Source organism: Nomascus leucogenys, chromosome 11 (assembly GCF_006542625.1).
Source record: "Nomascus leucogenys isolate Asia chromosome 11, Asia_NLE_v1, whole genome shotgun sequence".
NCBI lineage: Eukaryota > Metazoa > Chordata > Mammalia > Primates > Hylobatidae > Nomascus > Nomascus leucogenys.
In genome coordinates, this window is record NC_044391.1 from 79658335 (window position 1) to 79730423 (window position 72089).

General features: G+C 38.7%; 2 protein-coding genes across 4 annotated transcripts in view; one reads left to right on the forward strand and one right to left on the reverse strand.

Moving 5' to 3' along the window:
* Positions 1–34937: 34937 nt before the first annotated feature.
* Positions 34938–44292, reverse strand: SHOX2 (short stature homeobox 2). 3 transcript variants are annotated; one of them, XM_030823112.1, is made up of 6 exons: positions 43433–43917; positions 42813–42884; positions 40415–40623; positions 37978–38035; positions 37585–37673; positions 34938–36042 (listed from the first exon to the last, which is right to left on the reverse strand). In XM_030823112.1, the coding sequence occupies exons 1-6, from the start codon at positions 43776–43778 to the stop codon at positions 35749–35751; spliced, it is 1068 nt and encodes a 355-aa protein (XP_030678972.1). In that variant the 5' UTR covers positions 43779–43917; the 3' UTR covers positions 34938–35748. The 3 variants fall into 3 exon arrangements, with proteins under 3 accessions (XP_030678972.1, XP_012366077.2, XP_012366076.2); XM_012510623.2 differs by lacking the exon at positions 42813–42884 and having other exon boundaries at positions 35325–36006; positions 43433–44292; XM_012510622.2 differs by lacking the exon at positions 42813–42884 and having other exon boundaries at positions 35325–36042; positions 43433–44292.
* A 3536-nt stretch (positions 44293–47828) lies between these two features.
* The window catches only part of RSRC1 (arginine and serine rich coiled-coil 1), a 365746-nt gene continuing 341485 nt past the window's right edge, over positions 47829–72089 (forward strand). The window contains exons 1-3 of the mRNA XM_030822753.1: positions 47829–47973; positions 59663–59858; positions 61429–61554. Of these exons, the coding sequence (XP_030678613.1) occupies positions 59665–59858; positions 61429–61554 (320 nt within the window). The 5' untranslated portion in view covers positions 47829–47973; positions 59663–59664. The remainder of the gene's footprint in view (positions 47974–59662; positions 59859–61428; positions 61555–72089) is intronic.

A 72089-nucleotide genomic window follows, 5' to 3' on the forward strand; every position in this document is an offset into this window, starting at 1 on the left:
ACTGAATGTTATCAAGAATAATTAGAAGTGATTATTTGAGTCATACATGGAATGGTAGGAGTAGGGGTAAAAACATAGAAATAAGACCTAAAACAAGCATTTAAAACTAAGTACACATTATTAAAAATCACTAAAAGTGATTTGGGGGCAATAATCAAAGATAATTCTGCCACTTACTTTTTGAAAATCTGATCATCCCATTTTATTTTAAAAACCAAATGTGACATAAAAATTATATTTAAAATATTCTTGTTTTACCTGTTTTATTGTGAAATTATGGTCACATAAGCATTTCATGAAACCCGCTGGTTATTATGTGAAAATATTAATAATACAACATTCCCAGTCTTTACTAGGAACAGATTAACATACTAAATCCACTTGGAAACTAGAAAACCTTTCTATGTGAAAACAAAAAGATCTTTCCATATACCATGATTAGGACTTTAGAAAATTGATGTTTTTTCTTTACATCCAAAACACATGTGTTAAAAAAGAGGCCCTAATAATTAAAAAGACAGTTTACATCTGAATCTGCTTCAAAAGTGAGGAGGGGGCCAGGATTTTCACATGAAATTGAACAAGTTGATATTTATATACAAATGGTCACAACGAAATTCATGTAGGATTAATCAAGGTGGCATGAGAAGGTAGCAACTTGTCACAATAGGAAAGACAAGACCAAAAGTGTAAAATACAGATATCTTAAACAAAGACATTCAGCACAGAACCAGACTGAATTCAAAGAACTGTGCTCTTCATTCCGACTGAAAGAACCATATATATTCTATTCAATGCTTTTGTGAAAATCCACTATATGTCAGCATAGTCATTTTTGGCAGTTGAAAAAAAGCTTTATTTTCTTTTTTTCACTTAATTTACCAGGTTTTTTTTTTTGACTCAATAAAACATACTATAAATGCCAAATTTTTCTTTTCAGCACCTTTGAAGCCAAGATCTGAAAAGTTTTTCTTGCAAGAAAGTAAGGTCGAGTGGCAATGACACTGAAATCTACAAAAGAAAGATCTAGTGAACAGAGCAACTAATGGCTATTGTTCTCAGAGACTAAAGTCACCAAGCAAAAAATTATTCTAGAGAAGTTAATAGAATGCATTTAATGCAAAATTATCTCCAGAAAACTAATTGAGTTTTTAAAATATGATGGTACATTACAAATTAGCATCTCCATTAAACCAAACTACTGATAAGCAATAGTCCCCCATGACTATTCTTAAGTTTCCCACATACTCTATTCCATGGTGAAGTAACTTTCCAATGCTAAGCCTACTTGGAAATTGTTAAATTTCAGAAGACTGTGATATAAGCTACCAATTTACAGGATTTTAGTTTGGCTCAGCTAAAGGAGAGAATTAAACTAATTTAGCATTACAGGCTTTTACTTAGTATTTGTATAGTACATTCACATCTGTTAACTCCTTTGAGCCTCACAGTAACCCAGTAAGGTAGATACTATTATACCTACTCATAAACATAGTTTTATAAATTTGCCAAACATCACACATTTAGTAAGTGGCAGCGTTGATACTTCACAAGACATCTTTTGACACTACCTCACATGATACAAAACTGAACTAAAAATTGGAGATATACAGTTTGTTCCCCCAAAAGAAATGTTTGTCTATTACAGTGTTACCTTCAAGAATGGACCCACCAAAGAAGCTAAGAACCTTGATTAAAGGTTAGAGGAATTGCTAACTAGAATAACCAGTTTAGAGAAGAACATAAATGACCTGATGGAGCTGAAAAACACAGCACGAGAACTTCATGAAGCATACACAAGTATCAACAGCTGAATCAATCAAGTGGAAGAAAGGATATCAGAGATTGAAGATCAACTTAATGAAATAAAGTGTGAAGACAAGATTAGAGAAAAAAGAATGAAAAGGAAAAAACAAAGCCTCCAAGAAATATGGGACTATGTGAAAAGACCAAACCTACATTTGACTGGTGTACCTGAAAGTGATGGGGAAAATGGAACCAAGTTGGAAAACACTCTTCAGGATATTATCTAGGAGAAATTCTCCAACCTAGCAAGGACAGGCCAACATTCAAATTCAGGAAATAAAGAGAACACCACAAAGATACTCCTCGAGAAGGACAACCCCAAGACACATAATCACCAGATACACCAAGGTTGAAATAAAGGAAAAAATGTTAAGGGTGGCCACTGCAAAACAAACCAAAATGTAAAGACCATCGACACTATGAAGAAACTGCATCAACTAAGGGGCAAAATAACCAGCTAGCATCATAATGACAGGATCAAATTCACACATAACAATATTAACCTTAAATGTAAATGGGCTAAATGCCCCAATTAAAGGGCACAGACTGGCCAATTGGATAAAGAGTCAAAACCCATCAGTGTGCTGTATTCAGGAGACCCCTCTCATGTGCAAAGACACACATAGGCTCAAAATAAAGGAATGGAGGAAGATTTGCCAAGCAAATGGAAAGGAAAAAAAAGCAGGGGTTGCAATCCTAGTCTCTGATAAAACAGACTTTAAACCAACAAAGACCAAAAAAGACAAAGAAGGGCATTACACAATGGTAAAGGGATCAATGCAACAAGAAGAGCTAACTATCCTAAATATATATGCACCTAATACAGGAGCACCCAGATTCATAAAGCAAGTTCTCAGAGACCTACAAAGAGACTTAGACTCCCACACAATAATAGTGGGAGACTTTAACACCCCACTGTCAATATTAGATAGATCAATGAGACAAAATTAACAAGAATATTCAGGACTTGAACTCAGCTCTGGACCATGTAGACCTAATAGACATCTACAGAACTCTCTACCCAAAATCAGCAGAATATACATTCTTCTCAGCACCACATAGCACTTATTCTGAAAGCAACCACATAATTGGAAGTAAAACACTCCTCGGCAAATGCGAAAGAATGGAAATCATAACAGTCTCTCAGACAACAGTGTAATCAAATTAGAACTCAGGATTAAGAAACTCACTCAAAACCACACAACTACATGGAAACTAAGTAACCTGCTCCTGAATGACTACTGAGTAAATAATGAAATTAAGGCAGAAATAACGAAGTCCTTTAAAACCAATGAGAACAAAGACACAATGTACCAGAATCTCAGGGACACAGCTAAAGCAGTGTTCACAGGGAAATTTTTAGCACTAAATGCCCACAGGAGAAAGCGGGAAAGATCTACAATCGACACGCTAACATCATAATTAAAAGAACTAGAGAAGCAAAAGCAAACAAATTCAAAAGCTAGCAGAAGACAAGAAACAACTAAGATCAGAGCAGAACTGAAGGAGATAGACACATGAAAAACCCTTCAAAAAAATCAATGAATCCAGGAGCTGGTTTTTTGAAAACACTGACAAAATAGATAGATAACTAGCCAGACTAATAAAGAAGAAAAGAGAGAAGAATCAAATAGACACAATAAAAATGATAAAAGGGAGATCACCACTGATCCCACAGAAATACAAACTACCATCAGAGAATACTATAAACACCTCTACACAAATAAACTAGAAAATCTAGAAGGAATGGATAAATTCCTGGACACATACACCCTCCCAAGATTAAACCAGGAAGAAGTCAAATCCATGAAGAGACCAATAACAGGTTCTGAAATTGAGGCAGTAATTAACAGCCTACTAACCAATAAAAGCCCAGGACCAGATGGATTCACAGCCGAATTCTACCAGAAGTACAAAGAGGAGCTGGTACCATTCCTTCTGAAATTATTCCAATCAATAGAAAAAGAGAGACTCCTCCCTAACTCATTTTATGAGGCCAGCATCATCCTGATACCAAAACCTGACAGAGACACAACAACAACAAAAAAATTTCAGGCCAATATCCCTGATGAACATCAATGCGAAAATCCTCAATAAAATACTGGCAAACTGAATCCAGCAGCACATTAAAAACCTTATCCACCAGCCTGGCCAACATGGTGAAACCCCATGTCTACTTAAAATACAAAAAATTAGCCAGGTGTGGTGGTATGCACCTGTAATCCCAGCTACTCGGGAGGCTGAGGCAGGAGAATTGCTTGAACCAGGAGGCGGAGGTTGCAGTGAGCCGAGATCGTGCCATTGCACTCCACCCTGGGGGACAAGAGCGAGAATTTTTCTCAAAAAATAAAAAAAATTAAAAGAAAATTTAAAAAGCTTATCCACCATAATCAAGTCAGCTTCATCCCTGGGATGCAAGGCTGGTTCAACATATGCAAATCAATAAACGTAATCCATCACATAAAGAGAACCAACAACAAAAAAACATATGATTATCTCAATAGATGCAGAAAAGCCCTTCAATAAAATTTAACACCCTTCTTGCTAAAAACACTCAGTAAACTAGGTATTGATGGAACATATCTCAAAATAATAAGAGCTATTTATGGCAAACCCATAGCCAATATCATACTGAATGGGCAAAAGTTGGAAGCATTCCCTTTGAAAACTGGCACAAGGATGCCCTCTCTCGCCACTCCTATTCAACACAGTATTGGAAGTTATGGCCAGGGCAATCAGGCAAGAGAAAGAAATAAAGGGTGTTCAAATAGGAAGAGAGGAAGTCAAATTATCTCTGTTTGCCCATGACATGATTGTATATTTTAAAAACCCCATTGTCTCAGTCCATAATCTCCTTAAGCTGAGAAGCAACTTCAGCAAAGTCTCAGGAGACATAATCAATGTGCAAAAATCACAAGCATTCCTATACACCAATAATAGACAATCAGAGAGCCAAACCATGAGCAAACTCCCATTCACAATTGCTACAAAGAAAATAAAATACCTAGGAATACAACTTACAAAGCATGTGAAGGTCCTCTTCAAGGAGAACTACAAACCACTGCTCAAGGAAATAAAGGAGGACACAAACAAATGGAAAAACATTCCGTGCTTATCAATAGGAAGAATCAATATTGTAAAAATGGCCATACTGCCCAAAGTAATTTACAGATTCAATGCTATTCCCATCAAGTTGCCATTGACTTTTTTCACAGAATTAGAAAAAACTACTTTAAATTTCATATGGAACCAAAAAAGAGCCCGCATAGCCAAGACAATCCTAAGCAAAAAGAACAAAGCTGGAGGCATAATGTTACCTGACTTCAAACTATACTACAAGGCTACAGTAACCAAATAGCATGGTACTGGTATCATATTCAACCTAAATCATTTCATCACATTTCACTGATCCAACAGTATCCTCTTTTGGGCCCTCATGGTGTTGTAACTTTGAAATATATTCCATTTAGAACCTTTTGCATGTGTATATAATTTCTTCTCCTCTTTTTTCTTGTTGGGTTATATATGATTGGCTATTTTCATCAAATTTTCAGGCTATTTACATATAATAAGCTTTGTTTTTCTATAAATTTCCCCATTTTCCAAGCCAGCTCTCTCTAACTTCCAAATGATCACAGAATAAATGGTTACTAACACTGCTACCCAGGTTTTACAGAGAGAACCACATTGACTGCAAGCCCATTTTCTGAAGTCTGCTATGGAAACAGTTACCAAATACTTCTAAATAACGTCTTGATTTTTTTCAAGGGCATCTAAGGCATTTTGGCCTGGATTCATTTTTGTTTCAGCAGTATTGTTTTCTAGGCTACTTCTTACCAGTTATCTGTGAAAGAAAGTTCCATTTTATTTTCTTGAGTAAATTTTTCCCATAATTAGATTCTTATCAAGCCATATGGAGAATTCCCTCAGAATTATATGCATAATGATTGTAAATTATTTTTATTGCATTTCATTTTAAATGTCATTTTTGCATTTTCCTGGTATTTCTAAGTATATTACCATAGATACATTTAAGGGCTTTTTAAGCTTACATAATGTTTTGGGGTTTGTTTTGTTTTGTTTTTTGAGACAGAGTCTCACTCTGTTGCCCAGGGTGGATGGAGTGCAGTGGGGTGATCTCGGCTCACTGCAATCCCTGACGCCTGGTTCAAGTGATTCTCCTGTCTCAGCCTCCTGAGTAGCTGGGATTACAGGCACCTGCCACTGCGTCTGGCTAATTTTTGTAGTTTTAGTAGAGACGGGGTTTCACCATCTTGGCCTGGTTGGTCGTGAACTCCTGACCTCGTGATCCACCTGCCTCAGCCTCCCAAAGTGCTGGGATTACAGGTGTGAGCCACCCCACTCGGCCTAAACTTACACAATCTCACAAGGAAAATATTTTCTAAAACTTCTCTGGATGTCTCTTTATTCTCTGCTATAACTCACTGGGCAGCAGTTCCTTATTTATTCCATAATGTCTCATTTCAGATCCAGAATTCATTTCAACAGAAGGCAAAGTAAAAAACAGTCTGTTTTTAAAGACACTGGGATAGTGCTCCTTCTTTAAAAAGAACAAAACAAACAAAAAAAGAAGCGATGTTCAAAATTAAGCAGGAACAAAAATCCAATTTTCCAATGAGAAAGTAAATACACATGTAAATGTTCCAAGAAGAAGCCATACATGGAATTATGATATATTCTTATCAAAATGTCCCGTGGAGAGTGGAGAAGGAAAGATGGAGAATTCCAGGGAGCAAAAGTAGGCTGGAAACGCAAAAGCAAAAGGCAAGAAGAGAGGAAAAGACATAGAACTAAGGTAGGACTGGCTCTCTGCTTAAGGCAACCACTATTTATTACTGTCCCCTGTGGGAACTTCCTCAGTTATTCATAGATTGGAGCAAACTCTAATCTACATGTTGCAACAACCTGGCTTTGTATATTTACATTGAATTTTGTTAGTCTAGTTGTTAATGATAATTTGTAAGAACCAAATCATAATGATATCAAAGTGTGCTTTCTTTCAATTCTTTTTGTTTTCTAATGAAATGTTTTTTATGTCCATTGTAACTTCCTTTTGATCATCTAATGCCAGACAAGCTAACCAGCAATTTCCTTAGCAATTATGATTAGCATATTATTAAGAATAAATATCATGCTCCTGCAATAAATAAGCAATCATGAAGATAAACTTGGGAGCAGAGAGGTTGTTGACAGTTCGTCAAACCTTCAACTGATTATAAATTCTGCTCTAACCAGCATTGCAGATTAAAGAGTAAGTATGGTCAGACGCTTCTTTCTTGCTGTGTTGTGCCTGTCATAAGAAATCTTGGAGCTAAATTTGTCCTTCTCTACGGATGCACCTAAATATAATAGAAAAGTTAGTGCACCTAAATATAATAGAAAAGTTAGCAGTGCCATTTACTTTTCATTTCTTTCCTCTTTAAAATGTCATCATCGTTTATGGATTCTTGCAGTTAAAACCCTCAAATTTTAAATATGAAGGTTAAATTCTTAAATTATAGTCCCAATTTAACAATGCTGCAATTATAACTGAGATCATATTCTTTTTTTTTTTTTTTTTTGAGATGGAGTCTCGATCTGTCGCCCAGGTTGGAGGGCAGTGGCGCGATCTCAGCTCACTGCAAGCTCTGCCTCCCGGGTTCACGCCATTCTCCTGCCTCAGCCTCCCGAGTAGCTGGGACTACAGGCGCCTGCCACCACCGCGCCCAGCTAAATTTTTGTGTTTTTAGTAGAGATGGGGTTTCACCGTGTTAGCCAGGATGGTCTTGATCTCCCGACCTTGTGATCCGCCTGCCTCGGCCTCCCAAAGTGCTGGGATTACAGGCATGAGCCACTGCACCCAGCCGCGGAGATCATATTCTATTTTCTGTCACTCAAAACTTTAGCAAACTTTGTATCTTTTTACCTTCAATTGTATCCAATTCATAAGATGAAAAATGTTAAATTAAGAATAAGAACAGTTTGTTTTCATTATTTCTCCAGATAGTTGGCTGATTTGATTATTTGATTGTAGGAGGCATCAATAGAGTTAAAATTATTCCACGTGAGGCCACTAAAGGAAAAAAAGTCAGTTGAGACTAAGTCAAGTCTTTAAGAATAACTTGAGGTGGAAAGATAGAATAATTATAATTATAGCAGTTACCACTCTAGTCCTAAGTGCATTACATGCACTGTTACAGCCCTCATATTCTAGATGACACAGAAGCCTAGTGACATGAGGGCAGCATTCCTAGATCTATTAGGCTCTGGCAAAATCAGGAGAGATGAGAGTTACTTATAATCTGGAAAATAGTTTAATTTCGAATGAAAGTGTCCAGATTCCAGTTTCCCAAGAAGGTTATGCACTGGGTTTTCAAAAAAGCTACTTTAAAGTCAAAATTTTAGACCCAAGATTGGAAACCACTGGCAATGTTTTTTAAAACAACTTTATGGAGGTGTAATTGATGCACAATATACTGCACATATCAAGCTGTAAAAAACAAAAAAGAATAACTCAAAGCATCATTTTAACCTAATCTTTATAAGGATAAAAGAATTTTTAAGAAGTAACTGATGTTATGAAATGAAACACATTCAACTTTCTCAAAGTTAATTTTTAAACAATTAATTACATATATAGTATGTATGTCATACTATATATTATATGTAAATATATTTAATAATAATTTATAATTTTATATATTACATCATATATTTAATTACATGTAATTAAATTATATATATGCAAAAGTGGAAAATAATTCTTTCTTAACTGCAGTGTGGTTCTGGTCTTAACCCTAATTCACTAGGGCATTGATGGAACCTAATTCAGGAGAGACTACAGAAAAAGATTCTGCCCCATCCTACCAGGTTTTCTTCTATTTCCTCCTTCTATTTCCTCTCATCTGTACAAGTTTATGCCACATCATCACTTCCTGAGTCAAGGCTGAGGCAGTAATTTCAGAGAATTTTCACTCTTCCAAGGTTTATACCACATTCACTCTTCAGCAAATATTTTTTGAGAATCCAGTGCATGCCGGGCAGTAATGAAGCCAAATATGGCCTCTGTTCCCAGGGAGCATACAGTCTCACTAGGAAGACAGATACTAACCAAGTACAAGTATGATGCATATTACACAGGAAAAGTCCAGAGTACAGTCTGTGGAGTCGTGGAAGTCATTTCTAAGAAAAAGATATGTAAGGTGAAGCCTAAATGATGTAAGATGAAAGGTGGAAAGAAAGAGCATTCCTTCCAGGAGAATTGCTTGTGCAAAGGCCTGAGAGAGGAACGGACAGAAAATCAGCATGGCTGAAGTATAGGAAGTAAGGGAGTAAATGAGACATAAAGAGGCTGGAAAGACAGGCGGAGCCCTATAGGCAATGTGAGAGATCATGAGTTTGACTCATGGGTCTGGACAAGGGGAAGTCACTGACAGATTTTAAGCTGTGCATTGTGAAAAGATTACTCTAAGTGCAGCGTGGAGACTACGGGAAGAGAGAGCAAAGACCGGGCACAGTAGCTGGGAGAGGCCAGTTTAGGAGGCTCTAGCAATAGTCTTGGCCAATTTGATGTCTTAGAATAGGGTGATGGTAATAATGTTAAAGAGAAGTGGATGGGTGCCACGGTACATTTAGAAAAATTGGTAAAACTTGTGGACTGAACAGATGTGAGCAGCAAAAGTCTCCAGGAGAACAGACACTTGAGAGTTGGGGATACCAGGTAATTAAGGAGTAAAGATCTGAATTCCTGCAGAAGTTACAGAGGAGAGACATCCCAGGGTTGGTGAAATGTGCTTCCCTCCCCCACACACAGTAGGTTTACCTGGTGCTCTTTCAGTAGGTTTACCTGGTGCTCTTTCAGTAGGTTTACCTGGTGCTCTTTACTGTCACCATCTCTTGTTCCTGACCTGAAAAAATGAGGCTTATATACCTATGAGGAGATGGGTAATAAATACAGCAATAAATAAATATATGTCAGATCATAATTGCTAAAAAGAAAAAGAGGGGTAAGGTGTAAGATAACTGAAAGATTTTGTTTCTGGCCTGGGCAGCTAGAAGAATTGCCATGAACTGAAAGGGAGAAGAATGTGGGAGGATCAGGTATGGAGGGAACACCCAGAGGTTCAGCTTTGGATATCAAGAGGAGTTTGGTTTTATCCATGATACAGGATTCTATGCAGCTGTTAATAAGAATGAGGTAGTTCCAAATAGCTCCAATATCTCTTAAGTAAGAAAAGCCAATCGTGGAAGAATTTGTATCCTAAAATCTCAGTTATGTTAAAATATATACATATATGCATCTTTCATATAGACATTTATATGCACGAAAATACATAGAATAACATCTGTGAAAAAGTGTTAACAGTGTTATTTATAGGAAGTAGAAGGGATGAAGAGAAAAAAATGAGGTGTTTTACATCTTATGCTCTGATCTTATGTATTTTAATTTTCTCCAATAAAAAATGCACTCACATAATTTTTTTAATTTCATAAAACAAACTGAAAAGATAGAATTCACTAAGAAAATGAATAGCATACGAACTACTAAAGTTACAGCATCAGACTGAAAGGCAGTGACCCATTACAGACTCAGAGAATTCGGTTCCTCTTACCGAGCTAGAAGAAAGATTAGACATCAAATTCTAAATTTTAGTAAGAAGAAAAACTGTTTCAAGGAAACTTGAGAAATCTAAATCAGATATGAGTGTCAGAAATTCAGCCCTCAGAAATGAAAAGGACATCCCTGAGGCAAAACCACAGGAAACACAGACAGGGTCACAAAAGGATGTGGAACTTTTAGACCATGTCAGGGATTCTATTTAGGGCAAAATAGGCAACCAATCTTGGAAGTCCATGCCCAAAGGTCAGCTTTCCTAAGATGGTTATGCTGTCAACGGTTCCTTTCCATACCTCTCATATGCTACTTGTAATTCTGAATCATACATCAGAGTTCCTTACATCAATTGGTTATAAAACTGCTATTGCCTATATTTTACTTTGGGGGAAAAGGATAAGAAAAATAAGATACAGTAGGTGGCTCTGATATATTAGCCATTGGGCTAGAATATTACATAGTCAATTTAGTTAAGCAACTAACAGACTCAGGAAATGTGTTTGTAAAATTCTTACATGAAAACATATTTTAAGTGCAGCACAAAGAGCTCCAGGGCAAAGACTATAGCTCATTTTTCTTTGTTTCCTTGGTTCCTAGCAAAGGACTAAGCACCAGATGACTAGTGTTAGATAAATGTTTATGGGTTGATTGAATAAGCAAGAAGAGATCATTCAGGGGAGCCCTGTAAATAAATCTTGTAGATACTATAAATCAAGAATAAGTAAAAGGATTCCTCTGAGCACACAATATATGCCATGCACGAACCTAGATCTTTTATATGTATCACTTAATCCTCACAGCAACACAATTCAGGTAGATTTTATTAGCTTAAAGATGAGAAAACTGAAGCCCAGTGATGTAGTTTGGATGGGTGTCCCTGCTCAAGTCTCATGTTGAAGTATAATCCCCAGTGTTGGAGGTGGGGCCTGGTGGGAGGTGATTTGATCATGGGCGCAGATTTCTAATGAATGGTTTAGCACCCTCTGCTTTGGTACTGTTCTCGTGATGGTAAGTTCTCATGAGGTCTCATAGTTTAAAAGTGTACAGCACCTCCCCCTTTGCTCTCTTGCTCTTGCTTCTGCCATGTCAAGTGCCTGCTCCAGCTTTGCCTTCTGCCATAAGTAAAAGTTCCCTGAGGCCTCCCCGAAGCAGGTGCCAGCATGCTTCCTCTGTAGCCTGTAGAACCGTGAGCCAATTAAACCTCTTTTCTTATAAATTGTCCAGTCTCAGGTATTTATTTACAGAAATGCAAGATTGGCCTAATACACCCAGTGATAGTGACCTTCCAGTGAACATTTTGGTCATCAGCAATGCTAGATTAAGCCAAAACTCCCTGACTCCGAACTCCATGGTCTTTTCCCTCTAGCCCAGCACCTGTCCCAAAAAATCATTTGGTAATAGTATAGAGGAAAAAACTCTAATATATTTTCTTTGTATATTTGAATTGTATATGTCTTATATGCTTAAGGAGTATATGGTTATATCCATATTTTTCTAGATTTTTTTAGTGGACATTGACTTTCAGTTTACACCATGGTACAGGAGAACCAGTCTACCCTTCAAAAGTTTTGTTTTGTGTTGTTTTTCATGTGACTATTAAAAGTTTACACTGGAGGTGGTCTATAAACCGTTTATAGATAGCTCTACCCAGATTTTACCTAAAATAATTCAAATTACACTATCCAAACCTTGGATTTTGCCTCTCATATAAAGAAGTGCAAGGCTCTCTAGTGACTGCTGAGTTTCCAGTCAGCTCCCTCTCCAGCACCCTGCAACTATGTAAGCCTTCTTCTGCTTCTCAGATGGCTCACCCAGCACCGTTAGCTCTTAACAGCTCACCTCACCCCAACTTCCAGCAGGTGGAAGTTACCTGAACATCTTGTCATCACATCCACAAGCCCACTTGTATCTGCACCTACCCCTCTCCTGTTTCATACCTCTTACTAGTGGCCAAGCACCCTCTCTCTGTGCTCCAGGTCTCACCCCCACCCTCCCCAGCCTTCTCAGGAATCTTGACAAAAATGGTTAATGGCTAAACCCCTCTCCTATATCTCCAACCTAGCTAGGTATCGGGAGCCCTATTAACTAAGACAGAAAACCTAGAAGCTATAAAATTAAGATAGACCTTGTAAATATATTTGTTTTTAATTAAACATTTGTATATAGTAAAAGATATCATAAATAAAAAATAATAGTGTTGATGCCAGGCATGGTGGCTCATGCCTGCAATCCCAGCACTTTGGGAGGCCAAGGTGGGCAGATCACTTGAGCTCAGGAGTTCAAGACCAGCCTGGGCAATGTAGCAAAACCCCATCTCTACTAAAAAAATAGAAAAATTAGCCAGGCATGGTGGTGCACATCTGTAGTCCCAGCTACTCAGTAGGCTGAGGCAGGAGAATCGCTTGAACCTGGGAGGCAGAAGTTGCAGTGAGCTGAGATCATGCCATTGCACTCCAGTCTGGGCCACAGAGCGAGACTCCATTTCAAAAAAAAAAAAAAAAAAATGCCGGGCGCGGTGGCTCAAGCCTGTAATCCCAACACTTTGGGAGGCCAAGGTGGGCAGATCACTTGAAGCCAGGAGTTCGAGACTAGCCTGGCCAATATGGTGAAACCCCGTCTCTACTAAAAGTACAAAAATCAGCTGGGTGTGGTGGCGTGTGCCTATAATCCCAGCTACTCAGGAGGCTGAGGCAGGGGAATTGCTTGAACCCGGGAGGTGGATTTTGCAGTGAGCCAAGATCGCACTATTGCACTCCAGCCTGAGCAACACAGTGAGACTCCATCTAAAAAAGAAAGAAAGAAAAGAAAAAAAGAGAAATAATAGAGTTGCAAAACTATCTGCAAGGCAGCTGACAGATAAAGGGTGTAGGAAATTCACAGGAAAGAAAATCCAAATGTTCAATAAGCATTAAAAGCTGCTCCAAATCATTACTAGACAAAGAAATGGAAATTAAAGAATAATGTAGTTCCAACTTATGTCCAAAAACTGAAAACTATATGAAAGTTATAAGATTTTAAGTGTATTATAAAGCTACCACAATGTTTAAAGCATGAAACTAGTACAAGAATAAACAGAAAGATAAATAGAACAGAACATCTAGAAATATGTTCAGATAGCTGAAAGAGTGTGCAATAAAGTTAACATTTAAAATTAGTGGTGCTTCCTTTAGAAGTCCAGGAGAGTCGGGTGGAAAGGGGCAGAAGTTTGGAGGATTACACCATTAAGATTATCACATGAGACCAATAATGTCCATGAGCAAAGTAAACTTTCTCTGTATGCCACCAACAGAATATAGCTCAGGTCCTCTTGGCTAAAGATGGGTCATGTCCTCGCCAATGCCAGTCAGCCAGAGAGGAGAGACTAAAGACCCCCAATGAACTCAGGTGTCTCATGAGTCTCTCCTGCGGCTGGAGAGTATAAAGTCCTGCCTTCCCTAAGAATGTTGGGGTGACTAAGCTGGTAGACTTAAGATGGCTTCAGCCATAGGCATTGACAGTAACATAACTCTGACAAAGAACCTGAGCAGGTCAGAAAGTGCAACATAGTCCCTGGAAGCTTCCTGTATACCTGACACTAAAAGGTATCTCTCCTTTTAAAGCAGGCTCGGCTATATGAGGTTCAACAACTGGTTGGTGAGTCTCAATGTATTAAAAGCACTCCTAAAAATAAAAAATAAAAAGTCAGTGGCAATATATGAATTATTTGATAAATTATATTGGTATAACAACATTTAGGGAAAAATGGTGTTAGATCTTTAGTTCACATAATACATCAAAATTATTTTTAGATCAACTCATGATTTCAATATTAAAAATGGAACCATAAATATACCATAAAATATATAGACGTGTGTGTGTCTGTGTGTCTGTGTGTGTGTGTGTGTGTGTGTGTGTGTGTGTGTGTGTGTGTAGTCTTAAACATATACTCTTGGGGTAGAAAGCCCTTATAATCTATAGCACTAATTAATGATGAAAAACATTTGGCCAGGCATGGTGGCTCACATCTGTAATTCCAGCAGTTTGAGAGGCTGATGTGGGTGGATCACTTGAAGTCAGGATTTCAAGACCAGCCTGGCCAACATGGTGAAATGCTGTCTCCACTTAAAAAAAAAAAAAATACAAAAATTAGCCAGGCATGGTGCTGCACACCTGTAATCCCAGCTATTCAGGAGGCGGAGGTACGAGAATCGCTTGAATCCTGGGGCAGAGGTTGTAGTGAGCTAAGATCACGACCCTGCACTCCAGCCTGAGCAACAGAGCGAGACTCCATTTCAAAAACCAAAACAAAAGAAAACAAAAAACACACACACACATGCACAAAGAAAAAAATGATAATTTTAACTACACAAAAGCAAAAATCAAAAGTTTAGTGTACGACAAAGGTATATATGACAGGTCAATATAGTAAGAGTTATTGAAAAAAACTAAGTTGAATTTTAGCTCACTTTTTTACATGAAAATGAAATCTAGATACATTAAATAAATGAGAAAAGCACTAGGAGAAAATATAAATGAATACGCGGTATTTCTGTAAGAAAGGATTTTCTAAGCATGATTTTTAAAACAATAATTATAAAGTAAAATATTGATATAATTGACCACTTACAACTTCAAAACTTCTCTATTCACACGAAAAGAATGTGTACAAAACAATGTGTGCTAAATGTGTACAAAACTTAAAAGTAAAATGCAAATTACTAAAGAAGATGCCACATATAGGACAAAAAGGTATTAATACATTTAATACATAATAGTGAATATCTGAATTTTAAAATCAGCAATGACACTAACAGGCAATTCACAACAGAAAAATAATAAGTGGTCAACACATAGTTGGAAAGTGTTCTTGCTAGAAAGTAAATGCAAAATAAAACAGTAATGGTGCATATATTACTTTATAACATTCAAATGTTGGTAAGATTTATAGGGAAATAGACTCTTATGCAGTAGAAGTGTAAACATATACAGCTTTTCCCCCAGCAACACTACTTCTAGGGATCTGACATAAGAAACTAATCAAGGATATAAACAAAAAGTTAGCTATAAAAAGCTTATTATAGCATTAAATATAGGAGAAAATGTGGTAATAATATAAATATTAACAATACAAATTTTTAATCGATCAAGGTATATCTGTATAATAAAATATGATATAGTCAGCAAAATTGTCACATTGACCTGTTTATTGACATAGAAGTTAATCTACATGATGTCATTGAGTAAAAAAGCATATTACCAAACATCAATATATATGTAAATCTTTATGAGTATATATACATTGATGAATATCTGGAATTATATTATTAATATTATTAACTAGTCATTTTTTAGCATACCTCATGACTGTCTTAATATTTTAGCCAGTGATTATCTCTGGACAGTGAGAATTAAAGTGATAGTTTTACTTTCTTCTTTTTACTTTTCTGTACTGTTGGAATATTTTACAACGCCCCTGTTTCATCTTTAGAAAACTACTAACTGTATTGAAGAACAGTAAAGACTACATGGTTCCAATATCATAAAAATGCATGCATATAGATATAGAAAAAAAAGACAAGAAAAATATATATTAAAATGTTAAAAGTGGTTTCTCCAGATAATAGGATTCTAACTGGGAAGTTTTTAACATCAGTACTTTCTAAATTTTTTACAGTGAACATGTATTGCTTTTATAATAAAAAATTATTATTCTTATTATTATTAGAAACAAAAATCATTCTTGAACGCACTCAGCTTCTCTTGATTTAGGAAAATCTGCCTGGACAAGCTTCATTTCTTGAAAAATGGAAGATATTGGACTAGATGACTGCTAAGATTCCTTCCAGTTCTTACATTTAAGTATCCTGAATAAAGTCATGCTGTACACTTTTAGATTGGAGTCTTATTGGAAAATTAAAAATAATCTTTACCAAGTTTCAAAAGAAGAACATTGGGCCAGGTGTGGCGGCTCACACCTATAATCCCAGCACTTTGGGAGGCCAAGGCGGGAGGACTACTTGAGGCCAGGAGTTTGAGACCAGCCTGGGCAACATAGTGAGACTCCATCTCTATAAAAAATTCTTTTCAAAAAGTAGCTGAGTGAGGTGGTACATGGCTGTAGTCTTGGCTACTCAGGAGACTGAGGCAGAAAGATTGTTTGAACCTGGGAGGTCGAGGTTGCAGTGAGCCATGATTGTGCCACTTGCTGCATTCTAGCTTGGGTGTCAGAGCAAGATCCTGTCTCAAAAAAAGAAAGAAGAAGAGGAAGAAGAAGAAGAAAGAAGAATAAGAAGAAGAAGGAGGAGGAGGAGGAGGAGGGGGAGGGGGAGGGGAGGAGAAAGAAGAAAATGTTGGCACTCTTGACCTATTATTTTATCCAAAAATTATGCCACCGAAATAAAAATTCTTTTAAAATAGCTATGAATAAAATATATGAGGGGGTAAAGATGAAGGGAGGATGAGGAGAAGGGAGGGAAGGAAAGGGAAAGAAAGGAAGAGAAAGAAAGAGAAAAGTAATGACTGGGTTTCAGAGAAACCTAAGCAATGTCCCCTCCTCTCAGGAGTTTTATAAGTGGTCACCAAAATCTAAATAGCTGGTATTCAGAACACTTCAGAAAAGGATGTCACATAGCACTACCTGTAGAAGTGAGAGTGCTTCAGACATGCCATGCACAGTACTGTTAGTTATGTCTCACTGCACGCTTGTGAATACATAAATATTCCAAGCTCAAGTTTCAAGACAAGAATAAGAGCAAAGTGATTTGGTTAAAACACTGGATAGCAGTCTGAGCTCGAGGTGGGGTCATTCCCACCAAGCTGCAGAATCTTCCAAAATGACTGGAAGGCCTCCTCTCTCTGCATAAAACTACAACTCTGTGGCATTCCCTCTTTCGGCAGATTAATAATAGAGCCTGCTCTGCACTTTGTTGTGGAAACCTTACTAATTCTGCTGGTAAATGCCTGAGCATGACATAGTGAGGAGAAGGGTCAACAACTGAACTGTCTACTTTTGATTGATTTGAATTTCATCTTTTCTTTTATGCTTGATATGCACCTATATAGATATATGCACATATATAACACTCTGTATCATTGCATATATTTTGAATGTTGATGATTTAGTGAATGAAATGTAATTTAATTATAAATGGAAATAGGGTTAACGTTGCTGACTAGAGAGATCCTTATAACTTTACAACTAAAAAAGTGTATTATTATGAACTATACATTTCAAAAAAGTACTTTTAAAATAACCCCTAAGCCTAGTTATCTTACTTGCATTTAAATAAAGATAATATCTATAAAATATCTTAGGAAAACTAATTCAATTTATATATATATATTTTTTGAGACGGAGACTCACTCTGTAGCACAGGCTGGAGTGCAATGGCACTATCTTGGCTCATTGCAACTCCTGGGTTCAAGTGATTCTCCTGCCTCAGCCTCCCACGTAGCTGGCATTATAGGCATGAGCCACCATGCCCAGCTAATTTTTGTATTTTTACTAGAGACAGGGTTTTGCCATGTTGGCCAGGCTTGTCTCAAACTCCTGACCTAAGGTGATCCGCCTGCCTCAGCCTCCCAAAGTGCTAGGATTACAGGCGTGAACCACTGTGCCTGGCCAATTTCAATATTTTTAAATTTTTTAATCTGAATATTGATTAGATTGTTTTGTTTTTTTGTATTGTTGTTGTTGTTGTTGTTTTTGAGATGGAGTCTCACTCTGTCACCCAGGCTGGAGTGCAGTGGTGTGATCTCGGCTCACTGCAACCTCTGCCTCCCGGGTTCAAGCGATTCTCCTGCTTCAGCGTCCCAAGTAGCTGGGACTACAGAAGTGTGCCACCACGCCCAGCTAATTTTTGTATTTTTAGTAGAGACAGGGTTTCACCATGTTGGCCACAATGGTCTTGATCTCTTGACCTTGTGATCCACCTGCCTCAGCCTCCTAAAGTGCTGGGATTACAGGTGTGAGCCACTGCGCCTGGCCTGATTAGATTGTTTTTTAAATCTATGAAAGAATTGTGTGCCTTTTTCATAGTCTTAAATTATAAGAAAACTTTAAAAATTAAAAAAATTGTAATATAATTATAAATATAATAAAGGAAATTAAAACTACAGGAAAAGAATTGAAATTTTGTTTCCCTTTATTTCAACCAGTTCAATTCAGATACTGTCTTTACCTAGAACAGAAAGAATAATTATTCTCAAAGTGACCAGCTTAAAACCAAATAATTAGGAATTTTGCAATATGTAAAAACAATACATTAAAAAATTATATGAAGATTAGTATGACAATCTGTAAACAATAACCACATAATGTGAGTCTATTTTAAAAGGGTACAAGGTAGCCTAAAATTTACTGTCATTTTTATTTTGCATATTCTATTTGAAAATGTTTTTCTTAGATTTGATCAACACCTTGGGTCTTCTAACATACAGATATCACCTAATCTTTTGTAGCAACACACAGCTTACAAAACGTCTAGTAAAAATAAAGTATTAATAATTTACAAGCTGCTTTCTTCAGTGTTGTGATTGGAGCTGGCATTTTGACAAAACTTATACTTTGAAAAGCATGAAGGCAAAAAGTTCCAAATTACTCTGGTCAAAACACAAAAATGCTATCCCCGTTTCACACCATGGTCCCACCCCAACCCTACCTCCTGCCACCACCATAGATAAAGAAAAGCAATAAAAACAGAAGTTAACAAATCTCTCATATTGTATGAGGATATTAAAATAAACAGCAATCGGCTAATATCAAATAGAGGATATAATTTGTCTGGATCCTAGAAAAACATTCTGATGAAGAATAATCCAGCAGTGGGTGAATTTGCCTGTTGAAGTCATTAGAACAGAGTTCTTGCTCATCCAGGGTTAGAAAGAATCCTCCAATGTTTTAAAAATGCATGAAGGGTGGAGGAAAAAAAATGCATGAAATTAGATATTATTTTATCTTGAGATTGTCCTTTTTTATTATAAAGATGCAAATTTTTTGTGACACCAATTTTCACTTATTTTTACTTAAAAACCTGAAAGCTCTTACCCCATATTCAACCTTCTCATTTGACCACATCTGTTCACAATGCTTATACAATGCATCTTTTAATGTACTTTACCTCATAATTAATGAGGAAAAAATTCTAAAGTCTCAGAAATACAAAAGTCACATGTTACAAGGGAATATATTATTTTAATATTTGCATGTTTATATGAATGATTCATGAATTTAGCAGAAAGAAAATTTTAAACAACACATATGAATATCTGTAAATGACAACATAGCAACCAAAATGTATTGATATAAATTGAGAAACTTGGAACTACAGAGAATATTGACCTTTTAAAAAAAACTTTCATGTGTATAATTGGCATGCTGAGAAACAGAATTGCCATATTTTTATAAAAAGAAAACTGCAGACTTCTGATTTTCCTCATGCAAAAAGAATAATGCACTCTTCTTCATTTAATATATATTGATGCATCATTTTAAATATTTATACAAAGCAAGCAAAACCTAAACATGTTTACTCTGTGAGTATCTCTGTTTCACCTTTGACAGAATACCATTTCTTGACTTAGAATCATTGATTCCAAAGACACACACATTCATTTATAAGGTATATTCCACTAAGTTTGAATCATTTATCCTTAGGAACAGCTTTTTAGATTCAGACTTACTTTTTAAGTGAAATTAAAATTTAAGCTTAAAAATGCATATGCCATATAAATGTGAATTTCTTCCATTCACATTTAAAATGTTGGTAGTTTCTTTTATATATAGAAATAGAAGTGCTATTGTAATTCATGAGTAGTTATAATTTAATGAAAAGAACATTTATAATATTTACAAACATAACATTGATAACAGAAAAAAAAACCTAATCTTGATTTTAGAAAAGGCACTACTTTGAACATATCTCCAAAATTTATATTCTAAATTATGGATCTAACAGAAAGAATGTAAAGTTGCCATTTAGCAATTAAAAATAAAACATCATAGCTTTTATTCAGCTGATAAATCCCCAACTCTAAAATTTCAGATTATAAATAGGCAGTATTGGGAATACGGCATATTACACTGAGCCACAAAAGAGTGGTAAATATTCAAAATTAAATGTTTTTCATCCTTTGGAAACAATATGCATATTACTGATGCCTGACATAAATGGCCTTTGCTCCATTTGACATTTAATCAAGTAGTTAGTATTAAAACTGGAGACAGAAAAGATGTGTTGAAAGCAGTTACTTGTATAGTGAGATTTGCAGAAAAACTACATGTGGTTTCCATTGTCCCACAGCCAACATTTTGGAATTTCTTACAGAATGATATATTTACATTTCTCAAAACTGAAAATGTCTGCCTTCTTATTGAAGTTTACCATATGTCAAAACACATCAAAAGCTAAATATTTTATATAAAGAGGGAGAAACTGACTAATCTATAATATATATAAGATTAACCAAAGGAAATTTAAGAATGTCAAAAGCAGTGTTCTAGCTGTCAGGTAATTAATACTCGGGTAATCCTTGATAAACCATAACCAATGTTTTAATTTACATGACTCTACTAAATATGTCAATTATATTCTTAGCTTGTTAATTGAGTAACTTATGTGTAAAAATTAATAAAATATCACTACATTTAATCAATGCAAGGGTACTCAATGTAAGATCTTCATATTTATTCAATTAAGTAAACTCCATTAGTAAACACAATGACCTCAGGGCCTAAATCATTTTTTGAAAATGCATCGTTTTCATGGAAGCCTTTTGAATTTGCCTCAAAAATTAATTATGAAGAAAATTTTTCTCAGTTTCTGTGCACAGAAATTGCCTCCCCAAACCCTTGAAAGCAAATATTATTAAGCACAGCTCATCTATATCAATGAGATGACAGAAGCATCAAAGGCTTAAGCTGTATCCAAAGATTACATGAGTCAACTTACTGTACATGCACAGACATTTTACTGTTCTGTAGGCATGCTGTTGCAAGCATAATATCCATTTAACATATGGTAAAGATAGGGAACAGTAAAATGCACCTAGAGAAAAAAAACAGCTAATGACAAAGAGCAGGTAAGTGAACACTTCAAACCTCAAAACATATACCAATCAGCAAGTCTGAATAACATCTCTCCCAGGATATGAACAAAAATGACTAACACAGATTTTATTGCTTACATCTTTTAAATCATAATAACTGAAAAGGTTATATATAGATCTAATCCAAGTGAACCTAGAGTCACAAAGTGTTACCACTAGAAGAATAATTGTATCAGATGCCTAACTAATAAGTATTTTATCAATACTTGGCAAATAAAGTTGAGAGGGGAAATTCTAAAAGGTGACAGAATCATGGGCAATAATAATGGAGGCTTATAAAACACATTCCATGGTTGATAAAGTGGTTGACTTCTTGAGAGAGCTGTAAAATTATCGGGGAAAGGAGAGCAGATGTTACACATTTGGACTTGGTAAAGCATTCGATGCACTGCCTCATGAAAAGTGACTTGAAAAATTAGTCCAAATTGGCTTGGATCTGATCAGTGTCACATAGATTGAAAACTGCTTGAAAATCAGTAAACAAAAGATCTTAACAAATGGCTATATATCCACTTGGGGTAGAGATCAGCCACTGGAATTGGTGTTAAATCTGGTTTTAGTTAATGGTCTTATGAATAGCTTCTTAAAATAAACAATTTTAATAGAATTTTGAAATGCTGCTGCATTGGGAGACAACGCTTACAAAGGAGAGAATTGAAAATGATAGTGTTAGAAGAGTTAAATGCACAGGAAATAAAGTGAAATTTAGCTTGTAAAAATTCACTACAGAAAATAAGATGTGATAATAAAATAATGATTCTTATTTTTTTAACATAGATACCAGAACTTACAGATACAAATAAACCTTGTCTTTCAAAGTAGTCACCCTGAGAAACCAAACACAGTCCAGCAGTACTGTCACAGTTTAAAATGTTTCTGGGGAATTCATCTTTGAAATTGCCTTAAGCAAGTAAGTGCCAGTAAACTTTGGAAACCTTTATGAGCCATATAAGAAAATGTGTCTTATCACAAAACAACCATGCTTAATTTTTGTCCCACACTTCATTTGTAATAATAATAATAATAATAAAATTATACTCCCTAGCTTATTCATCAGACTTAAGGCCAACAGCATTTGGCTAGTTCCGACACTAAATCCACCCTCAGAGAGCTAAGATTTCTCTCTACTAAAATTATCTTTAAAAAATACTAGACATATCTGTTTCAGTCTTATTCATTCCACTAACATTTATGACAACCTATTATATATCTGTCCCTACTACAGGCATAGTTAAAGATATTGTGTGTTCAGTTCATGACCACAATAAAGTGAGTATCATGATACGTGAGTCATATGAATTGCTTTATTTCCTAGTGCATATAAAGTTATGTTTACACTATACTGTAATCTAAGAGTACAATTGCATTATGTCTAAAACAAGGATGTACATACCTTAATCAAAGAATACCTTTTTGCTAAAAATGCTAATGATCATCTGAGCCTTTAGTGAATCATAATCATTTTGCTGATGAAGGGCCTTGCCTCTATATTGATGGCTGCTGACTGATAAAGGTGGTGGTTACTGAAGGTGGTTGAGGTGGCTGTGGCAATTTCTTAAAATAAGACAACAATGAAGTTTGCCACATCAGGTGACCCTTCCTTTCACAAAAAATTTCTCTGTAGCACAAGACGCTGTTGGATAGCATTGTAAATCCCTTATTGTCGTTTCAAGAATGTTCATAGTATCTTCACCAGGAATAGATTCCATCTCAAGAAATTCTCTCTTTTGGTCATCCATAAGAAACAACTCCTTATCCATCAAATTGATTATGAGATTGCATAATTCAGTCATATCTTGAGGCTCCACTTCTAATTCTAGTTATCTTACTATTTCCAGCACATCTGCAGTGACTTCCTCCACTGAAGTCTTGAGCCCCTCACGGTCATCCATGAGGGTTAGAATCAACTTCTTCCAAACTCCTGCTAATGTTGATATTTTGACCTGTCATGAATCAGGAATGTTCTTAATGGCATCTAGAATGGTAAATCCTTTCCAGAAGGTTTTCAGTTAACTTTGCCCAGATCCATCAGAGGAATCAACGTCTATCACAGCTATAGCCTCACAAAATGTATTTCTTAAATAATAAAACTTAAAAGCAAAAAATATTCCTTAATCCATGGACTGCAGAATAAACATGGTGTTAGCAGGCATGAAAACAACAATAATCTCTTTGTACATCTCCATCAGAGCTCTTGGGTGACCAGGTGCTTTGTCAATGATCAGTAATCTTTTGAAAGATACCTTGTACTCGGCCATGAGAAATTAATATCTTCTGTGAAGAAGGCAGAAGCATTCCAAATCATTCTGAGGATTATTCTTTGCTAATGTAGCTTTTGCAGCTTTTAATATTTAGATAACACAGGGTCTGGTGAGTAGGAGTCTCCAAAGTTTAGCCTACCTGATTTTTCTGATCAGTAGGTCTCAACAGTGAACTTAAAATATTCAGAAAACCATGCTGTAAACAGATATGCTGTCATCCAGGCTTTGTTGCTCCACCTACAGAGCACAGGCCAAGTAGATTTAGCACAATTCTTTTTTTTTTTTTTTTTTCACATGCACTAAGTTTATTAAAACATATGGAGGCAACATTTTAACAGTGGTAATATCTGAATAATAAGTTTATGAATGACATATATTTCCTGATAATTTTCTGTATTCTCTACAATAACATTACTATTATCATTAAGCAAAATGATGTTTTTAATAAAATTGTAATATCAATCTTTAAGAGGTGATTAGAAATACTTTTTTATTCAAAGAATTACTCAGATTTTTTTTTTTTTATACTTTAGGTTTTAGGGTACATGTGCACAATGTGCAGGTTTGTTACATATGTATCCATGTGCCATGTTGATTTCCTGCACCCATTAACTCGTCATTTAGCATTAGGTATATCTCCTAATGCTGTCCCTCCCCCCTCCCCCCACCCTACAACAGTCCCCGGAATGTGATGTTCCCCTTCCTGTGTCCATGAGTTCTCATTGTTCAATTCCCACCTATGAGTGAGAACATGCGGTGTTTGGTTTTTTGTCCTTGCGATAGTTTACTGAGAATGATGGTTTCCAGTTTCATCCATGTCCCTACAAAGGACACCAACTCATCATTTTTTATGGCTGCATAGTATTCCATGGTGTATATCTGCCACATTTTCTTAATCCAGTCTATCGTTGTTGGACATTTGGGTTGGTTCCAACTCTTTGCTATTGTGAATAGTGCCGCAATAAACATACGTGTGCATGTGTCTTTATAGCAGCATGATTTATAGACCTTTGGGTATATACCCAGTAATGGGATGGCTGGGTCAAATGGTATTTCTAGTTCTAGATCCCTGAGGAATTGCCACACTGACTTCCACAATGGTTGAACTAGTTTACAGTCCCACCAACAGTGTAAAAGTGTTCCTATTTCTCCACATCCTCTCCAGCACCTGTTGTTTCCTGACTTTTGAATGATGGCCATTCTAACTGGTGTGAGATGGTATCTCACTGTGGTTTTGATTTGCATTTCTCTGATTGCCAGTGATGATGAGCATTTCTTCATGTGTTTTTTGGCTGCATAAATGTCTTCTTTTGAGAAGTGTCTGTTCATGTCCTTTGCCCACTTTTTGATGGGGTTGTTTGTTTTTTTCTTGTAAATTTGTTTGAGTTCATTGTAGATTCTGGATATTAGCCCTTTGTCATATGAGTAGGTTGCAAAAATTTTCTCCCATTCTGTAGGTTGCCTGTTCACTCTGATGGTAGTTTCTTTTGCTGTGCAGAAGCTCTTTAGTTTAATTAGATCCCATTTGTCAATTGATTTAGCACAATTCTTAAGGGCTCTTTGAATTTTCAAGGGCATTAGTAAAAGATTTAGATTAGCTGCAAAAGAAAACAAAAGAAGAAGGAGGAAGGAAGGAAGAGAAGAAGAAAAGCTGTGACTAGATTAAAGAAGGTGTATTTTTCCTAATATATACTATGTAATTATGAATACTAAGATATAATTTAGAAAAGAAAAACTAAGTACTGCTGAGTATTATTTGCCTTTCAAAAATGGAAGTTAGGTTTTAATTAATGCACTTCCTGAACGCACACCCAGGAGAAGATCTCCCATATCAGGTACTGCCCACCTCTTATTGAAAATCACACCTCTTTCTTCCAAGCTCTGCAGATATTTCCAAGATGCCCCACCTCCCCTTGACCATTTTTATCTTCCTCTTGCTTCCATTGACTGTCAGCACCAGCCTTATAGTAGATGCTGAAATGCTTGTTGAATACTTTGAACTTAATTAACTATAATTAGGCTTTTTTCCTTAGATTTAAAAGAATTGTTTAAGAAATGATTTAGCTTTATATTTTAAAAGTTGTACTCGGCCATGAGAAATTAATATCTTTTATGAAGAAGGCAGAAGCATTCCAAATCATTCTGAGGATTATTCTTTACTAATGTAGCTTTTGCAGCTTTTAATATTTAGATAACACAGGGTCTGGTGAGTAGGAGTCTCCAAAGTTTAGCCTACCTGATTGTCTTCTTTTCTTTATTCTTTCTACGCTTCCAACTTCCTCTGCCTTCCAACCCCATCCCATGCCAACCATGTCCTTCCCTGCCTTTCAACCACTACTGCCTCCAACAATGAGAGACCTCAAGGGAAGTCAGAAAAGGATAGACTGACAGGTTAAAGCAGAAGGAGAAAGAGTCTAAGCACCCAGTAGGTATTTAATAAATACCTGTTTCATAAATAAATAAATGAGTTATGTGCAGCTAGGCATCTAGAATGACTAACTTCGGAGAGAGAAGGAAGACAGAAGGATGATCTGGGAGAAGTGGGAAATGGCTCAAGACAAAAATACAAAAAATTAGCCGGGCGAGGTGGCGGGCGCCTGTAGTCCCAGCTACAGAGGAGGCTGAGACAGGAGAATGGTGTGAACCCCGGGGGGAGGAGCCTGCAGTGAGCTGAGATCGCGCCACTGCACTCCAGCCTGGGTGACAGCGAGACTCCAACTCAAAAAAAAAAAAAAAAAAAAAAAAAAAAAGAGAGAGCTTCCCATGGTGTGGGTAGAAAAAGAAAACTTCTCCTTTAACTAGTGAAGAGCTATGAAGGAGAGGGTCATAGAAATTGACACTATTTGGGAGACTTTGCTTCCCTCTCTGGTTGGACCACATTTCAGTCAAAGAGCATAGTCATGCCTTTTTATATATTTAGTCCACAAACCTACTTACTGTTTTTCTCATTCTGTACCTAATTAGGTAGGAAGAGAAGCACGGGATGATGGGATGGCTGGGGTAGTGTGGTGTTAGAGGATAGGATTGGGAAGTGAGACAAGGCTAAATCCATCTCACTGTGCCACTAATCTCAGGAGTTATCAGTTTATCCAGAAATTCCTAACCCCACTTGATTCTCTGAGCAGCTCTCTGGTGAACAGAGTTCATGGTATGAAAGAGGTAATCAACTCAGTGTGCAGATCCATTGTTTTGTCACTGATACAATGGCAGACATTCCAAAAATGAATCTTCGACTTGCCTGTCAAAGCCTATCTATTCTAATTCCCCACCCTGATCTTGGAAAACTACAAAAAGGACCAGTTACCCACTGAGTTAGTCAGAGCCTCATTTGCACTCAATGAAGAATCACATACAGGCACACAACCCTTCCAACAGCATAACTGGTACTGACTATTAACCTAGATCAATAGTCTCAACAGAAAAGGTCAAAGGTCCGATGGGCTCTGGGAACCCCAGACCACATTACTCTCCACCTTGACCAACTTGACAGACAAGCTCAATTGCCCAGGCTGTTCCCTTTCAGTCAGTGCATTAGCAAAGAACTTCAGGGCTTGAAACTAACAGTCCTTTTCTTTATATTAAATACCAAAAAAGGTAAATAATAATAAGTAGAAGATGACAAAGAAGGAATAAGAACAAAGAGAATAAAAAAAGACAAAGATTTCCATTGCCGACTGACTTTTTATAAAAGAATATACATAATTTTGCAGATTTCCTCTATAGGAGGCTTCATTTTATAATGAGAGATTTGTGGCAATTCTGCTACATGGCATATAGAAATCTGTATGGCTGAGTAACAGCATACTCAAGGGTATGGCTAAATATCTTGGTCCTGAGTTTTGAGGGGACTCTTGCTACTGAACACTCAGGTCCCCCAACATTAAAAAATGACGAGAAGCTCTTACACATATAAACAATTCAGAAACTGCCTACGTTTGTTTTCTATTGCTGTTACCACACATTATCATAAATTTAGTGTCTTAAATCAATACAACTTGATTATTTTGCAGTTCTGTAGCCTAGAATTCCTACACAAGTTTCACTGTACTAAAATCAGGGTATAGAAAGGGCTGCATTCCTTCTGCACACTCTGGGTGAATTTCTTGCTTTACCTTTTTCATCTTCTAGAGGCCACTTGCACTCCCTGGCTCCTCCAGCTTCAAAGCCAGGAACTTTGCATCTCTCTGAACATTCTTCCTTAGTCACATCTCTCTGAGACTTTCCTCTTTTAAGTACCCTCATAATTACAGGGGACCCACCCAAATAATCCAGGATACATTCCCTATTTTAAGGTCAACTGACTTGCAAACTTAATCTCCCTTTGCCATGTAAGCCAACATATTTACAGGTTACAGGGATCAGGATGTGGATATCTTTGGAGGGGGCACTATTCTGTCTAACACACTTCTCTGTTACTATCAAGGCAAATGAGAGGACCTGCCTTTTTCTTTCCAAAGCTTCCTTTGATGGCTATTCTTATCTAATCTCACCTGTCTAAAAAGTTTTTAAAGGAAGTCTAGAACTGAAACTCCCCCAGGGAGAATCCTGGGCCCTTTCAGGCAAGCACTGGGCAAGACTAATTTTAATGGAAATTATGTAAGCCTTAAAAGAAACACAACTGCTGACAAGTGAGAATTTCAGTAAATAAATATATTGCACACAAGACAGGTAATTACATTTTAAGCCAGTAATGCCAGTAAACATAATACAAAACAATGTAGCACAAGCACTGAAAACTTGGATAGACTAATAGACTTTTTTGAAGTCATTTTTAAGGGTAGTTTATTTTCTTCTTCCTTTCTACGGAAGCATAGAAATGTATTCAATAAATATGCAACAGAAGGACAATAAATCTAGTATCAAAGTGACTAGAGAGTTAATGCCAGGGCTCCATGTGTATGCTGACATTCCAGAATAGAGAGGACTGAAGATCAGAGACTCTGGGTAACCTGCACATTAAGAACATCCTCAAGTTATCAGGGGGAAAGATAGAGTCCTTTCTGTTCTACACAAAGGGGCAGATCTAAAATCACAGTCCCTCAAAATCTCTAAAAATGTTTGCAAGGTTTGAAGAGAGCTTTGTTCCAAACTCCAGTGCATGCAACATAAACACACATTATGAATACTTACAATAAGAGATTGGAATTAAAGTGCACACCACCTCCCAAAGTTTTTCAAAACTGCTTCTAATCACAAAAAGGTAAATTAAAAATCCTCTCTATGTGACAGTAGTTTAAAAGATAAATAATGGAAGTAGAAAGGAGATGTACATTTGTTGAAACCTATTATGTACCAGGCACCTTACATAACTTATTATTATTCACAATAATTGGCAAGGTGTGTGCTGCAGGACAATAAGAGGTCATAGGTTTTAGGAGGCTAAGAAATGACCCAAAACTTTACATCTAATAGTTGGTATAGCAGAGATTTGAACTCAAGAATATCTGCCTGTAAAAATTAGCCATATACTATGACAACACATCCCAAATAAAGATGTATAAAAACTACTTGGCTCTTCATAGATATTATATAAAATATGGGACAATATTAGTGATACACCTAAATTTAAACATTAGAAAGAAGTCCTTCTTAATTTACTTTGTAACTGTAACTCAGTTGTTCATCTTACAGGTCCCTACAGTAGTAATTAAACATTCCTTTCTTTGTTTTATATGTGTTTTCAAACTGCTATTAAAGATCCTTGGTCAGCAGCCTTTATATCTTTTGGCATTTTGCTGCTAATGCTCTGTAAACATGGGCAGCCAAGGAAAATGCAGATGGTGCTATGGAACACAAACCACGACAACATATGGTATACATTTAGTCCTAACAAAGTGTGCTTCTTAACCTCTGGGTGTCGCTTCACCATCCTTTATAAGACTACTCATTTCCAAGGAAGGTTTAGTTTCCAAAACCAGGGCAACAGGCCCACATGTGTTATATGGCCATTCAGATGCAGATTATGTGTCCTAATACCTTTAAGCAAGTGCATTTAGCACATGCTTCCTAGAACTATCATGTGTATTTATGAACTGTTTCCCCCAGATGGTAAGCTCCTTGAGGACAAGTGCCATGCCTGAAATCTCACCTTATTAACTGTGCATGGCAGAGTAACAATATTATCTATCTTGTATATAGAGACATACAACCTATAAATTGCTCTTCTAGGTAAACCTCCTAACTACAGTGCTACATGTGACAATTGTCACATCTTCTAGATGAGGCTCACACAGGCTAAGCAATTAGCCAGAATCACAAACAGGCAATGTTTTCTTCTTGCCCACAAGAGAAAGGTTTTCTTGTCTTGCAACACTTTATTGTTTTTTTCTTTTAAGGTTTTTACTACAAAGGGCAATGTCTATTGGCCTTTTAATAAAAGTAATTATTATTTAGTGCTTAGTATACATGTGCAAGGCATTGTTCTAAGGGTTTTACAAATATTAACTCATTTAATCCTCCTAACCATTCCATGAGATAGATACTATTTTTATCCACATTTTACAGATAAGGAAACTGAGGGACAGAGAGATTAACTTGTCCAAAATCAGAGGACTGGTAAACAGTAGCAGTGAAATTTGAATCCAGCAGTGAAGCGTAGCTCCAGAGTGTGTGCTCTTAAACATACACTATTCTGCTTGAATAAGAGTCTACAAAGATCGTTACTCAGGACATATGAGGAGTTGTACAGCAAGAAAAAAAGCATGTTTACTCCTCCCTATTTGATGTATTTGATTATATTCTAAAACCTTTCCTCATGCCAATAGAACTCCACGTAAGTATTATACTAAACTTTCCTGCACCGAAGGCATATGCAATGGTTACCTTGACTGACACATAAAATACCCAAAACAAAATACACCAAGACTCGAGGATTTTTTGTTTCATGAATTAGAGACCAGAAAAAATTGCCTAGGCATCAGAAGTGTTATACATTCACATCTGTAAGTCTTTCTAGGGATTTTCAGATTTCTTATACAAGATTTTTTTTGTCTGAAATATTTCAGTGCTCACTCAATGCCTGAGCTTGAAAATTATCTAATCCTTTTTAATTTTTTCATTTTCAGCTACTTTGCCTTGAGGCATAGGGCAGGGCAAGCACTTGCTTTCAATATAATGTTTAACACTTTTTATGTTTTTATTTCGGTCATCTTGAAAACATGCTAGTAAACATCCAAACATACTGTAAAGATTTAAAATTCGGGGTGTGTATACATATATCAACAGGAGTTATGAATTATGTATATTGCAGGCCTATATAAATTAGATTTTGAAGAACAAGCATCACAGTAGTCAAGCAGGTCATAATAAGACATTCCATATGAAATGTAAAAACTACCTTGAATAAATTATCTGTAAGTTAACATTCTCATTAGAATGACATATTTATTATTTCTGGGTTTGTGATATTGCTTTAATGTATTTTGGCTAACTGTTGTAATGGCATATTAAGAAACTATTTCAGGCCTTTCTTCCCCATTGGAATTTGCAGACTTTTATTTCCATTTGAAATAAAATAATATAATATTAAAAACAAACCCCCACTTCCCAATGTAGAATACCATTTTCTTCTGCCCAGAAATATTTAATTAAAGCAGGATATAACCTCAGTAATTATTTTTACACAGAATGACTCTTAAATTAATAGTCAATTGTATGACTAAAAATTGGGAGACTGACAATCAAAACAATCTTAAATGCTTTGTTTATGTGATGAAAATGAGTGATCCTTTAATTCCCTCACACACATTAAACTGATTTCACAGACTTTCTGTACTGGTGTTGAACATAGTCAAGTGCTTGAGGTTATGCAAAATAAACAATCTTGAGATCTTATTGCAAATGTTTGCAATTTATGATGTAAACTGATTTGTGAAGAAAAAACTGGATCCTATGTCGCTGAAGCCAAAGAGGCATTTTTCAGAAATCAAAATAGTTCCGAAATTTGAGCATTGCATTATACTAAAGTATTACCATCTGAGGACCCAAAAAAGTTATAAATCTGGGAAAAAACTCAAAATAGATGGACATCAGTTCAGCTCCAAGCAAAGGCACCGATCTTACCGTGTCTCTTCTATCATAGGGTCCTTAACACTAATGATGTCTTAAATAATCTCTTTTAACTCAGTTTTTCCCAGTCATTGATTCTGCAACTCGGGAAGGTTTTGCACGCCCAAAAGATTTGGGGAGCAGGGGGTGCAGGTGTCCTTTATTAATTATATTAGGATTATTGAGTTTCGACCCAAACTACAAGCATGTTGGGCCTTTTTTAAATTTAAAGTGAAGAATTCCTCAGACCCCTTCTTGGGATGGTTCGGGGAACTCCTGGTTTGGAACTCTTGTTCACACACCGAGGCGCCTGCCCGAGAGTTTGGACACTGGCATTCCGGGACAGCGGGCCTTGGGGGAGTCTGGACCCGAAGGGCGAGACCCCACAGGGCCAAGAAAAGCGGCCTCTGTCCTTTAGTCTTGGGGGTGCAGACGCAAGAGGAGGCAAGGGCGCCGCGAGCTCCCCGGGTGCACTGGTCGCACAGGCCGTGCCCGACTGGAGCACTGCGAATGGGGCCAAGAAATTTGGGCCTTTCTCGCCGGACCTGGCTGCCTCCGCGGGCCTCTCCGCCTACCGCGCTCCCGCCGCGGCCCGACTCCCGCGGGGCTCCGCGCCGGACCCACCCGACTCCTATCGCCCGGGACATTCCAGACCCACCCACGCCGCGTCACCGCGCCCCTGTACCGATACCCGGCGCCTCCGCCAGCAGGGCCTGGACTCACCGCCTCCTTTGACCTCGGGCTTCCCCCGCGCTCCGCCGCGTGGGGCAGACTGGCCCCGGGACGGAGCCAACATCTCCCCTGCTCCAGGGTCTCCAGAGTCCGAACCCGTGTTGGGATCTGGGTTAGGATTAGGGTTTGGAGCTTGGAGCCTGCCTGTTAGGACCCCTGGCCCAGGAGCCGACTGGAGCTCGCTGGAGGCCACAGGACCACGGCGGATGGCCTGGCTGCTTCCAGGCGTACCATGCCCGCAGGCAGATGTTTATTATAAAAACTACCGACGTTCATCAACCGGGAGACCCGCAAGGCCTGCGCACTGAATACGGCCGAAATCCTGTTCAGTGGTCTTTGAAAGTTAAAGAAATCTATCGCCCACGTCTATGCTGAGGAACAGCTTTGAATACGAGCTAAGACCTGGGAGAGGGCCAAGTGGGGGTGGTGGGGAACACTGCTGGAGGATGTGGGGATTTGTCAGGGGTTTTACGCACCCTCCAGCACGAGGGTGGGGGGTCCCAGGGGACGCTCAGGACACCTTCAGTCTTTGCGGAAGGTCCCGTCATCACAAGAGCCCGCGCGGGAAGGAAAGTTCCTGCCTTGGACATGGTCAGGGCCGAGTCTTCAAAGTCTCCATCTATCCCCACACAGGCAGCACCTTTGGGCTTTACTAGTGGGATTTCTTCCAGAAGAAGGGGGCCACGACATGGGGAGAGACAGCTCCTCATTATTTTCAAGGCCAGGCTTTTCCTAAACCCGATTCCGGCTTCCACCTTCTAAATTTAACCAATGAAGAAGCTGCTTCAGCGAACCCTAAACAGGAGTGTCAGATGGGGAATCCGCCCTCCACAGTGCCCTCGCCTGCCCGCCTTTGCGGCTCTTTTCCCGCTCCGAAGTCAGCACCTGCCCCGCTCCAGAGAGGGTCAACGAACTGGGACTGACTGTCGATTATGCCATACCAAACCCAGGTTGATTTCGCACCGCAGGATCCCTCTTTCCTTCCTCCCAAAAGTGTCCCCAGATAAAGGTTGGAATTATAGCAAAACGAATAACGAGAGTCCATCTTGGGGAAGGAAGTTACTCTATCCTATGTTATTTTACTTCTTATCTGTTCTTTCATTAATTTGGTATAACCCCGCTTCTATGCTGGGTGGATAAAATGGAGGGGGCCGGCAAGCGCTTTTCCAAGTTGGTATATTCGAGAGAGTGATACGTATTAATCAAAAGGGAAAAGGGAAAGACTATCCCGGATATTTTAATAGTAACAGGAACAAAGATGACGCGAACCCCATCAAATGAAACGATATTTTCATTCAATTGATCGCAAAGTGTCTTCAATTAATAACTTGGCACTTATTTAAAAGGTTTAACAGAATTGGAGGCGACACATTTTGTACTGACAACACGTCATGAGATAACATCTTTTGTTTAAAATAACTTAATACACTAGAAAAAAATATGTCAAATATAAATAATATTGTTTTCATGGAGAACAAATAGTTACAAAGCTCAACCGCATACCGAAGTTCAGTTAGAAGAGCTTTTCCTCTTTCTTGTAAATTAGAAGGTAAAACAAAAACAAAAACAAAAACCCACAAACTTAGGCTTGCTAGCGAATTGGGATACAGATTGGCTTAGTTCAAGGTATCCCAGTTTAAATAGCCACATGAATTGAAACAACCAACCAAAAGAAACAAAACAAAAAAACAAGGTTACTTGAATAGATACACCTTTGTGAGATAAAATGCAAATGTTTAAAGTCAGTCCACACATTATAGCCAAAATAAACTTTGTTCGTGTGTATCAACATATCTTACACAAACCTAGTGCCTGTATCTAGCTGGGTGTTATTTAAGGTGAATTTGACGGGATAGAGAGGGGGAAATAAAGCACTGTCTTCAAATAGAACTTCAGGAAACCAACAAGAAGGAACACAAGAAAAGGGGAATGGTGGGAACTAACACTGATTGAGCGCCTACTGTGTCTGGCACAGCGAGGCGCTGTACCTTCATTATTTCGTTTGGTGGTCTTGTTTTCCTTTTCCTTTCCCCACATATTCTGCCCACCTCTGTCTTCTTAGGACAATGAGTGTAATTTTTTCCCTTTCTGACTTTTTTCTTTTGTTCCCCAGGATCAAAGACAGGGCAAATATATATATATATATATCAATTTCCAGATGCTTTTGGTATTGTTTTTCGTAGTGAAGATGAAAATGGAGTGAGTGCATGGGAGATAAGGAGGTGGGAGGAGACACACCATCAATGGAATACAAGTAACATGCAAACCGGAATTTACTGTCAGCAGTCCAGACAGTTTTGCCATAATAATTTCTCAGAGAAATCATTGTCTGTGGCATCTTTTTTGTGTTAACATTATTTTTCTCTCTCCTCGTTTTAATATTTTCTCTTTTTTTGCTCTTCCATACATGGTGGGTTTAAACTCAAAGCATCTGATTCAACGTAAAAGGAGGCCCGCCTCTCTCATCAAATTTCTCGTATTAACGTGAACTTCGCAGAAAAAGGTCAGTTTCAAAACCTGTGAACTTCCCAGCTGCGCACTTTTTTCATCTTAGTTTTTTAAATAAGTATACCTCTTCTTTCTGCTTTGCCTTCTTAGCGCATTTTTAAAAACACACATTTAAGTTGGTAACTCCCCCACAGTCTCTCGAGATTCGTCTGGGTTGTTTTTCCATATTTTTAAATGTATAAAATACTTTAATTTTAAAATTTGTTTTTGCTCCTTGGTTCTCCAATTTCAGCTTCTGCCAAATAGCAATAAGAAATAAGTTCCCTTTCTCGTTTTCTCTCCGGTTTGTCTTTCGATTTTTTTGTTTGCTCATTTTTTATTGTTAACAAGATTTTTTTTCTATGCAAGAGTCCATCGTTGCAGCTTTGCGGTGAGCCAAACTCCGCGGTTCCAGCACTCCCCTGTCCAATCTCTCTCCAGACTCCCCTAAACCCGCTCCTACAAAACCGAATTCTAGGCCCTCGGGTAGGAAAACGGGCAGGAGCCACGGAGCCTGCGTGCCTCGTGAGATCCCTGGTCCTGCGTGGAGTCTGGCTCTCTGAGTCCAAGATGCGAAAGGGGACAAGGGATGGTCAGTGAGGCGGGAAGAGGGCCGGCTCCCGAGGTCTCAAAGGGGTAACGGAGAAGCAGCGGGGCGCGGAGGGCGTGCAGGCTGAGTGCTGCGGAGCAGGCGCGACATTGGTGCTGGCGTTGGCGTCACAGACCTAGGGCTGCGGCGTGCTTTTTGGCTTTCAGTCTGAGATCGGCGATGCTGGAGTTCTTGCTGGTGGTCTTGGCAGCTGCTGCGGCCGCCACTACCGAGGCGGCGGAAGCCGAATCGGCGGCCAGCGTGGCGAGCGGCAGTCCGAAGGGCGGCGCTGGGAACATCATGTAGGGCGCGTGCGCGGCCAGGTGCGGATGCAGGTGGTGGTGCGCGTGCGCCACAGCGCTGTCCAGCTGCAGCTGCGCCTGAACCTGAAAGGACAAGGGCGTCACGTTGCAATGACTATCCTAGGGTGACAACAGAATAGAAACAGAGCATTAACGGCGTCCAGCTTGGCCAGAGAGAGAGTTGGGTTGTGTTTGGGCACGGGGAGAGGGCATTTGGCTGTGCATCTTGTTCCGACAGTGACCTTCTCAGCCTGTTGCTGAATCTGGGGTTCCACATGTATACTCCAGTGTCCCCTGGGTCTCCGAAACTCGCTTAGGGTAGGCTTATTTCCCCGGACCCCGGGAACCCCCTTCTGCAGGAATGTGGCCGTCTCCCCTGGGAACTGGGCTGAAATGGTATATTGGAAAGACTGCGGGTGAGGATCCTTACCCTCTTCTCCTGATGCTCCCATGCATCTCTTACCCCACTACCAAAACAACGGAGTACCAACAAGCAAACTACGCAACTTTTTAATGTCGTTCAGGGAAGTTATTCCGTCTTCACCACAATAGGCACAATTGTGAGTCGGTACTTCTAACCTTTACTGCCATAACAATTACCCAGGGATCTCGTTAAAATTCAGATTCTGATTCACAAGGTCTAGGTTGGGGCCTGAGATTCTGAATTTCTAACAATCTCCCAGACGGTGTTGTTGCTGCTGGACCAAAGATTACCTTTTGAGTAGTAAAGGTCTCCTTTTAAAGTCACCCCTCCCTCTTTCTTCAGTCATTCTCTTTTTTCCAAAGCCAAGCATCAGGATGCCAGAGTCCTGTGGCACCAAGAGAGCTAAGATCTCCCTAACACCGACTTTCAATTTATGGGCACACCTATGTGTCTCCCCGGTCCAAGTCACTGGAGACTGAGAGCTAATTCATGACATCACAGCCATGCCAAGCAGGGGTCCTGGCTGAGGATAGGGAAGGTCAGACACTGGTTGGGAAAGGATTTCGCCCTCAGGCTTGGAGAGCAGGGAGTTCAGAGCACTGGGATTTCCCAGGATTAAATCATTGCTGCAGGCTGTCCTTTTAAAATGTACTCTTAAAGGTTTCTTTATGGCTAAGGGATTGCAAAGGCAGGGCAGCCCTGGGAAGACCAAGACTTCTCTCTTTACCAGAGATGAAACTTTGTTTGCAGAAACAGATTTAAAAACAAAAGAAAGAAAAAACGAAAGTATGAGCTGGGAGTACCTGTGTTTATTTTTTTTTTTTTCTGTCAGAGTTATTTAATGTCACTAAGAGATAGAAAATACTTAGAAAAGTATCTAGAGGGTTGCCTTAGAAATACCTTAGGACTAACCTCTGTATTGGATTTGACAAAATCTTAATCAAAAGGCTTTTCCTTCCTCTCTCTCTAAGGGTAATCTTTAGTGTATTTTTAAAGGACCAGTTACTGCCCTCAGGCCCCTTCAGGGGTTCCCATGAGGACAGAAGGGACTAGGCATTCAGACCCTTAATACCGTATAGGTTTTTAAAGGGTAGTGGGTCCACTATATCATCTCAAAATGATTCTCCAACTATGCAGACATTGACATCTGGGCTCAGAGACAGGTGATTTTCAACAGTTCAAGCAAACATTCAGGTATTTTTATATTTAAAAACAGCTCGAAACTAGGCTGTACTTGCCTGCTGAAATGGCATCCTTAAAGCACCTACGTTGACATAGGGTGCTACTCTACAAGCTTCAAACTGGCTGGCGGCCCCTATGAGAACACCTGTAAAAAGTATGAAAGAAAAATTATGTGAGGTTCACATTTGTAGCATTTTTCAGGGTTCCAAATAATACAAGATAGAACTAATTCCTTTGAAAATGGACTATTATCTTTCTAAACTGCATCCAAAATTTAAATAAATATAACTTACTCCCAAACTTTAGGACTCCATTAACAGCCTTTGGAGATTATTAAGTCAAGAACTATTGCCATTTTGAGGTTTCTTTTTTTCTGTCATTGTAATAGTAATATTCACTACTTCTCTCTTTGCTCAGACTATCAAATGTTCCTTGTATAAGAAGCATACCTTTATGGAGTTGATTTTCTTGTTTTCTACATTTAGCTCTTCGATTTTGAAACCAAACCTATAGGTTGGAGGGGGGAAAAAATAAAACCTAGATGTTATGACTAAAATTTTTTTTAAATTACAAGAATACAAAGAGAAAAGAGTCGTGGTTTAGATAAGAATTGGGAGATACAGCAAGCAATCTTTGAATTGTATAAAACAGCCTCAAATTCCAAAGTTAAACATGTAAATTAACTACAGAAATAGAAAGATAGATTTTATAGACTTTCACAAGATAGATTACTGTTAGTCCTGATTTCATCTTTTCACATAACGGAGTCCCCATCGCCTAAAACTCTGCTTGGTACCTGATACCAACATGATAATGTGTTTAGATATTTGCCCAGTTAAGACCTGAGAAGAATGTGTTCATTAATAGCCTGTAATGTTAATTAGCTTCATCTTAAAGAAAAAACCAAACACCAGAGCAAATAATGACTCTTTTGCGGAGAAGGAGTTGTAAGGGTTGGGCAGAGGTAATTAGTGTCATAAAAGCCTCACTACAAAGAAGTTTAGAATTTCTCTGTTCCTCTGTGCAGCAGAGTGAAACACAGTAGCAGAATAATTGTGCATCATTATCATGATAATCTAATTTGCTTCTTTAGAAAAAGCCACTGCTTGCAGTTAGGATAGTAGGAAAACATCTAGAAAATAACTAAAATGTAAATAAAAGTATGAAACAACAATAAAGTTCACTTCTTAAGAGAAAAAGAAAAAAGCACTCAGTGAAAGGAGAATGAAGTATGTATAAAGCAAGTAACTCTTAGGTACTTTGTTCTCCTGGATGTTACCTGCTTAAACTTGACAACTTTTACAGGCAGTATGACAGATTTTTTAAAATTCAAATAAAGCTTGCTTTTGTATTCCACTTTCAATAATAAAGCATATTGATCGACTCACAAATTAAAGTTTTAAAAACTCAATTAAAGTAAAAATACTGCTTCAGAGCTTTCATTGGTATGTTTTTGAAAGCGAGTGTCACAGTCAATGCAAATCTTCAAAAATTTCTCTGCTATTTAGTATAACAGAGGGTGGATTTTGTGCCAGGGTGGCATCCTTTGTGTAATTCACATGGCCTGAGGCTTCTTGCCTTTTTCTTTCCCCTAGAAGAGTTGGAATTAAGATACTAATAATCATAACTGTAATAATTATCATCATGTTTTTAAGGGGTTGCTGAGCCTCTGGAGATCTCAGTGCACAGGGCAAAGCAGGAGAGGCTTAAAAAGGAAGGCTCTGCTGCTGATGCTGTGATGACCAAGGCAGCCTATTATTACTTTTCCTCTTCAACGTGACTGCTCTGTTTTTTTTTTTCTCCTGATCCTATTACAAGATGTGGGGAAGCCCCTTAAGAATTGTGCATAGTTCGCTACAGATGGTGGTCTCTGTGCCCAGAGACCGAGGGAGTATCTGTTACAGCGATACTTTGTAACAGCTGCAGATGTGCGGGCCTAAAACTGCTCCATGTGTTCAAACAAATAATGACTATCATTTTATTCTATTTTATTATTTGAGCGGAAATACAATCTGAAACATTTAAATTTGTTCCGCCTAAAGCTAGAAGGATATGTGTATGTGAATGTACACAATTTGCTCCTTTAAATGCCCCCAAAGCCTATTTTTGCTATCACATTTGCCTCCACAACCAATAAAGAAAATCTGTTTCAGTCCTAACTTCATTGGGTATGGCACGTGCTGGAGGGCAGGCTTTGGAAATATAAGTACTAATATATGTGGTTTGTTTTAAAATCTAATTTCTTTAGGGTCAGTTTCGTTGCCTTGGTTAAACGAATGAACAAAGAGTGACCAAAATGCGTTTATTTCTCCGCTATTTCACACACAGTTTGAGATCGACTGCTAACAGCAGACTGTAAATTTCTGCACTTAACAGTTACTAATTTTCTTTATAGTCTGCACATCTATAAACCTAATTGGGATATCCGCTTGACAAACCTAGACCCTGAAGAGCAGACCTTCAAGGAAATCCAACTCCAGAGAGCAAAATACTCCTTGGAACTTTTAAGGCATCCAGAGATAAAACGTTTTCTGTGGGATTTTTTTTAAGCCTTATAAAAGTAGGCCCATTAGGATTAAACCACATTAAAGCCAGCACGAGGCAAGGGGGGTGTGGTTTATAGAAACTCTGGGAGAAAGCCCAGCACAGATTTCTTCTTCTGGGAACATATGTTAGGATGGAAAAAAAAAAAAAAAAAAAAGGGAAGGGAGTGCTATAGGACTAAGATCTACTTTGGGAAATAAGACCTCTAGTAAAGATATCTCTTTCCTTCTTATTTTACACCACACACTAGAACCACCATCTCCGGAGTGTGTCCCCCAAGCCTCTTTCCAACCCCAGGCTCTCTGTGCTCCCTGGGCCCTCGACCTCCTGGCAGCTGGGTACCTGCACTCTGGCCTCCGACAGGCCCAGTCGCTGGCTCAGTTCCTCTCGCATGAAGGCGTCGGGATAGTGGGTCTCGTCAAAAAGCCTCTCCAGCTCATTGAGTTGTTCCAGGGTGAAATTGGTCCGACTTCGCCTCTGCTTGATTTTGGTCTGGCCTTCGTCCTCCATCCCTTTCGCATCCTCTTTGCGATCTTTCAGCTCCGGGGACACTGGAGGGGGCACCCCAGCGGGGCCACACGTACATCCACATGAACACACACGAACACACACACACACAAACACACACACACGGACAAAAACAGCACAGCAAATCCCGTTACCAAATTTGTCGCAAAAAAGAATATAGAGAATCCTTCCCCCTCGTGGAATCCTGGTCCGGCTTCTTACCCCAACACGGAGGAAGAATATCCCGGAGAAGCGCAAAGGTCAAGTCTGAGCAGCCGCCTGGGGCAAGGTGGGCAGTCATCCACCACCTCCTCCACAAAAGTACCTCGACTCACCGCCTCACTATCCACCCCACAGTCCCGGGCCTTTCCCAGCAAACACCAAATGATTTCCACTCACTTTCGCAGTCACTTTCTCCGAAGCACTCACAGAAATCAAAGGTGCAGCGCCAGGCCTCTCACAGAGCAAGGTCTGGACATAAGGGCGCGGCAAGGCCACCCACTGGCCTCTCACACCGGCCATTCCCAGAAGGCTGGCTCGTTCTCAGGCCAGCTCTCACCACCGCTACCGCAAACTTGCTGGTCTAATTTAGGAACAATTGGGCCGAAAGGTATCAGCGAGAGCAACAGACACCGGTGTTGTGCCGCACAGGGAGCCGCATCCGCAGACGCCCCTCGCTGCCCCTGGGCTCGGGCCAAACCCTGCATAAGGTCCCCTGGACAGCCAGGTAATCTCCGTCCCCCCTGCCCGACCGGGGTCGCACGAGCACAGGCGCCCACGCCATGTTGGCCGCCCAAAGGGCTCGCCGCCCAAGCCGGGCCAGAAGGCAGGAGGCGGAAAACCAGCCTCCGGTGGCGGGCGAAAGCAACCGCTCTTTCTGTTCTCTCTTCGCCCTCTCTCTCTCTTCGCCCTCCCTCGTGGAAACGCAGACTCGACCCTAAACGCTTAACCCACAGAGATCAACAGGTTCAAGCGGAATATTCGCGATCCTCGGTTTCTATTGGTTGCTCAAAGCCTTTTCATGCAACCAGCAGCTCGGATGTTTAATAAAATATGCATTTTTCTGCTCTGGGTTTGCACACATCCGTTGCCACTTTCCTGTCCTTCTCCTCCCTTTAAAAGCAGGAGCTCTTCTAGTGTGAGCATATAGAGCCACCATATATAAATATCCCCCTGGAACCTTTATCCTCTGCGCCCGAATCAGAGACTCCGGTTTTTAAGAAGTCAAAGCTGAGTTTAGATAGTCGAGGCTGTTTGCAGTTCTTCCCAGCGCAGGATTCAGGCCAGCATGGGTGTTAAAAATCATTTCCGGAAGAGCCGGTCTGCAGAGAAATTAATACTTGCCCTGAGCTTGGAAATCAACAATCCCAGGAACTGCGTCCGCCGGGGGTTCAGATCTGAACCTCGCCGTCAGGCGCGCTGGCGAACCTGTAGTTCGGGCCTGTAGTTGTGGACTCATGGCTGGGAAGCTGCGCTGGGCACCCTGACAGTAACTCCACCACTTTACAAATTTAGGAAGACCTGGTGCTGGTTTGGAGGAAGAAGAGTCGCTAGATCTCGGCCCTGCCGGGCATTCTAGCTACGGTGATCTTAAGTATTGCCGTATTTTCTAGTTCTCAGAGTTAGTTTTGTGGACATTTGTCCTTTCTTTAGGAAGGAAGTGGATAACATTAAACATTACGGGCCAATTTAATATCAAAGTATTTTTACTGATATTGTATTGAAATTTAAATATGAAAACACACCTTTCAGATTCTGCCAATGAGGTGGGAAGGCTTTGTCTATAACATGTCATATACACAGTGGATGCCACTCAAAGTTTTGGGGCTTTGAGGAGATGTCCAAAATTCAAGTTGATCAATAGACTTAATAAAATCTCTATTTTTGTCCCCAAATTTCCAATTAATGATCTAAACAGGAACAGATCGTGTTATAAACAACTTAATTGCTTGCTTAAATATGTGATTCCACGCACGCCACATATTTTCTTAATTGGAAAAATATGGCAGTACACCAGTTACTGCAGGCACCAAGTGCCAAATCAATTTTATTGTTGAACTCCTTTGAATTGGCATAGAACGCTCTGCCATTGAGATAAAGACGTTTCCTAACACTGAGCTAGCACCAAAGGATTTTTGCTCTAAGAGAACCGAGTACTGGGTGATTGAAAACACTTAAGGAATTGTGTAAATATAGATCCCCACCTCCCCCCCCTCCCCCGCCCCCAACACACCAAGAAACCGAAACGCCTCGCCCGGGAGAAGCAGCGTAGCCTGGACCTTAGCTTCCGTTGGCTTCCTTCTACCTTGAAAGAGAATGGGAAGTTTTGGCCCCTAAAATCCAAAGATTCTGGGTCTCTGAGGAGTTCGAGGGGTCTTGGTGGCTCCAAACACCGAGGCGACCGGAGGGTTAAGCTTTCCACCTCTGCCCCTTCTCCCTCCCGGCAAACTCCGCGCTAGAGGCTAGCTTTAGTCCCGCCGTCTGGTCCAGCACCCCCTCCTGCAGCCCGACCCCGCGAACTTCCACGTCCGCCTGCGGGCCATCAGGGCTGCGAGCCCATCCTCCGGCTGGTGAAAAATGCATTTCGGTGGAATGGGAACATCTGGGAAGGGAGCGCACAAACCCCACACGTTTCCCCCCACACCCCACCACAACACACTAGGACCCCACCCACGACCGAGCATACCACCGGACCCCCAGCCTTCCACTATCACTCTAGCTGACAAAGCTTGGGTCCAGGGCCCTCTCCGGGTCCCTCTCCCCTCCCCGCTGGGCCTCGGAGTCCTCTCCCGCCCGAGAGGAGTCAGGAAGGCGGGAAGGGGAACCGCCGCCTGGGGCCAGTCAGGTCGTTACCCTCCGTCAGTCGCGGGCTGCCCGGCTCCCTGCTTCTCTCGGCGGCGCCCATGTCCAGCTCCCGGACGGGAGAGCGCCCTCCTCCAGCTCCTCCGCCTGCTCCTCCTCCTCCTACACCTCCTCCGCCTCCTCCGCCTCCGCCTCCGCCTCCTCCGCCGCCGCCTCCGCCGGCCGCCCGGACTGCCGGGCTGCTGCGGTCGTCGCGGCCCGCCTCGGTGCAGCCGGTCGGCTCCTTGGCCCCGCGCAGCGGCGCGCTCTCCAGCACCTCCCGGTACGTGATCGCCTCCTTCTTCTCCTTCACTTTCTGGTCAAAAGACTTGGAGACGAACGCCGTAAGTTCTTCCATTGCCGCCACACGTCAGCCCGGCGCTCAACCTCTGCCAGCAGAGCCCCGCTCTTTTTTTCCTTCTTCTTTTTTTACTGCTCCAGCCCCCCCAATAATAACACATCAATGGGACAGGAGGTGGGGGAGGAGAGGGAGGAGGAGGAAGAAGAAGAAAAAGAGGAGAAGAAAGAAGAAAGAGGAGGAGAAGTAGAAGGAGAAAAAGAAGTAAGAAGAGGAGGAGGAGGAAGAAGAGAAGGAGGGGGAGAAGGGTGAGGAGGAGAGGGAGGAGGAGAAGGAGGAGAAGAGAAGGGGCGGGGGCCGCCGGAGGGAAATGGGAACTGATGCTTCCCTGCCGGAGCGCGCTTGTTCAATGTTAAGATCTTTGACAATTCTTCCTGCGGAGAGTTCAGATCTGATAGCGAGGCTGCGCTTGAAGTCTCACTATTTATACTTCCTAAAGGCGGCCTCTTGTTCTGAGTAAATTACCTCCCCTCGCAACTCGGAGTGAGCCCCCTTCCCGGGTAGCAGTCGCGCCTCTACCGGGGGTTGGGGAGGGGAAAAGGAGAGAGACAGAGAGAGAGAGAGAGAGAGAAGAGGAGAGAGAGAGGAGAGAGAGAGAGAGAGATTGGAGTTCGGGCGGGCTGGGGCTGGAGTGGTAGGGCAGCACAGGGGGACTGGAGGGGGCGGGGAGAGAAGGCCGGTCCCCGGCCGCTCAGGTTTTCAGATAGCCCCTGCCGCCTGTGCTCTTGGCCATTAATCCAGGATTGACAAGAATCCCTAATTAATTTAATTAGGCGTGGATTTTGCGTTGGTGTCACGACTTAGTTAAACACTGGGGAGCTGGATAGACCCCGCGGGGTGGGGCCAAGAGGAAACTGACAAGTGCGCAGCTCTTAGAGTCAGTCACGTATCCCGACACTGCATCCTTCCCTACAGCCTTACTTCTAGTCAGGGTGCCTCGCAATGCTCAGCTTCGCATTGCTTTTCCTCGTCCCTGCCCTGCATCAACCGCCCAGCAGTTTACAGGCCCCGCATCCCATTCCCGCATCCTGACCCCGCATCCCAATTCTGCATCCCCGCCTCTCCCTCACAATCCCACCCCTGCCGGCCGTAGCTCCACCGCCCAGCATCATCCTGCCCAGAGTCAGGGTTGTCTGCACCTTCTCCGACCCGCGCAGCTTCTCTTAGGAGCTTCCCGGCTCGCAGGCAGGCTGAGTCCGGGTCTTCTCCAAGCTCCTCGTCCCTCGGTCCGTGTTATTCGCTCTATTATTCGTGTCCTGGAGCCCAGCTGACTCCTCTATGGACAGACCACGCTAAAAGGGACCGGTCGATTTAACAAGTTTCCCGAGCAGCTGTTAGCTGACAGCTCTCGTTTTAAAGTGTTTCCTTAGCGCCCGGTCAAGGATAGCTCGACTTCGTTCGTTTCGTCTCTGAGGTCTCAGAACTCCCACCCTTCTCCCTTACTCTCTGCACCCGGACCCCTCTATGGTGAATTACAGGACTTCTTTAGCATCTTGGGAAACATCCGAATTTATTTACTAATTTGAAAAACAAGAGATTATCCCTCTTCTAGTCTGAAAAAAAAATCGACGTTAAGTTTGTACCCTCTCTAATTTCATTTATTGCGGAGTGCTAAAAAAGAGACGCTCGCCGGGAGTAAAGGTCTCTCCCCCCACCCCACCCCCAACGCTTACGATTTACAATTCTATTTCTGGGCTATTTTCATTGGAACGGTTTGTTACATTAGAGGAACATCTATATTCCTGAGTCATTTGTCTGTATTGTGCCGGACAGGGCTTGCTGTGAGAAGTGTGGCTATGCAAATATATACTCACAAAAGAATATTTACATGTGATAAGTTATATTTAAGTGTGTAAACAAATGTACCTCTTTAAGTGTGGCTTAGGGGACATTTTCAAGTACTCTGAATATTAATGCAGACTTTCTGGAAGTTAAAGGTAACTTGATCATTATTTTGGATCTAATATTCTTAGTAAAAATAAGAGGAATTACAGAACATTAATATGTATATCTTCCATATATCGGTTAAGGCATCAAAACAAATTAGCAGATAATTTAAGAAGTTCCGTCAAAACAACCTGAAACACTTGTAAAAAGAGAACACAATTATAACTTAATATATTAGTGTTTCTCAGATAGATGTAAATAGAAGCTGGATATAACCTTATGTTATACTACAATACTCACATTAAAATGTTCATGTTTGGTGAATTTAAGGATTATGTATATCATGCTTTTTAGAAACGTTGTTTTGCCTTTTTAAAACATTTCATTTTTTGCCACTTTTAGGAGAGCTAATGTCTATAATTTTTCCGCAGCTATAGCTTTTAGGTATGAATACATTGTATTAGTACTTGCTTTTGTTTTGTTACACCACAAAAGGGACAAAGTTTCCAAAGTTATACGAATTTAGAAACAATTTCACATTGAGTCTTGGGTTACTCTCTATAACTACTTTCTGATATTATCAGAGGAAAATAATCATACAATTTTAGTCCTTTATGAAAATCTGTTTTTAAGATTATTTAGCAGAAGGGCCAGTAATGGGGTGAGCTAAGAGGATATGGTGCTCCAGGTGCTCTCAAACTGAGGTGTTAAATACATATTCACAAATAACTCAAAAATAACCACTGTTAGAAGCCGGTTAAGGGATCAGGAGACCCACCAGCTACTTGTTTGCCTTTTTAAGTACATGACTTTTAGGTTCGAACTCATATTTCATCTATTGAGCTTGAGGGAAAGATGACCACTTTAAAGGTAATCAGGGAAGTCACAGACACAACTATTGTGTAATTCAAACCAATAGATTTTCCCATGATCTCAGCTTTTTGGCTCATTGCATATTTAGGAATAGTAGTGTTGATAACAGATGGAGAAATCTTTAGTGTCTGACCACAGATTCCCACTGGCCTAAGGGAAGTTACTTTAAAAAAATTTCAAGGTTTTAAAATCATATACTAATAAATGCTCACAAAGTTCCAATGATGTTGTTTCATTAAACAGCAAGTATTTTCCAGAGACAGGACATTTCAAAATACAGTTTTGGCAAAAAAAAAAAAAAAAAAAAAAAAAAAAAAAAAGAAAAAAAAGCATTTATGGTAAAGCTCAGCTGACAGTCTGTGGACAGATACACAGGTTCCAATAAAATTCAGGACCCCAAGGGTTTCCCCAGCTCTTGAATTATTTAAAATATATACGTAGTGTTGTAGTAGTTAAGTTTTAAAACGGTGCCTCAAAAATGGCTAGGTAAGGTACATTATTTATGAAAAATATATTGTGGAGGTGATTTTTCACCATCTCGAATGTCTGCGGAAAACTGTAGCTTGGTTATCTAGCAGTGGTGAATGAGCTGATTCTCATAGTCGACCAAAACCCAGGCCAACAATGTATTTGTCTTTTTAGCTTTGCTTAAGAGTAAATGAGGAAAAAATTTTCATGTAAGGAAAAACAAGTAATGTAGTATGAGTTACAGAAAATGCTGAGTCTCTTTAATTTCTATTGGTTTAAATAAAAAAACTCCACACACCTATAAATTTGATTTCTCTTTCAGAAGAAACCGCTCCCCGCCTCGCCTCAGGCAGCTCTCTCCTATTCCTCTACTAACCAGTTACTTTAATCTGAGAAACTAATTTGCACTCAACTTGTGAGTGCCTTCACCTTCAGGGCAGAAGAAACACCGACTTTTAATGCATTTTTGCAAATAAATCATTACAATTTAATCACACACGACTCTATACAGACACACTCCCATGATTTATTATCGTTGGGCCAGTTTCCCCCTCCCCCAGCGTGAGATAACCAATTTTGTTTCGGGTAGGTGTCATAAACATAACTTCCTACGATGCAGATTTGTTTACTGATTATCCATGACGATAACGACGACTACTAAGACAATAACACTCTCCAGTCCCACCTTTATTGCTTTGGGTAACAATAAAATCAAAATAAATAGGCACGCAAAACAAACGCCAAACAAAAAATTGGCAGCGTTACAATCTACTCCCTCGGCATTCCCAGCGCCTAGCAGCATCCATCGATGCACTCGATATATCGGCTGAAGCTGCCTGGCGCTAGAACCAGGAAGGCGCTGAGCTTAAACTGAAGCAAGTTCGGTGGACGCCGGCGGCGCCCTCATCTAAAGAAACGTCTTAGAGTCTGCGGCGCTTGCACGTCAACGGAAGGTGTGAGCCCAAAGGTCTGGACCCAGGTGATGCCCATGACCAGGGCTTGGGGAGCGGCGCCCGTGGCTGCGGGTCTCCGAGGCCCTGAACCGGCGAGAGGCGGCGTGGGGCCTGGCGCAGTTTGCTGCTGGGTGTTGGTGGAGGGTGGGCGGCGGCCTCGCGGCGTGCGCAGTGTCACCGTGCGCATGCGTCCCGCACCTGGGAGGCTCCGGACTCCCTGGGTCGAGGCTGGTGGCTGTAGGGTAGGTGGGTGGCCGCAGGCCTCAAGCTTGGCCCTCTGTCTTGAGGACATGTTGGAGAGTTCGCCGACTCCTCCCCTCGCCCCACATTCCTGGCTCTTCATGGCTGCTTTTGGTTTTCCTGGCTCATCTTGCAATATAAGCCTGGCGCTTCCTCACTAGCTCTAGGTAGGATGGAGCAAGAGGGAGGCTGGATTCTGGTGCCCTCTATCCCATCCACTCCACTGTCCCTGCCTTAGATCCAGCTCTCTTTCTGATTCCGCCCTACCCTTTTTGGCTCACACTGGCTTGCTGAGAGAAGTGGTGCAGGGTGAAATAGACGTTCCTTTCTTGAAATATAAATATGCTCACCTTAAACACACTATATATTCCTTTGACTAATGTACTGGTGGCCATGTGACCAACAGCATATGGCTCTGTTTACTTTTGCAAGATGTTACAATGCACCGTAAGGCATGTTGCCTGCTCTTGATTTTAGGTTAACCTTGACGTAATTTCTCTCTCAGAGGTTGTGTATCTTTAAATGCACACTGGAAACCTAAACAAAAAAATATTTTTTTACACTTTCAGAATTAGCAGTAACCCAATTGTGTTCCAGGTAACTAGGTAGTAGATAAATAAATTCAAATGTCTTATGTTGTCGCAAGAAAGCATTCGGGTTGTCATCTTTGAACTTAGATGTATTATAAAAGCTCTAAGTGAAGGAGGTAAGCAGAGTTCCCAGGTTTAAGATTTGGAGCAGGTGTGACAGTTGCAACCTTGGGGGAAACTAGGTATCCTTTAAGAGCCTCTCTAGTCTTAGAGTTTATAAATACTTTCTTTGCAGGCAAAAATTTCATGCTAAGTAATATAAAACTTTATTTATGTTTTTCAATAAGAGGGCTAAAAATGTCAGAATCTGAAAACGACAAAAACAGCTGGCACCTTTCTGTTAATTGGCCTTGCCAACTCAACCAGTCTCACAAAGAGGGGTGTTATGAATTGGAAAAGTTCTGAAAGTGGGTTGTTATAGTAGATCTATAGTTGTATTGCCTGGTTTCGTGTTCAAACCATTGGGGATAAATTCCTATGATTGATCATGCTTTTTTAAAAAGAGAGATGCTTGCAAGTTTTTAATTGTGATGGGAGAAGTGTTTTGGCAGAATTCTTTATCTCTTTTGAGATAAAGAGTTGTGTACTTTTTTATGGATTTCTTAATATGTTAGTTTTCACCCCATTTTTACTTTTCTTCTTTGAGGTGGATTTCCCATTGAAATGACCATTCTTTTCAATTTTTCTGGCCATGTGTCCACAATCAAGAAAATTATAGTTTGATATACTAATGAGTGAGTAGTGGAGAAGTAATTATAAGCTATCATGTCCTTTGGGAATCTTTGTTCTCTCAAACTGATTGCCTGTTTTCTGAAAGAGATAACTGCTTTTTGTACCCTTATCAATAACTGGACAAAGGAACTACTTGTGTAGTCCTTTGAGTTCTCTTTTCTTGAATGACCACATGTTGGCTTTACCTCTTCAATCAGGCACCTGAACTTTACATTAGGATATTTCTGTAAATTGATCTCCTCCTGTAGTCATTTCATGGCATGGCTTCAGTTCTGTAGTGGGAGTAGTTGGGTGAGTTTTGCAACCATGAGGCTACAACTAGGAAGAACTAGAGTGAGAACAGGAAACCAAGAGCTATAGGAGCCCTGTCCCATGTTGTCTCTTTCACCTACAGATAGATTGAAAATTGTTAGCTTGTGGGACTCTAAAAGCCTGTGCTCCATTCGTCATTCATTGCCCTTATCAGAAAGAACTATCAATGTGTCTTTCCATTCATTGCACCTTACTGGTGGAGTTAAGTATAAAGAATTCTTCCTTACTAGGAGTATGTAATATAAATTGATTACCATGTCTTGAATTGGCAAGTATATTTAATTACATGCTGATGACATGGAAATCTAGGGGTAAGTTTATGTCTGTGGTGGTGAGTAGGACTTCAGTACCTCTCATTTATAGAGAAGACAATTTTGCGATCTACCTTGTGATTTGCTGTTAGTATTCACTCCCTTTTGTGAATAAATGTTTGAAGTTAACTATAACAAAGAAATATGGTGACCTTTTGCTTTCTTTTATTGGGATTAATTATATTTCAATGTAATTTTTCTGAAATGTAAATGTGTCACTTGAAATATTTATAGTTTTGTCACAGTGGTTTTTCAGCCTTTTCTTGGTTTCTCTAAGGAAGGATTTATTTTAAGTTCTGGGGTACATGTGCAGGATGTGCAGGTTTATTACATAGGTTAACGTGTGCCATGGTGGTTTACTGCACCTAAATATTACACCCAGCATGCGTTATCTATTTTTCCTGGTGCTCTCCTTTTCCCCATGCCCCCACCACAGGCCCCATTGTGTGTTGTTCCCCTCCCAGGTCCATGTGTTCTCAATGTTCAGCTCCCACTTATGAGTGAGAACATGCGGTGTTTGGTTTTCTCTTCCTGCGTTAGTTTGATGAGGATAATGGCTTCCAGCTCCATCCATGTCCCTGCACATGATGATCTCATTCTTTTTTTGTGGATCCATAATATTCCATGGTGTATATATACCACATTTTCTTTATTCAGTCTATCATTGATGGGCATTTAGTTTGATTTTGTGGTATCACACTGGTGATTCCTCAAAGAATCACCCGTTCTGGACGATTCCTGTGACATCATCTTCCACAATAGTTGAACTAATTTACATTCTCGCCAACAGTTTATTAATAAAAGTGTTCCTGTCTCTCCACAGCCTTGCCAGCATCTGTTGTTTTTTGACTTTTTTTTCTTTTTTTGAGACGGGAGTCTCGCTCTGTCACCAGGCTGGAGTGCAGTGGCGTGATCTCGGCTTACTGCAACCTCCAACTCCCTGGTTCAAGCAATTCTCCTGCCTCAGTCTCCTGAGTAGATGGGATTATAGGCATGCTTCACCACACCCAGCTAATTTTTGTATTTTTAATAGAAACAGGGTTTCACCATGTTGGCCAGGTTGTCAGATCTCCTGACGTCGTGATCTGCCCCACTCAGCCTCCCAAAGTGCTAGGATTACAGGCATGAGCCACTGTGCCTGGCTGTTTCTTGACTTTTTAATAATTGCCATTCTGACTGGCATGAGATGATATCTCATTGTGGTTTTGATTTGCATTTCTCTGATGATCAGTGATGTTGAGTTTTTTCTCATGTTTGTTGGCCACATAAATGTCTTCTTTTGAGAAGTGTCTGTTCATGTTCTTTGCCCATTTTTTAATGGGATTGATTTTTTTTCTTGTAAATTTGTTTAACTTCCTTATAGACTCTGGATATTAGAACTTTGTCAGTTGTATAGGTTGCAAAAATTTTCCCCTATAGATTGTCTGTTCATTCTGATGATAGTTTCTTTTGCTGTGCAGAAACTCTTTAGTTTAATTAGATGCCATTTGTTATTTTTGTTTTTGTTGCAATTGCTTTTGACATTTTTGCCATGAAATCTTTGCCCATGCCTTTGTCCTGTATGGTATTGCCTAGATTTTCTTCTAAGGTTTTTATAGTTTTGGGTTTTACATTTAAGTCTTTAATCTATCTTGAGTTAATTTTTGTATAAGGTGTAAGGAAGGAGTCCTCTTTCAATTTTCTACATATGGCTAGCCAGTTCTCCCAGCACCATTTATTAAATGGGGAGTCCTTTCCTCATTGCTTGTGTTTGTCAGGTTTGTCAAAGATCAGATGGTTGTAGATGTGCGGTCTTATTTCTGAGTTCTCTATTCTGTTCCATTGGTCTATGTGTCTGTCTCTGTGCTAGTACCATGCTGTTTTGGTTACTGTAGCCTTGTAGTATAGTTTGAAGTCAGGTAGTGTGATGCCTCCAGCTTTGTTCTTTTTGCTAAGGATTGTCTTGACTATATGGGCTCTTTTTTGGTTCCATATGAATTTTGAAATAGTTTTTTTCTAATTCTGGGAAGAATGTTAATGGTAGTTTGATGGGAATAGCATTGAATCTTTAGGTCACTTTGGGTGGTATGGCCATTTTCATGATATTGATTCTTCCTGTCTATGAGCATGGAATGTTTTTCCACTTGTTTGTGTCCTCTCTGATTTCCTTGAGCAGTGGTTTGTAGTTCTTGAAGAGGTCCTTCACTTCCCTTGTTAGCTGTATTCCTAGGTATTTTATTCTCTTTATAGCAGTTGTAAATGGGAGTTCATTCATGATTTGGCTCTCTGCTTGTCTGTTGTTGGTGTATAGGAATGCTAGTGATTTTTGCACATTGATTGTGTATCCTGAGACGTTGCTGAAGTTGCTTATCAGCTTAATAAGCTTTTGAGCTGAGATGATGAGGTTTTCTAGATATAGGATTATGTCATCTACAAAGACGATTTGACTTCCTGTCTTCCTATTCGAATACCCTTTATTTTTTTCTCTTGCCTGATTGCTGTAGCCAGACTTTTCAATACTATGTTGAATAGGAGTGGTGAGAGAGGACATCCTTGTCTTGTGCTGGTTTTCAAGAGGAATTCTTACAGCTTTTTCTCATTCAGTATGATACTGGCTGTGGGTTTGTTGTAAATGGCTCTTGTTATTTTGAGGTATGTTCCAAGGAAGGATTTTTGTTATCTTTCATTAACCTGTGTTAAATGTAATCAACTAGCCTTCTATTATGGATAAATTATGTTGTTTGTAATTAGAACAAATAAAAAATTTATACTCACCTTCTCGTATTCTCTTTTTTTGGTCACCCCCAAGACACATAGATCTGTGTCCCTTTTTTTCTACTTGTTTGTGGCTTGCTCAGAGATGTAGTATAAAGGACAGAAATAGAGAATGGGAATGGCTGTAGGTATCTTAGAGCAGTGGTTCTCAAACATTTTAGTCTTAGGGTCTCTTTACACTCTGAAACATTGTTGAGGACTCCAGTAACTTTTATTTATTTGGATTATATCTATAAATATTTACCTTATTAATTAAAACAAAATTTTGAAATCTTCATGAATTCACTTAACAATAAACCCAAAATATGGTAACATAAATAATAGCTTTGATATGAAAAATAACTGTTTTCCAAAATAAACTTAGTGAGAAAAGTGGCATTATTTTCCTTTTTTGCAAATCCCTAATGTCTGGTTTAACAGAAGATGGCTGGATTCTCATATCTGCTTCTTCATTCAATCCATTGAGATAAATTGTTTTGATTAAAGTTTATGAAGAAAATCTGGCTTTACACAGATAAGTGTTTTAGTAACCCTTTTCAGGTAATTATGTCTTTTATATTACACCAAAAGTTGATTAAGTGTTAATTTCTTGAAGTTCTGTTTTAATATGGTTTTTGAAACCATATGGATGACCTTTGGTACTCCATTATGTTAAAATCTATTGGTCTGACTTACACTCTGAATGGATCTTTACCCATGCATGATTTTGTGACATTTTGCATTGGCCAGTTGGAAAATATTGGCTGACTGAGTTAGGCATATCTTTCTAATGTTAACACCCTTCATTGTATATCAAAAATTCACATTTGTTAATATCACCGATGATCTCGGAAGTTTTTAAGTATTCAGAAGCTATCATTCTCATGGTGGCAATACAAATTATCTAAAATTCAAATTTTTGCTTGTGAGCTTGAATTTTATCATCAGCAACGAATACTGTTTTCCTTGAAATGGAAGGATGCCTTCATTTTCGAGAAAAGGTTTTCCAGATACTCAAGGCTGCATAATTATAGTGAGTTTTTAAAATAAAATAATGTTTCATAATAAAAGCAGCTAATTCAAGTTGCGATTCAGTTACACAAATGCTTGTTCTTGAAATAACCAGCATTCTTCAATATATGGCAGAAGTTATGTGTATCTCTCATTTCATAACTATTAAAAAGATGTGTATGTACTCGAGTGGAAATTTAGTAAAATTTATGGTTTTTACTGCTTTATTGAGGACATTCTTAGTTGAAATTGCTTTTTTTTTTTTTTTTTTAAACTGTGACTGTATGGCAGTGAAGGATACAGTGACTACTAAGTATAATATGGTGCCTCTGCCTTGATTTGTGCTAAGGTGCCAGCAGTTTTGTCCACTATTACTTTTGCACCATCAGTGCAAAAGTCAGCACAATGAAAAAGGTAAATAATGTTTTAGTGTTACAGTGAATATAGTTTTGACTTCTTGAGTCCCCTGAAAGTGTCGTAGAGATCCCCAAGGGTCTACAGGCCTCATTTTGAAAATTACTGGTACTAGAATGTAAGCTTCTATAGGGAAAGGATTTTTTTCTCTTGTTTATTGATGTATCGCTTATATGCTATCAGTCTGGGATGTCTCACCTGTCTTCAGTATAAGATTACTTATATTTTGAATCTGGGTTGTCTGTTGTTATACTCTCCTTTTCATGGAGCACACTGTCGAGTAACTTCATGAAAAGGGGAGAGTGTGGGGTATAATTTTGAGACCTTACATGTCTGAAAATGTCTTTATTCTAATCTCGTAGCAGAGCAGTGATTTGGCTGGATAGAGATTCTAGGTTGAGATTCGTTTTCTCAGCATTTTAAAGGCTAGTCTCCTTTGTTTTCTGTGTTGTGAAAACCCATATGCCTTTTATTGTGCTACCCATATTTTTTTTATCTTTAGAAATTTCTAGGATCTTCTCTATATTCGTGGTGTCTGAAGTTTTTATGAGATATACTTGATGTATGTCTTTTTAGAAAAGTCATTGTCCCAGGGACTTAGGGCAATTCATCTTTCAATTCTGGAACTTTGAAACAAGGACTTACTCTGTCGCCCAGGCTAGAGTGCAGTAGGGTGATTGCAGCTCACTGCAGCCTGGACCTTCTGGGCTCAGGCGATCCTGCTGCCTCAGCCCCCTCAAGTAGCTGGGACTATAGGTGTGCACCACCATGCTCAGCTGATTTTTTGTAGAGACGGTTTTCACCATGTTGCCTAGGCTCAAGCAGTTCACCCACTTTGGCCTCCCAAAGTGCTGATATTACAAATGTGAGCCACCATGCTTGGCCTGGAAATTTAATTATTGGGTAATTTTTCTTTGTCCCTTTTCTCCTGTTTTTTTAAGACAGGATCTCGCCCTATCACCCAGGCTGGTGGTGTAGTGGTGGGATTATAGCTCACTGCAGCGTCGAACTCCTGGGATCAAGGTGTCCTCCCATTTCAGCGTTCAGAGTAACTGGGACTACAGGCCTACGCTATTATGCTGAGCTTTTCTATTCTTTTTTTTTTTTTTTAATAGAATGCGTATCTGGTGCATTTTGGACCTCCAGATTGATCCTCTTCTGTTTGTAAAATGTCTGTCTCCTTCCTTCCTTCCTTCCTTCCTTCCTTCCTTCCTTCCTTTCTTTCTTTCTTTCTTTCTTTCTCTCTCTCTCTCTCTCTTTCTCTTTCTCTCTTTCCCTTTCTCTTTCTCTTTCTTTCTTTTTTTCTTTCTTTCTTTCTTTCTTTTTCTTTTTTTGAGTCCTTTAACCTCTTTTCCAACCTTATTGTTTTTGTTGTCTGTTTTTTTGACACTAGGTCTCACTCTGTCTCCCAGGCTGGAATGCAGTGGCACAATGTTGGCTCACTATAGCCTTGCCCACTTGGGCTCTGGTGATCCTCTTGCCTCAGTCTCCTGAGTAGCTGGTACTAAAAGTATGCACCACCACGCCCAGCTAATTTTTGTATTTTTTGTAGAGACCACTTTTCACCATGTTGGCGGGGTTGGTCTCAAACTCCTAGACTCAAGTGATCTGTCTGCCTTGGCTGTCCAAAGTGCTGGGATTACAGGCGTGAGCCACAGTACCTGGCCTTGTGTGTGTGTGTGTGTGTGTGTGTGTGTGTGTGTGTGCGTGGTTTTTTTTAAATTGTCATTTGTTAAAATTTTAAGCTCTCTGTCCTATTCTCCAAATGTTCCTCCTAGTCTTGTTTGCTGGATCATCCTCTCGTATGCATCTGAGGATATTAGCTGTGATTTTTGTTCTTGAAGTTTTCTTCTGTATGTTCTGGTTTACTATCATTTGCTTGTTTTCTTTCTGTTTTAGTTTCTGTCTTTTATGGTGAAGACTTTCATCATGTTTGGTTATATTTTGTTGTATATTCAGCAAAAAGTTAACAGAAAAAATGTTTACAGAAAAATGTTATAAATACAGTTGTAACCTGTATTTAAGGTTTGGACTTGTCAACTAGTAGGTTTCATTATAGGGTGATTGGGTGGGGGCCTGCCCTTTTTGGGGGAACCCTCAAATACTTATATATCTTTTCTTAGGTGTTGTTCAGTTTTTGCAGATATTCAAGAATCCTCTAATTGCCATTGTAGGAGATATGCTTGACTTCAGAATTCTTGGATCCAAACACACAGAGGGCTACGACTTTTCTATCTGATTATAGACTTTAACTTAATATCTTTAACTTTTAGTTTGGCATCTCTGTCTTTTTTTACTGTGTCCTTGGACCTGGTGCTTCTTTGATCCATTTTTCTCCCCAAAATAAACCTTCTCTCCTCTGGGGATTGGGGAAGAGTATTACCTGGCTGGGTAGAATGGAGGGACTCGGGGACACTACTACATAAATTCAATCAATTTTTTTTTTTTTGTTTTTAGCCTCATGGCCTCATTGTGCCTTCTCTGGTATCTGGTGTCTTAAATTCCTGATCCTTTCTGATTTTTGCTGTGTGAATTTGCTTTTCTCTTGTTGGAATTCTTGACAGTTGCCTGATAATAAGTTTTCTTAGCTCTAAATTCTCCATGTGTTTTTCATTTGCCAAAAGTTTGTTGACATATCTCATGTTCCTGTTGTTTTCTAGTCTCTATCCTTTCAAATTTATACTTTTTAATTTCTTTAATCTTATTTTGGTATTTTTTAAAAACAAGATAGCAAGATAGTAAAAGCTCATCTTAATTTAAATGGTTATTTGTGTGTAAAGAACATTCTGAAATGATTAAAGGTAAAAACAAGAAAGTAATTAAAAGCCAAGAAATGAAATTATTATCATTCAATTGTGTACATATTTCTTAACATGAATATAAGTATATGTGTGTGTGTATAATATACACACATACATATGTGGGTATCTTTTATATATATAATGGATATATGTATATATTTTATGTATAAATGGATATCATGTACACATTTGAATTTATATGTATGTACAGATATACCTTATATACATCTGAATTATGTTTGTATTTAAATGTATGTTTGTATTTACATATATAGATACATGTTGTATATATTTATAATTTCATAGTCTTTTTTTTTTTTTTTTTGAGATGGAGTCTTGCTCTGTCGCCCAGGCTGGAGTACAATGGCATGATCTCAGCTCACTGCAACCTCCGCCTCTCAGCTTCAAGCGATTCTCCTGTCTCAGACTAATGAGTAGCTGAGGCTACAGGCATGTGCCACCATGCCCAGCTACTTTTTGTATTTTTAGTAGCGATGGGGTTTCACCATGTTGATCAGGCTGGTTTCGAACTCCTGACCTCATGATCCTCCTGCCTCGGCTTCCCAAAGTGCTGGGATTACAGGCGTGAGCCACCGCGCCTGGCCACTTTCATAGTCATTTTAAAGCTGGAAAGTATCATGGTAATCTTTTACCTATTGTAGTTTCATTTTTTAAATGAGGAAACTGGCTCAGATATGTTAGTGATTTACTGAAAGCTTCAAAACCAAGTCTTCCCAGTGTTTTGTTAAATTAAAATCTTAGACATGTGAACAACTTGGACGTTCAGAGCTACATTTAAAATCCTTAATTCTGGCTCTAGGTAAATAGCTTAAAGTTTTGATTTGAGTCCTAAGAGACTTTTTCAACTGGTATTGTATTGGAATCAGGGAGGGGCTGGCTCACCTGATGCTTCTGAAAGCAAAGCAGTAATTTAACATATTATAAGTTGGCACAAAAGTAATTGTGGTTTTTGCCGTTACTTTTAATGGAATGTATTAATTATTAAATATATAAATAATATAGAATCAATATATTAATATATTAAATATATAGTTAATACTAAATATATATTATATAGTTAATATTTAATATATATTTAATGTTAAACATATACTATACATAATATATATTTAATATATTAAATAGATAATATATATTTATATTTTATTTATATTTATATATATAAATATATTCCATTAAAAGTCATGGTAAAAACTGCAATTACTTTTGCACCAACGTAATACTTTGTTTATAGTGATGGTATTTAACTTATTTTGAATAAATATTAAAGATGATGTGAGCTTTTATTTATCCTAAGTGATTACAACAAATGGATCTTGTTTTTATATGACTTTGAAAGATAACTAATAACTATTTTAATAAAAAATAGTATTGCATATGAGAATCTAAAGATTAAAGTAAGACAACTAAGCTTCTTGTCAGCAAAGTTAATGTGAAAGCCTTAGGTTCTATTTGTTTTTTCTGTTGTATACTAAATGTCTGTGTTACCATAACTATATAGAAATAGTTTGAAAAGTTATATTTTATATTATGAAAATTATATTGCATCATTTACTGATTTTCATATGTACATATTTTCTTAAATTATCTCAATGGATACCACTGTAATAATGCTGTGATGAATATTTTCATGAATATATCCTTTAGAAAAGTTTTTTCAGATGTATTTGTAGAAGTAGGATTTCTCTGTCAAAAAAGCAACATTTTTAGATTATTATTACTCAACTGTGTACATATTTCTTAACGTGGATATAAATATATATGTTTGTGTAATATACACATACAAATGTGGATATCTATTATAATATCTATTATATCTGTTTATTTTATTGCTTTCTAAAAAGATTATTCTACCACCTTATAGAGGTACTAGCAGTGTGTGAAGAGCTGACTGATTTCACAATAACCTCATCAACTTTAGTACTTCAGTTAATATTTTCTCCCCTAAGTTTCACAAGTGAAAGGATGATTATAGTTCATGGTTTCAGTTTGTACTTTGTTGATGACTAATGAGGTTTTAGCTATTTAAAGATGTAGAATTTTCTGTTAGAAAAAAAATTCAACTCTAAGATAGTAAAATATCTTTTGTCATCAGGGAATGTGAGAATAAAGGAATAGTTGGTTGTTACTAAAGAAAACATCATATAATTAATGAGAAATATAACTTAAAATATCAGATAATTGATATAAAGAACTGTTCTCAGTCTTGTCAAGAAGCCAGGCACATAAACAATTTTACTTTGAATAAGACTTTTAAAAATTTTACAAAGTTTTATAAAAAGTAGTACATTGAGGCCAGAAATGGTGGCTCATGCCTGTAGTCCCAGCACTTTGGAAGGCTTGGGGGGAGGATCGCTGGAGCCCAGGACTTCCAGGTTACAGTGAGCTATGATTGTAACACCGCACTCCAGCCTGGGATACAGAGGGAGACCCCATCTCTAAAATAAAATAAATAAATGAAATAAAAAAATAATATATTGCATTTCATCCATTGTGCCACCGTGTTAGAAATAATATTCTTCAAATTTATGCTTGTAGAAATGGGACGTCGGTCATCAGATACTGAAGAAGAAAGCAGAAGCAAGAGAAAAAAGAAACACCGTAGACGGTCCTCCTCGAGTAGTTCTTCAGATAGTAGAACATACAGCCGAAAGAAAGGAGGAAGGAAATCAAGATCAAAGTCAAGATCTTGGTCCAGAGATCTTCAGCCTCGTTCACATTCTTATGATAGAAGGTGATTTTCATAATTTTTATTTATACAGTAATGAGGATAACATTCTTTAAAATTCCTGTTTTTGTATTTTTAATTTTGCTAGATAAAACATTTTTCTTTTACTAGCTATATATTTATGAAAGTCCCAACCCAGAGTTTTTTTTTTCCACCAGGTCCAGTCCGTGGGTCTAGTGTCCTCAACCTTTGTCTGTTCTTAGTAGGCAAATAGATACAAAGTGGTATAGTTTTCTTTTTTAATTTAATTTTAATTTTTTTCTAATGCATTTATTTATTTTTCTAATGCATTTTTTTATTTTTTATTTCATTATACTTTAAGTTCTAGGATACATGTGCACAACATGCAGGTTTGTTACATATGTATACATGTGCCATGTTGGTGTGCTGCATCTATTAACTCGTCATTTACATTAAGTATATCTCCTAATGCTATCCCTCCCCTAGCCCCTCACCCCATGACAGGCCCCGGTGTGTGATGTTCCCCTTCCTGTGTCCAAGTGTTCTCATTGTTCAATTCCCACCTATGAATGAGAACATGCAGTGTTTGGTTTTTTGTCCTTGCGATAGTTTGCTGAGAATGATGATTTCCAGCTTCATGTCCCTACAAAGGACATGAACTCATCCTTTTTTATGGCTGCATTGTATTCCATGGTGTATATGTGCCACATTTTCTTAATCCAGTCTATCATTGATGGACATTTGGGTTGGTTCCAAGTCTTTGCTATTGTGAATAGTGTTGCAACGGAGTTTTGCTCTTGTTGTCCAGGCTGGAGTACAATGGCACGATCTCAGCTCACTGTAGCCTTTGCCTCCTGGGTTCAAGCAATTCTTCTCCACCTTCCAAGTAGCCGGGATTACAGGCATGCGCCACCACACCCAGCTAATTTTGTATTTTTAGTAGAGACAGGGTTTCACCATGTTGGTCAGGCTGGTCTCGAACTCCTGACCTCAGGTGATCTGCTCTCCTCGGCCTCCCAAAGTGTTGGGATTACAGGTGTGAGCCACTGTGCCTGGCCTTAATTTTAAATTTTTTTGGAGACAAGATCTTGCTCTGTCACTCAGGCGGGAGTGCAGCGGTGCAGTCATACCTTTTGGACTCAAGGGATCCTCCCATCTCAGCTTCCTGAATAGCTAGTACTAGAGGCATGTGCCACCATGCCTGGCTAAGTTTTTTTATTTTTATTTTTTGTAGAGACTTGGCCTTGCTGTGTTGCCCAAGCTGGTATCGAATTCTTGGCCTCAAGCGATCCTCCTGCCTCGGCCTCCCAACATGTTGGGATTACAGGCATAAGCTACTGAGCCTGGCCTTGGTTTAGTTTTCGTACCATATAATCTGATATTTGGAAAGATTCTAAGACCCTTAATACCTTAATTAGTACTGATCCAATCATTTAAGTTATTAACCAGTCATATGACTGTTCAAGAGAAATAACATTTTAATTTATCTCTATTTGCTTCCAGGAGAGAGTGAGACAGTAAAAATGAGATGATTCTTTAGAATCTTGAAGGTTTGTCCTTAATGCTCATAATAAAAATTTTTATAGCAATGATCTTTGATTATATTTTATTTCAGACGCAGGCATCGATCAAGCAGTAGCTCTTCTTATGGCTCCAGAAGGAAACGAAGTCGAAGTCGTTCAAGGGGTCGAGGGAAATCCTATAGAGTTCAGAGGTCTAGGTCAAAAAGCAGAACAAGAAGGTATGCCTTATTAAGTATTTATTGCTTTGTAACAAATTATTCCCAAATTTAGTGATGTAAAGCAACAATCATTTATTTTCTTATAATTATATAATTTTGATTGAGCTTAGCTGGCACTTATTTTTTTCTCACCTGGGGTCATTCATGCAGTTAGTCATCTGATAGCTTGATTGGAATTGGATGGTCTAATGTGGCCTCACTCATATATCTTGCATTTGGTTCTGGCTATTGGCCGGGGTGTATGTGGCTTCTCATTGTCCAGTAGGCTAGGTTAGGTTTCTTTTTTTCAGCCTGGTGGTGGTAGCACGTGCGTTCCCCAGACATGAGTTTACTACTATTTTGTTAAGGATTTTTGCATCAGTATTCATCAGGGATTTATGGCTTGCAGTTTTCTTGTAATATATTTGTCTGGCTTTGGTATCAGAGTAATGCTGGCCTGATAAAATGAGTTTGGAAGTACTCCCTCCTTTTCAGTTTTTTGGAAGATTTTGAAAAGGATTGACATTAATTTCTTTTTAAATGTTTGGTGGAATCCTGCAATGAAGCTGTCTGCTCCTGGGCTTTTCTTTGTTAGAAGGTTTTTGCTTACTGATTCAATCTCCTTATTAGTTATAGGTCTGTTAAGATTTTCTCTTCCTTCATGATTCAGTCTTGGTAGGTGGTATGTTCCTAGGAATTTATCCACTTTTTCTAGGTTATCCAGTTTATTAGTATTCTTAGTAGTCTTTTATAATCCGTTCAATTTTTGTGGCATCAATTGTAATGTCTGCTATTTCATTTCTGATTTTAGTTATTAGGCTTCTGGTATTTTTTCTTTTTCTTTCTTTCTTTTTTTTTGGAGATGAGTTGTTGCTCTGTCACCCAGGCTTGGGCCTGTTGGTGCAGTCAGCTCACTGCAGCCTCAAACTCCTGGGCTCAATGATCTTCTCACCTCAGTCTCCTAAGTGGCTAGAAATACAAGCATACACCACCAGGCCTGGCTGACTTTCTAAAATATGTTTTGTAGAAGTCAGTCTTACCATATTGTCCAGGCTAGTCTCCAACTCATGGTGTCATCTGGTCCTCCCACCTTATCCTCCCAAAGTGCTGGCATTATAGGCATGATCTACCTTGCCCGGCCTCATTTTTACTTAATCTAAGTAAGTACTTGTTAATTTTGTTGTGTTTTTCAAAAAACTCTTAGTTTTGTTGATTTTTTTCTAAAGTTTTTCTCTTCTCTATTTTATTTTTTTCTCTAACCATTTTTATTTTCTTTCTTTGGATAATTTCTGGTTTAATTGTTCTTCATTTATTTCCTTGAAGTATAGATTGATATGAGACTTTTCTTTTTTTCTTAAATGTAGGTGTTCATGCTAAAACTTTCCTCTCAGTATTGCTTTTGCTGTTTCTCTTAAGTTTTACTATGTGTGTTTGTGTTTTCATTTGTTTAAAGGTAGTTTCTAATTTCTCTTATGATTTCTTCTTTGATATATTTGGTTGTTCAAGAGTGTGTAGTTTAATTTCTACATATTTGTGGGTTTTCTGATTTTTCTACTGCTATTGATGTCTAGTTTCATTTCTTTGTGTTTCGAAATGATACTTGCTATGATTTCAATCTTTAATATTAAATTTGTTAAGACTTGTTTTGTGGCCTAACATGTAATCTGTCCTGGATAATGTTCCATGTACACTTGAGAAGAATGCATATTTTGCTGCTGTTGGGTGGAGTGTTCTGTGTATGTATGTTAGGTCTAATTCATCTGTAGTGTGGTTCAGGTCCTCTTATGTCTTATTTTCCTATCCATTATCGAAAGTGGATTACTGAAATATCCTACTATTACTATGTTGCTAAATACTTCTCCCTTCCATTTTGGCAATGTTTACTTTATATATTTGGGTGCTCTGGTGTTAGGTGCATATATATATAATTGTTATATATTCCAGAATAATGACCCATTTATCATTATATAATTGTCTTTTTTTCTTGTGACAGTCTTTGACTTAAAGTCTATTTTGTATTATATAAGTATGGCCACTTCTGCCCTTTTTTTGTACCATTCGTATGGATTATCTTTTTCATCTTTTTTAGTATATGTGTGTCTTTACATCTAAGGCACATCTTTTGTAAACAGCACATACTGTAATTGTATCTTGTGTGTATGAGTGTGTGTTTTGAAAAATTCATTCAGCTACTCTTGTGTGTTTTGTTTGGGGAGTTTAATCCAGTTACATTTACAGTAATTACTGATGGGGAAGGACTTACTGTTGCCATTTTGATTGTTTTCTGCCTTATAGCTATTTTGTCTCTCATGTCTCCTGCTGCCTTCCTTTTTGTTTTGTTGATTTTTGTATGGACATGCTTTGAATTTTTTTCTGATTTTATTTTGTATATGTTCTATAGGTATTGTCTTTGTTGTTGCCATGAGGCTTACACAAAACATTGTCTATTTTAAGTTGGTAATAACCTTTGATTGTATACAAAAATACTACTCTTGTATGTTTCTTCACTTCTATTTTATGTTATTGATATCACAGTTTACATCTTATTATATCCATTAATATAGTTTATAGTTATTTTTTATACTGTCATCTTTTCAATTCTATATCTGAATTAAAAATGTTTTACATACCACCATTACAGTGCTACTGTACTCTGTACTTGTGTATATATTTACCTTTACCAGTGAGCTTTATGTTTTCATGTACTTTTGTGTTGCTGTCTAATGTCGTTTCATTTCCACTTGCAGGACTCCTCTTACTATTTCTTGTAAGGCAGGTCTAGTAGTGAAGAACTCCCTTAGCTTTTGTTTATCTGGGAAAGATCTGATTTGTCTTTTGTTCTTGCAGGACAATTTTGCTGGATATAGTGTTCTTGATTGACAGGTTTTTTTTTTTTTTTTTTTTTTTTTTTTTGCTTTCAGCACTTTGAATGTATCACCTGATTCCTTTCTGGCTTGTAATGTTTCCTCTGCAAAATTGCTGAAATCTTATGAAAGCTCCCTTGTATATGACAATTTACTTTTCTCTTGCTACTTTCAAGATTCTCTCTTTGCCTTTAACTTTTGTTAATTTGATTATAATGTGTCTATGTGGGCCTCTTTTATTTATTTTTTTTTTATTATTATACTTTAGGTTTTAGGGTACATGTGCACAATGTGCAGGTTTGTTACATATGTGTCCATGTGCCATGTTGTTTTGCTGCACCCATTAACTCGTCATTTAGCATTAGGTATATCTCCTAATGCTGTCCCTCCCCCCTCCCCCACCCCACAACAGTCCCCAGAGTGTGATGTTCCCCTTCCTGTGTCCATGAGTTCTCACTGTTCAATTCCCACCTACGAGTGAGAACATGCGGTGTTTGGTTTTTTATCCTTGCGATAGTTTACTGAGAATGATGTTTTCCAGTTTCATCCATGTCCCTACAAAGGACATGAACTCATCCTTTTTTATGGATGCATAGTATTCCATGTTGTATATGTGCCACATTTTCATAATCCAGTCTATCGTTGTTGGACATTTGGGTTGGTTCCAAGTCTTTGCTATTGTGAATAGTGCCGCAATAAACATACGTGTGCATGTGTCTTTATAGCAGCATGATTTATAGTCCTTTGGGTATATACCCAGCAATGGGATGGCTGGGTCAAATGGTATTTCTAGTTCTAGATCCCTGAGGAATCGCCACACTGACTTCCACAATGGTTGAACTAGTTAACAGTCCCACCAACAGTGTAAAGGTGTTCCTATTTCTCCCTATGTGGGCCTCTTTTATTTCACTCTTGAAGTGAAAGGATGAAGTCATTTGAACTTCTTAAATTTGGGTGCCTATTTGTTTTCTCAGATTTGGGAATTTTTTGGCCATTATATCTTCAAATAAGCTCTCTGTTGATTTCTGTTTCTTCTTCTGTAACTCCACAATAAACTCTCTGTTTCTTTCTCTATCTTCTTCTATAACTCCCATAATACATATATTGGTCTGTTTAATGATGTCTTATGGTCCCTTAGGCTTCCTTCACTTTTCTTTATTCTTTTTCTTTTTTGCTTCCCTGACTCAATAATTTGAAATTGACCTTTCTTCGTGTTTTCTGATTTTGTTCTTCTGCTTGACTGCATTAGCTATTGAACCTCTCCATTGAATTTTTCAATTCAGTTATTGTATTCTTTGGCGTTAGCATTTTTGCTTTTTTTAATGTAATTTCTCTTCGTTGGTAGTCTTGGTTTTGTTTGTACTTTGTTCTCTTGATTTCATTTAGTTGTGCATCTGTGTTCTTTTTTGGATCACTGAGCTTTAAGACAACTATTTTCATTTCTTTGTCAGGTAATTTACAGATCTCAGTTTCTTTGAGGTGGTTTCTGGCAATTTATTTGGTTCCTTTGATTGGGCTAGGTTTCCTTCTTTCTTTGACTGCCTTGTGATTTTGTTTTTTTTTTTGGCTGAGTTTTTATGCAGTTTTAAAAAACAGCTGCCTTTCCTAGTCTTTATGGACTGGCTTCTTAAGGGGAAAGTCCTTCACCCATCAGCTTTTTTCAATGTATGCCAGCTTCCTCACCAGCACCCTTTAGCAGGTGAGAGATATCATTCCCTCTGGCAGCTCTCCAAAATGCTGGAATTTTTGAAGCATGTACTTCACTCTTCTCTCTCACTTCTGATGAAGAAACAAGTTGGATGTCTTTTCCTGATCGTTCTGAGTCATCCCAGTCTCTATCTTTGGTACTGCTGGCCCTCTGGTGCCATAGCAATCTGTTTCTGTTCTCTTTTGCTTTTGTTGGCACCCAGAAATCTAACCTATGCTGTTTCCATTAGTGCTCCAGGCAAGACAGAAACCCATCCCTTGGGTGGGACCTCAGAAAAGTCAGAAGATTGGACTTACGTTCCATGCTTCTGTTTTCCCCAGTCCATTACCCTAAAAGCCATGAGCTGAATGGAGATTTGCTGACCTTAGGAGCAGGTAAAGTAAAATGGTTCTTAATTATTTCAGTGAGGCTATACTTGGCTTTGAGCTTGCCTGGAGTACTGCAAATTCTTAACTGTTTTTTGAAGTTCTGTACAGGTATTTTGGTTTGTATATTGTTTTATCACTGTCTTTCTTGGGGGAATGAGGGCTGGGATTTCCTATTCTGCCATCTTGCCATCATCATTCTCAAGTTAACTTTTTTTTGTTTCTTACAGGCTCTTTCTGACCTTTATTTTAAACTAATTTTAGACTAACAAAAAAGCTGTAAAAAATAATGCAGAATTTCCTTATACCCCTCGTATCACCTCACCTGGTACAGTATTCAAAAGCAGGACATTAACATTGATACAGTTCTAGTAACTAGACTGTAAATCTTATCAGTTTTCTCATAACGTTCTTTTTCTGCTCCAGGATCCAATCCAGGATTCTATACTGCATTTAGTTGTTAATCTCTTCTTAGTCTCCTCCAGTCTATGAGAGTTCCTCATCCAAAGATGAGGCTATGCTTGTCTTTCGTGACTTTGGCACTTTTGAGGAATGATGGTGTTTATTTTGTAGATTGCCCCTCAGCCTGAGTTTGTGTGATGTTTTCTCGTGATTAGAGTGAGCTATGCATTTTTGGCAAGAATACAAGAGAAATGACATTGTGTACTTCTTATTGCATCATATCAAGGGGTCTGTGATACTGTTATGTCATAGTGGTATTAACTTTGATCACATAGTTAAGGTGCCAGGTTTCGCCTGTGAAGTTACTATCTTTCCTTTTGTAGTTGATAGATATCTTGGGAGAGATATTTTCTAACTATGAATATTCTGCGCATCTCCTCAACCTTTCACTTACTAACTTTAGCATCTCTCAGTGGTTTTCTTCTGTAGCAGTTACTTTGGGGTTTGCCTGATGATTCAAATTAATTTTTGTGTATCATATGAGATAGGGGGTTAGGTTCAATTATTTTCTTCATATGGAGATCTAGCAACATTTCTTTATTTCTTTTTTTTTTTTTTTTGAGACTGAGTCTCTATCGCCAAGACTAGAGTATAGTGGCGCAATTCTCATCTCACTGCAACCTCTGCCTCCTGGGTTCAAGTGATTCTTGTGCCTCAGCCTCCCGAGTAGCTGGGATTACAGGTGCCCACCACCACACCCAGCTAATTTTTGTAATTTTGGGAGAGATGGGGTTTCACCATGTTGGCCAGGCTGGTCTTAACTCCTGACCTCAAGTGATCCACCCACCTTGGCCTCCCAGAGTGCTGGGATTACAAGCATAAGCCACCGCACCTGGCCAGTCTAGCACTATTTTCTTACTGAGTAGTCTTGGTACATCTGTCAAAAACCAACTAACTATATGAATGTGACTCTATTTCTGGATTGTTCATTTGGTTCCATTCCTTTGTCTGTTTTTATACTAGTCTTAGACAATTTTGATTACTTTGGTTCTATAGTAAGTCTTAAAGTTAGGTGTTATTGTTTACATTTTCATATAAATTTTAGAATCAACTTGACAATTTTCTCAAAAGCTTGCTGGGATTTTGATTGGGTGTTTATTGAATCAGTAGAATAGGAGTATTGACATCATAGAATGTTTTATTTTATGAACATGTTGTATCTCTCCATTTATTTTGCTTTTCTTTAGTTTCTCCAAACAATGTTATGTAGTTTTCATTACAGTGGTTTTACACAGTTAGGGCAGCTGTGACAAGATACTGTGTGACTTAAACAACATAAACACATTTCTTACAGTTCTGGTGCCTGGGAGGTTAGAGATCAGGGTGATAGCATGGTCTAGTTCTGGTGAGGGCCCTCTTTTAGGTTGACAGATGGCTGTCTTCTTCTTGTGTCCCATGTTACATTTTGGAGAGCATAGAGAGGAAGCAAATTCTCTCTTATCTCTTCTTAGAAGGCCATGAATCCTGTCATGAGGGCTCCACTCTCATGACCTGATTACCTCCCACCAGACCCATTCTTCAGATATTATCACATTGGTCATTAGGGTTTCAGCATGAATTTTTGAGGACACAAACATTCAGTCTATAGCATACATATTTTGTTAAATTTATTTCCACATTTTTTGACACTATTGAAAATGGAATTATTTTAACATTTTATTTTCCAGTTATTTGTTGAGTACAGGTTGAATATTCCTTATCTGAAATACTTGGGACCTAAAGTGTTTTGGATTTTGGATTTTTTCAGATTTTGTAACATTTACATATATATAATGAGATATCTTGGGGATAACACCCAAGTCTAAACACAAAATTTATGTTTCATATATACCTTATACATGTAGCCTAAATAATTTTAAACAGTATTTTAAATTATTTTGTGTATGAAACAAAGTTTGTGTACATTAAACCATCAGAAAGCAAAGGTATCAGATATGGGATTTTCCACTTGTGGCATCATTCTGGCACTCAGAAAGTTTCAGAGTTTGAGTATTTTGGATTTTTGGATTAGTGTATATAGAAATATAAGTAATTTTGTGCATGTTGTATATGTTTTGTACCTTTTATATTTTACATATTTTTGTATGTTTAGTTTGTATCCTGTAACCTTTCCACTCTTATTAGCTCTAGCAGATGTTTTGAAGATAGCTTAAGATTTTCCATGAAAACAGTTAATTACCTGAAAACTGAGTTTTACATCTTTTTAGAATTGTTTGCTATTTCTGTAGTTTTCTTGGCTCATTGCAGTGTCTAGGATCTACTTCTATGCTGAAGAAAAGTGATGAACGTGGGCAAACATGCCTTTTTTCCTATCTTAGGAGGAAAGTATTCAGTCTTTGGCTTTAATTTTTTTAATTTTTTAATTTTTGTCTTTAATAATTTTTTGTATATATATATATTTTTATTATACTTTAAGTTCTACGGTACATGTGCTTTTTTTTTTTAACTTTTTTTTTTATTATACTTTAGGTTTTAGGGTACATGTGCACAATGTGCAGGTTTGTTACATATGTATCCATGTGCCATGTTGATTTCCTGCAACCATTAACTCGTCATTTAGCATTAGGTATATCTCCTAATGCTGTCCCTCCCCCCTCCCCCAACCCCACAACAGTCCCCGGAGTGTGATGTTCCCCTTCCTGTGTCCATGAGTTCTCATTGTTCAATTCCCATCTATGAGTGAGAACATGCGGTGTTTGGTTTTTTATCCTTGCGATAGTTTACTGAGAATGTTTTCCAGTTTCATCCATATCCCTATAAAGGACATGAACTCATCATTTTTTATGGCTGCATAGTATTCCATGGTGTATATGTGCCACATTTTCTTAATCCAGTCTATCGTTGTTGGACATTTGGGTTGGTTCCAACTCTGCTATTGTGAATAGTGCCTCAATAAACATACGTGTGCATGTGTCTTTATAGCAGCATGATTTATAATTCTTTGGGTATATACCCAGTAATGGGATGGCTGGGTCAAATGGTATTTCTAGTTCTAGATCCCTGAGGAATTGCCACACTGACTTCCACAATGGTTGAACTAGTTTACAGTCCCACCAACAGTGTAAAAGTGTTCCTATTTCTCCACATCCTCTCCAGCAGCTGTTGTTTCCTGATTTTTTAATGATGGCTATTCTAACTGGTGTGAGATGGTATCTCACTGTGGTTTTGATTTACATTTCTCCGATGGCCAGTGATGATGAGCATTTCTTCATGTGTTTTTTGGCTGCATAAATGTCTTCTTTTTAAAAGTGTCTGTTCATGTTCTTTGCCCACTTTTTGATGGGGTTGTTTGTATTTTTCTTGTAAATTTGTTTGAGTTCATTGTAGATTCTGGATATTAGCCCTTTGTCAGATGAGTAGGTTGCAAAAATTTTCTCCCATTCTGTAGGTTACCTGTTCACTCTGATGGTAGTTTCTTTTGCTGTGCAGAAGCTCTTTAGTTTAATGAGATCCCATTTGTCAATTTTGGCTTTTGTTGCCATTGCTTTTGGTGTTTTAGACATGAAGTCCTTGCCCACGCCTATGTCCTGAATGGTATTGCCTAGGTTTTCTTGTAGGATTTTAATGGTTTTAGGTCTAACATTTAAGTCTTTAATCCATCTTGAATTAATTTTTGTATGAGGTGTAAGGAAGGGATCCAGTTTCAGCTTTCTACATATGGCTAGCCAGTTTTCCCAGCACCATTTATTAAATAGGGAATCCTTTCCCCATTTCTTGTTTTTGTCAGGTTTGTCAAAGATCAGATAGTTGTAGATATGCGGCCTCATTTCTGAGGGCTCTGTTCTGTTCCATTGATCTATGTCTCTGTTGTGGTACCAGTACCATGCTGTTTTGGTTACTGTAGCCTTGTAGTATAGTTTGAAGTCAGGTAGCGTGATGCCTCCAGCTTTGTTCTTTTGGCTTAGGATTGACTTGGCAATGCGGGCTCTTTTTTGGTTCCATATGAACTTTCAAGTAGTTTTTTCCAATTCTGTGAAGAAAGTCATTGGTAGCTTGATGGGGATGGCATTGAATCTATAAATTACCTTGGGCAGTATGGCCATTTTCACGATATTGATTCTTCCAACCCATGAGCATGGAATGTTCTTCCATTTGTTTGTATCCTCTTTTATTTCATTGAGCAATGGTTTCTAGTTCTCCTTGAAGAGTTCCTTCACATCCCTGGCAAGTTGGATTCCTAGGTATTTTATTCTCTTTGAAGCAATTGTGAATGGGAGTTCACTCATGATTTGGCTCTCTGTTTGTCTGTGATTGGTGTACAAGAATGCTTGTGATTTTTGTACATTGATTTTGTATCCTGAGACTTTGCTGAAGTTGCTAATCAGCTTAAGATTTTGGGCTGAGACAATGGGGTTTTCTAGATATACAATCATGTCATCTGCAAACAGGGACAATTTGACTTCCTCTTTTCCTAATTGAATACCCTTTATTTCCTTCTCCTGCCTGATTGCTCTGGCCAGAACTTCCAGCACTATGTTGAATAGGAGTGGTGAGAGAGGGCATCCCTGTCTTGTGCCAGTTTTCGGAGGAATGCTTCCAGTTTTTGCCCATTCAGTATGATATTGGCTGTGGGTTTGTCATTGATAGCTCTTATTATTTTGAGATATGTCCATCAATACCTACTTTATTGAGAGTTTTTAGCATGAAGGGTTGTTGAATTTTGTCAAAGGCCTTTTCTGCATCTATTGAGATAATTATGTGGTTTTTGTCTTTGGTTCTGTTTATATGGTGGATGACATTTATTGATTTGCGTATGTTGAACCAGCCTTGCATCCCAGGGATGAAGCCCACTTGATCATGGTGTATAAGCTTTTGATGTGCTGCCGGATTCGGTTTGCCAGTATTTTATTGAGGATTTTTGCATCAATGTTCATCAAGGATATTGGTCTGAAATTCTCTTTTTTGGTTATGTCTCTGCCAGGCTTTGGTATCAGGACGATGCTGGCTTCATAAAATGAGTTAGGGAGGATTCCCTCTTTTTCTCTTGATGGGAATAGTTTCAGAAGGAATGGTACCAGCTCCTCCTTTTACCTCTGGTAGAATTCGGCTGTGAATCCATCAGGTGCTGGACTCTTTTTGGTTGGTAAGCTATTGATTATTGTCACAATTTCAGAACCTGTTATTGTTCTATTCAGAGATTCAACTTCTTCCTGGTTT

Excerpts from the sequence above, each read along its gene's own strand:
- SHOX2 (XM_030823112.1), bottom strand. The coding sequence starts at position 43,778 with ATGGAAGAACTTACGGCGTTCGTCTCCAAGTCTTTTGACCAGAAAGTG. Across the intron at positions 40,624-42,812 it reads CGAGGCGTTTCGGTTTCTTG|TGTCCCCGGAGCTGAAAGAT; the intron begins GTGTGTTGGGGG and ends TGCCCCCTCCAG. Across the intron at positions 36,043-37,584 it reads TAAGGATGCCATTTCAGCAG|GATAGTCATTGCAACGTGAC; the intron begins GCAAGTACAGCC and ends TTGTCACCCTAG.